Below are 71,884 nucleotides of genomic sequence, written 5' to 3'. Positions count from 1 at the left end.
CATTTCTAACTTTAATACCTTATACGTGTACTTAAAATCTCTCTTTGTAGTTAAATAAACTTGTTTTATTTTTAATCTAAAACTAATCCAGGGTTGTTTAAACAAAACTGTTTGGTAACTCCAGTTAAAGCAGCAAACTGTTCAACATTGACCCTTTACAGGGGCAACAGGCCTATTTTATCCAGGAGAGGACTAAGAAAAATTTGGGACTGGGAGAGTGTTGGGATAACCTGACAAGTAGTAACCAAGGTTGATGTGTTGCCGATAGGTTGTTGGGGTCAGAGCTGCTGGACCAGAGCTGTGGTTCTCCTCAGATACTCAGCGTGTAACCTGCATGTTGGAAGACGGTTGTGAGCAGCCCAGATTGGGACCTACAACAGCAAAGCATTGCGAGACATCCAAGGTTGCAGGGCAGGTGGTGACCCCTCCCAACCCCTCACTGGTTTGGATTGCACCCCAGAATTTCACAAAGAAGTTAGCCCCAAGATATCCGACTCTTCAAAGAGAACAGCAAGACACCTGTTGACAAATGGGAGCAGCATGAGACCCTAAATCAGTAAACTCCACCAGGTGCTAAAAACGTGATGGATTTAACTTCTCCTATAATTAACAGGCTTCATTTTGTTGCCTATCTTGACCCGTAAAATTATATATGGTGGCACTACGTAAAGGATAATGTCTGGCTTTAAAGGGCTTTAACTGATCGGATAATAACTGGTTAGAGGAGCTAGAATGCAAGGAAAGAGCTAGTAATCAGGGGAAACAGACATGATGCTGCTCTAACCTCTTTGCAGGGTATTTTTAGTTCTGCAGAGCTCCTAGCAGGAGAGCTGCAGAAAGCAGGCTGGTTTCTGGTGAAAAAGCTTCCCTGCTTTGCCATTTAAAAAACAAAACAAAAAACAAGCTGACAAACAAATTCTCACCCACTTTCAGCAGCTAGAAAACAGGTTACATTGCCCAAATGCTCCATGAGGCCAGTTTGCAGCTGGTGACAACACAATCCATTCCAGTCCCTAGCGGCTGATTAGTGACAGATTTCCTTTTGATACTTGAACAACAGGATACCTATCGAGCTGAATGATCAGAGAATGCTGCTCTGCTCAGACCGCAATGAGAATTCTCCTTTGTTTGACGGCAGAGGCTGAATTCCAGCCTTCCCGACAATCAGCTTCAGGTGGGTGACGTGGGCGACCACCCAGGGTGCCGTATTCGGGGGGGCACTATGGTCAAGAGGCAAAGAGTGGGTCTGGAGTGCAAGGCTGCAGAAGGGAGCTCAGGGCAATGGGGAGGCAGCAGGGGATGGGACGGGGGGATGGATGTGGAAGCAGCAGGGACCTGTGGGTATGGGTGGGGAGCCCAGGGAGGCAACGGAGGCGGGGTTCCAAAATGCAAATTCACCCAGGGTGCCATTTTCCCTCAGGCCAGCCCTGATCAACTTCTTACCTGAAACCATCCACCCCCTCACCCTTCCCTAAAAAACCCCTGGAAAAAAGAGGACAGGTTCTGGGAACTAGGAACAGACTAAGGGCACCCTCCTGCCCTGCCATTATGGCCCTCACCACCTTCCACTGGCTCCCCTTCCAACAAGCTTCTTGCCCTCACCTTTAAGATCCTTCATGACTGAACCCCTCCTTACGATGCCTTCCCCTACCCTACCAGTGCCAGCCTCTGTCCCCTTCTCCCACTGTCCCCTTTGTGCCTTCCCAACAGCCAGCCAGCTCCCCAGCACCCAACACCCTCCCAATATCATAGAGTTAAAGGCTAGAATCTACCATCAGTTCACCCAGTCCGACCTCCTCTAAATCACGGCTCACCAGAGCCACCCACACACTAAGCCCAACAACTGAAAAATGTCAGTCCATAAAGTCACCCTCCCGTCCTCCTTAAGGCCCATTTCTACCACAAGCCTCTGGTCAGCTGTCCTCTGGCGATGTCACGCCATGCCCCAGCATCAGGGATTAAACCTGGGATGCTAGAAGTATGCACCTTTATTGCCTCAACTGGAAGACCCAACTCAGCCAGCCCAGGTTGTAGCTGGCCCATCCACCTCTAGACAGCGGCCAGCCACCATTAGAGGGGTCAGAGTACCACCCCAAGGAGGTGTCTTTTATGCTACTGGCTAGGCAGGTTGGCCAGAGCCGCCATTAAAATTCTTAGTTGGTTTATTTAATAAAAGTCTCCTCATGGTCTGAGAGCTGCCATTTGCTCCAAAGTTGGCCCACTGACCCACATGTTGATGTGATGGTTACCCTCAAGGTCCCACCCCCTTCAGTTTTATGCCACACCCACTTTCATGCCCTGGCTTAAGCCATACAGTGAGCTCTGTATAGATCTGTGTAGCACCCAGAACAATGGGCATCCTGGGCCCTACAGTAATACAAACAGTAAATAACTGGTCCGAGGGCACCAGATGGCCCATTACATACTCCGGACCAGACCAAACACCGTCACCGCAGTGCTAGTTAGCCACTGACCTCTCTCTCTTGGAGGCCATTCTCAGCAGAAAGATCAAGTAGAACTTACTGGGGAACAGAGACCAAATTTCCATTGCACCCCTACAATTGGTCTCATCAGGTCAAGATGAGGGCATTGGTGGAGCAGGGGAGGCATTTGGTACTGCCCATTCTCGTGCCTGACCTGTAGAAAGACAAGGATCCAGAGTTGCCACGCTGGCACTTTCCATGCCCTTGGACGCCTCCTCTGGGCAGTGGGCTTTGTCGGAGGTTCTCTGTTTGGTGTCCCCTGCCCCTCAGTGCCCTCCTTTTGACCATGTGACCTGCACTTCCATCCCCATCTGTTTACATTTTGTCCCAGAACTTAGCTACATCTTTGTCCTGGGCCCCTGCCACAGCTTGAGTGGGGCGGCTCTTGCATAATTTTGGTAAGCTCTGCGCAGCAATCCCAGCATTTAAATAAAATGGCATTTTTTTTTACCAGCACTAGAAATTCACCCCATTATATAAATGAAAAAACAGCTAGCATGCTAAAGGAAAAAGAGCACCATGGTGTTCTTTGAACAGCTCCAATCCCCAAGTTCCTTTCTGGCCTTAAATTATGACTCTGTTAGCCCTTAGAGAATTCTCCGCAGCTATTTCAGGGAGGTCATGGCAAAAGCAGGCAGCTGGCAAAGAGGGTTTCATATACACACACACAGGCAACAAGTTTAATAGATATATTGTTCCGTAAAACCGTCAGTTTCATCTTCTCCACTCAGAGATTTTCCTTTTCAACACCCAAACTATCCCCAAGCCATCAGCACTGTACAAAGAGTGAAACTGACAGGCTACAATTCATCTTATATAACATCTCCGGCAGCTAACACTACCAACACAGACACGATAGTTAACAGTATTATCCACCCCTTAATCTGCAAAATCACCACACAGCAGCAACAGCACAGAAAACAGCCGGAACCGGAGCTCTGGTGAATAGCACCCCTGCTGCAGAAGTGACCTTGAACAAGGGCGGCAGATGTAGGAGGGCTTCATGCGCGGCTAAAGCAGAGCCCCTCTGCTGTCCCGCGTTGGCTGCTTCTCCATAGTGACTCGCGGACTCTTCTTGCTCTATGCCGCGTGGCACGAGAGCATTGCTCAGGATGGGTGCGCATATAGCATGGTGTGAGCATCCTGCTGAGCTGGTGTGCCTAGGGGAACCAAGCCGACAGGCTGCCACGCACTTCCCCTGCTGAGCATGGAACTGGGGAAGGGGGCAGGGAAACAACCTCACGGTAATGGGGGTTGCAGCCTGGGCCAGGCCCCCCAGGGCCTCCGGGCCCCAGTAAAGTGTACTCTTCTCCCTCCCCTCCCCTCCCCCCCCACCACGTGGGGGCCCTCCTCGTGAGCCTTTGTGTACAGCATTTACTATTCTCACTCAGTATACCCTTCTTCTCTGTACAAAGGTCCAGTCCTTTTCAGAATCGTGCTAAACTCACGGACTCAACAATATCCAGTGGCAGTGAGTTCCACAGGACACTACAGATTGTGTGAAAAAGTATTTCCTTTCATTGGTTTTGAATGGGCCACCTTTTAATTTAATTGAACATCCTCATTTTAAGTGTAGACCAGCCCCCTCACACACACACATGCATGCACGCACGCACCCTTAGGGAGAGCTGAAAAAGCCCCAGCCTCTCATCCTCTTCATGCAACCCTTTCTCCACATGTGGCATGCTCTGGACTCCTCAGTCATCGTAAGTCCCAACAATGACTTTTCACCCTGGCAGACATCATCCTTGCATTGAGGGATAGCAGACGAATGCACAAGCTAGCTCACCCTTGCAGATGCACATCAGATGGCATGGCAGTCCCGGCACCTCCATTGTCCTGTCCCACACACTCCAGACCCACCTCCATTGTCCTGTCCCACACACTCCAGACCCACCATCACTCGCAGCTTTTGACTATACTCGTCTTTCAAAGTCACTTCTCTTCCAGGCCACTGCAGGACTGGGGATTGGTAGAGTGTTACCATGCTCTGCAGTGCATTTCCACATGCAAATATCAGGAAATGGAAAGTCAGAGCTAGAAGAATACACAAAGAACTAGACGGGGGTAAAGGAAACCATTGCAGTTGCTGGGGTTACCAGGGTTTAAGTGCACAGAAGTCAGGAAATTAAAATACGCTGCTGTAACTTTGTGCCGATGGATAATGCTGAGCGAATAAAGACCATGTAGCAGCATCGCTAGCCATTGGCTCACCCCCACTGCATTTCCCCCATTTATTATATGGACATCAGCCGTATTGAAGATCATCATGATCCATATGGTATTGCATCACCTCATGAGGGTTACGGCCAGGACTCTTCACTATCTATTGAGGTATCATCATGCCCCTCCTTCTACCTAGGATCTGAGCACCTCACAATCATCAACAGATTTATCCACCTCTCAAGGGACGGGTGAGAGGGGGATAGAGAGCTAACTGGGAACAACTGTCATCCCAGTCAGAGTGGAGACTTGCCAGCAGGAGCAGATGAGCGCTAGAGCTTGTGTGTCAGCAAACCCCACCTCCCCAGAGCAGGGCTTGGGGTAGAGCCAGGCTCCGGTAACAGCTCCTCCACGGGAGGAATACTGCCCCTCTCACGCGGCGGCATGGCATAGGCCTTTGTGCGTGCAGCAGACACCTGGTTGGAAGTAAAAGCCCTCAGGCCTGTGCTGGGAAGCTAAGTCCTGCATTGCCGAGAGAGAGATCCAGGCACTTGGATTTTTCTTGACACTTTACACCCACTTTCCCTTCCAGGGACACAGGAGAGATTCTTTCCTCTTTAAATAACTGCAACCTACAGATGACGCTGGATCTTCTGATGGCCACAGGCACGTTCCTATTCCCTCTCCACACAGGAGAAAGCAGAGCGTTGCTAATATTTAGCAAGCTGCGTGAGATTATGTGGATTATTCCGGTTAGCACCTTGCCCCACTGCTCACCAAACTAAGACCTGCCAAAAGGACAAATTCCACGACAGAGGAACAATCCCCAGCCCGATGGCTACTTTTCACTGAAGCAGCAGCTATTATGCAGGGACGACGAATGACTTGGAAAAGGAGCAGAGTGCCGTGGCGGTGGCAGGAGAGCAGGTGGGCTTCAGGCACAGCTCTGAAGTGGTCAGTTCCCCTTTCAATGCAACACGAGGAGAAGGGCCAGGAACACCTCAGGCCAGTCTGCACCTAGCCCACAGCCCATGCTGCGTCGAGATCACTCATGGGTCTTTGGTCTGCTTCCATCAATGAGATTGCTCAGAGAGTGCTACTGCGCTACATACAGGCAGGGCACAAGCTGCCCCGCTCTCATGTCACTTATTTTAGACACTCATCGGAACAGCAGATATCCAAATGCTGTGAAGAGCATACGATGGAGTTTGTAGTTTCGTAGCGCAGCAGAGAAATGGGGTTAAGGCAGAGGATTCTACGAGGAGCGGAAGTGAAGCCAGTCCAGACACAACCTGTTAGCACCCATCCAAAGCTCACCTAGAACCCCCTTCCTCGACAGCTTGCTGCACATTTATGCAGTGCGCGAGCTGGAAATTAACCTTGATGAGTTTCCATCCTTTGAAGTTACATATGAGAGAGCTACCCAGAGGCAGTTGGTCATGACATGCTCTGCAAACAGATGTTAGTCTTGGGGGGTGCACATGTCACAGTTTGTGCAGACCAGGCTCATTGCACTCACCCAGGGAAATCAACTTCAGATCTTCATGTCAGTAAAAACTAAAATGCAAGGTTGGCAACCCCGCCTCCAAGACAGAGGCAGGCCCCTCAGACCTTCCCCGTGCCAAGCAAGGGACTTGTCTAAAAAGCAGTTAGTAATTCTCATCCCTGTTAAGGGAAACTTGCCAACTCTGAGCCTGGAGCAGTCACTGCTTTTTCCACTCGCTCTGGCATGGACCATTCCTGCTCTGCCTTAGTCAGACACTGACAACAAGAGGCATGCGCTAATTTATTCAGTAAAATTGGAAGAAAGTCGCCAGCACCGAACGGGCACTGCTGAAATCTATGCCAATGACACGCAGAGCCTCGACAAGAGAAATAATTATGCCTCCTCCCAATCGCTCGCCGGCTTCCGTGCCTCACTCCCCCAGCCTTGACAACCGAGTCACAATAAGCTACGTTCTCCCACAGTCAGAGAAACACAGGAGGAAGGAATCAGCTACCCAATCATTCCGGAAAGTGAATAGTGGGGAGAAGAGACAAACCCCCACCTAATATATTGGCAGGATGCACTGACTCTGCATGGCCCCACAACGATCCCAGTTGCACTCCCCCCCCAGACCCATAGCAGGGATTGTTATATTCCCAAGTGAACAGGGCAATACAAAAAAGGCAATAGATTACAAGGTGCAGGGCCTCAGTCCAGCAACCAGCATGCTCAACACAACTCCAGTTCTCACCAGCTTCCATTAGCCGTAATCCCAGTCCTCTGTGCCCACTGCCTCTCCCCTCCCCCATAATCTGCCTCTCAGCAGCTCCATAACATGGCCCATGGCCCAGGTTTTCATGACAGCTCCGCGCACGCTGGGTGTGGAGCATCCAGAACAGCCGGGCACATGCGCACCACTGCCCCTGCACCATCTCCTCTGCCACAAGCGTCGACTGCGTCAAGGGGAGCAGGGAGCATTCCTGGGCCCCGGAGGAGAGTTCTGCTAAGAGACATTCACTGAGGGTTGCTGGTGGACAGGGCCCACAGAGAGAAGGGCCCACAGGCTGCAAGATAACATTATAGCAGGTCGTATGCTGATCAAGGTCTGCACAACAATGCATGGTGAAATGGATGCATGCCAAGGCTCCAACCAACGATTTTTGCTTTTTCTCACGCCATCCCCCATGCCTGGGACAGCCTCATCTACCAAGGGCCATCTCTCCCCTCCTCGGGCAAGAAACCTCCATGCTATTCCTCCTCAGCATTAATAAGCTGCAGACTCTGCGGCACTTCTTCTGTCTATATTGCAGAGAGCTGATGATCTCTAGGCCCTCACGCTCCATAGCGAGCTGGACCTAAGGGAGGCAGTGTGGCCTAGTCAATTCAGCACTGGCCAGAGATGTGGGAGACCCGAGATCTACTCCTGGCTCGGTCACTGGCCTGCAGGGTGACCAAGGGTAAGTCACGTCACCACACTGTGCCTCAGTTTCCCCAGCTGTCGAATGATTCCTACTTCCTTTGTCAGGTGCTTTGAGATTTACTGATGTCACAGGCGAGAGAAGAACGAGGCACTCTAAGACTCAGCTGCCTGGGTTCTGCGCCTGTCCGGAGAATCCAGACTGGAAATCCCTCTAGAGCCTCATTTAAATTCAGAGCTGGAAGTGCTTAAATGAACTCTATACAAGAGTTAAGTAACACGCAGTACTGCAAACCCCCCAGGGTTGTTCTGATACCTGATTCCATTTAAAGTTGGCCCTGTGACAGATACTAAAATCCCCTGCAGGGTCTTTGGGGACCATATTGTATTAAATGTGTGAATGCCTTCTGTAGGATTGCGCTCTACTCCATGGGGGGAGGGTTACCACAGCTCCTACAGGAACTATAAACCATGTGTGTGTATGTGTGTGGAGGGGGGTGGATTTAGTCTGAGTGACTTGTCTTAACACCCCTAAAGAGGTACCACCCCCTGGGTTGGTTTATATGTATTGCTTCAAGCCAGGCTCTCCAGAGACTAGGAGACAAAGAGCGAGCTTTTGATAAAACAGATGAGCTGGACGTGACACAGGATCTTCATTCTGATCCAGTAAATGGACAGGATCTTCTGTCCAAGGGCTCCAACTCTTGAGGAAGGGTGGGAAAGCCTGAGCTAATAAGGCCCCACAAGACAGCCGGGTGAGTCCTGGTATGTTTAGTGGGTGTTTCACACTTTTTTTTTTTTTTAAATGTTTTCTCTGTTAATGCCTTTGCTTTAATAATAAAAGGGGCTTGCTTAGAAAGAGCTGGGTGGCACATTCTCACTGAGTGGTACAATACACTGCCCATAGCCCTTGGAGAGAAAGCCACACAAGGAACTGGCGCTGAGGCAGGCTGGCTTGCTGGGGATAACACAGTTTAATCAGAAGGGAGTGGGACAAGACACCCTGCCCAGAAACAGGTGATGGCAGGAGACCTGAGACTTGACTGGAAATTTTGGAGTGGACGACGGAAGGGGATACAGGTGCAGATGCCCTGAAAAACTGTGACAGCCCCCAAATCATTAGTGGACCATAGATTTTTTTCATATTGACAATGAATAACTGCACCACAGAAGGTGCCCGGGGGGAAGCAGGGGAGTTGGAGGCTTTGGCAGCTGGGTAAGGGGCAAGCAGGGCTTTTGGCCTCAGGATACCATTTGGAATTATTGGCTAAGCACTTAGCTGACAACTTCATTTCTGCTCACTTTAGAATGTGGACATGTAAAGTGTCATCATCGCCTTTCAGAGTTAACACTCCACTGAGATAAATGGGGCCATCCACCCCTCTCAGAGGTGTGGTTTCAGGCTGTCTGCAGATTCAGGAAGATTACTTCAAGATTAAGGATTTTTCTTCATAACCATGAAGGCCAGCTGCACTTTAAATAAGTGGTCCTGAAGCTCTACAGCACAGATCCACATTTATGGAATTCAAAAGGGCCCAAGTGTGCTCCTCAATGCAGAGCAAATCTTACCCTATGATTTTAAAGCACCGTGTGTGCATCATTTGAATCTTATGTACAGCACCGTACCCCAGGCCAAGGGTACCACTACACCTGCACAGGTTGAAGGCTGAGATAAAGCCACTTTAATTAGACAGACCGTGCTTTCAACATGAGGAGGAGGAGGAAAGACGCGGATGAAGAAGGTGCAGTCAGTTTCCAGTCCTGGGAGCAGAAAGCCACTGCTGCCTCCCAAGGAGTATTTATTGAGATGTGCAAAAAATTGAAACGTCTCAGTGCCACTGAAGAATCTCACAGCCGAGACGGATGGGTCCCCTAGCAACAGAACGGTGACCATGTGAGCAGCAGTAACAGGCACTGAAGGAAGTTCGTATCTTACAATGCACACCCTGCCCTCCTTGGCAACTCCCCCATTTCCCAGGGCTCCGCATGGCCATCCTGCCAAAGCACAAAGCCTGGACAGGTATTTACTGAGCGGTCAGCAGAAGGCAATTTCACATCTGCAGGAGGAACACAGGCAGGAAGCTCTCTCTGGAAAGGAAAGACTACTTGCCCCAAACAGATCAAGGCTGCAGCGGAGGTAAATTGCCAGCCAAGTGCCAACAGCATCAGGATTCCCACCCTGGAGTGGATTTAACTGGAGAATCACCGGCTGGCTGCTAAAAGACTTTCAGCTAAGTTAGTCCTTCTGCCCTGCCTGCTAGACATCAGCTAATCTAGTGAATAACCAACAGCTGCATTGCTACAATGGAGAAAGGGAAGTGGCATTCTCCCCAGGACATGCGAGGTTCTCTTCATTAGCATCTGGGAAGCGCTTTAAGATCCTTGGCCAAACACCAGATTAGCTAAACTAGCGTCAAATGTATATTGGAGCTACTGCATTTCTCTTATCTACACAAATTGTTTTCTCAAAGAAAGAAATCATGATCTACCGTTGGTACATTTAAGGATCTGTACTGGGCCCTGTGCTGTTGAGTAATTTTCCAGATCATTTATGAATATGTTCAAGACAGATAAGTCCAAAGCTGACTGTAAAGAGTTGCAAAGGGATCTCACTAAACTGAGGTCTTGTCTGCATTAGCATTTACGCCAGTAAAACTTTTGTCGCTCAGGTGTGTGGAAAAACAAAAACAACCCCCCGAGTGACATAAGCTTTGCCAGCATTAGTGCTTGTGTAGCTGTGTTATGTCAACGGGAGAGAGCTCTCCCGCCGACATAATACAACCACCTAAATTAGCGGTGGTAGCCGTCAGCGGGAGAGTGTCTCCCACCGACAGGGCTGTCCACACAAGCACTTATGCAGGCAAAACGTATGTCGCTCAGGGGGCTTTTTTCCACTAGAATAAGTGCTAGTGTAGACAAGACCTGAATGAGTGGGGGACAAAAATGGCAGATGAAAGTCAAGGTTGATAAGTGCAAAGTAAGGCACATTGGAAAAAATAATCCTATGATGGGATCTGAATGAGCTGTTCAAGCTCTCTTGAGTCTTGTAGATAGTTCTCTGAGAACATCCACTCAATGTGCAGCAGCAGTTAAAAAAGCTAACAGAATATTAGGAAAAGGATAGATTAAAACACAGAAAATATAATGCCGCTATATAATTCCATAGTACGCCCACATCTTGAATATTGCATGAAGTTCTGGTCATCCCATCCCCCAAAAAAGATATATTAGGGTTGGAAAAGGTACAGAGAAGGGCAACAAAGATGATTATGGGTACAGAACACTTCCATATGAGGAAAGATTTAGAACTGGGACTATTTATCTTAGAAAAGAGATGACTAAGCAGGGATACGACAGAAGTCTATTAAATCGTGAAGAGGGAAGTGTTATGTGAAGGGGAAAACACAAAAGTCAAGGATCACCCAATGAAATTAATAGACAGGAGGTTTAAAAAACAAAAACATATGGAAGAACTTTCTTCACACAATACACAGTCAACTGGGAGAACTCATTGCCAGGGGATGTTGTGAAGGCCAAAAATCCCCAGCCTTTGAAGCTGCGCCCTGAGGAGTGGGCCACTGCCTGCTGATGACCTGTTTCCCAGCGACTGGAGATCCAAGGCCCAAGGTGTATAGCAAAACAGCTGAACTGCCCTGCTGGGGTTAATCTGAGAGAGTTATGAACTTGTAACCATGGGGGGAAAGCCCCTTGTGGGTGCTGAAGAACTGACATCTCCCAGAACCGGAGATTAGAGCAGCGATGGGAATCTCTGGTAAGCTTTTTAGCATGCATGTAGGTTCTTTAATATGTTTTCTCTAATGTTTTCGCCTTAAGAATAAACACACTTGCTTAGCAAGAGCATTGCGATGATTTATAGCTGCAGGCCACACACTGGGCATAGCCTGCAGGAAGAAAGCAAAGGACAGATGCCGGCTGTTTAGGCAGTCTGGCTTGCTAGGGATTTCATGAGCTCAGACAAGGAGCTGTACAGCTTTAACACCCCGGTCAGGAGCGAGCGAGATGCTGGTCTGTGCCCAAGAGAGATGATGGCTGAGAAGCCTGGAGAGACCATGAGAGGGGGAATACAGGTGCAGTTGCCCTGACCTGCGACAGCAGCCACAGGAGAAGAGCAGATACTTGCTCTCAGGCAGCGTAATGCTCTGCTGAAGAGGACGGAGAGCAGGAGCCAGTGGCACTGCCTGCCTTTCCAGGGACCCCAGGCAACTGGGCAAAGGGCAACAATGGAGAGAAACATGATGCATGACCCCAACCGCGCTGACACCCAGGCAGGAGCAATTCTGTGCTGTTGCTTCCCACATTAGCAAGCTTATCAGACTGGGAGGAGATCCCAGTCAGCTGGGTGCTGGGTCTAGTTATCCGGGCTCAGCAGCTGATGGCAAGTGACACGGGGAGCGAGGAGCTGTAAAGGGACTTGTTAGGAACGTGACATTTGAAAAGATAGCTGGGGGCAAGGAACAGATGCTAGCTCTCCACACCACAGTCATTCTGCGTGGCTCTTCCTCACCTGGGACTAACAGCCCAATATCCTGCCTCACTCTTGTACCAAATTAGGCTATTGATCCCCTCTGGTCTGCCTCAGGCAGCAAACTAATATTAGCTGCTTCAAAAAAAATGGTAGAACCCCACCCTGCCCTTATCCAGGTGTGCAATCCTGGGTATGGAGGAGAATGGCCCCCTTGCTGACCCCCCTGGGGATCAGTGAATCAAGGGAGCCACCTTCCACAATTTTTTTACAGGCAAATTTCCAGTCTGAGGGCAGTTTGTGGCCATTTGGCAGAATTATGCATCTGAAGGTGCATAGGTGGTGGAACCTATGATTTGAATTGATTTGCATGTTGATTTAAACGTCAGTTGCACCTTTATGCAAGAGTGAATTGCACGGTATTTGCCACTTCCGACAAATAAAGAAGATAATTCACAGCATGGAATTTGACACAGAATCTACACTTTGCTGGTGCATTGTGCCCCAGAATCTAAGCTTTCATTAAAAAGAGCTCCAGGCTCCAAGGTTGAGGAGAAACCTTTCAAACGTGAACTAAGGCAAGCACATGTGCAGAGAGCTTGAAACAGTTCTGAGACGTGTGAACGGCCCCATTCAGCTCTATGAGGTGAGAGATGATACGGATTTTAGCATCCACATTGTTAATTATCACACTGCTGATCATTTTAGCATCCAGCTCACATGCTGATCCCACATGCCCAGACTGCCTCCCACGCTTTTGCAGACACTAGAAACCACAACTGACCCCTACCCAGCTGCCAATCCTCCATCTTCTCCCCCACACCCAACAACTGCTGTAAACAGAATCAGGCATTTTCAGTACAAAATCCCAAAGCAGTCTGAAAGACTAAAGAGCAGGCACAGCATTAAACAAGGGAAGGAATACAGTAGCAACTGCATTATTCATTGTCCTAATCGATTCATTAGAAACCACGCAGAATCTCTGTTGCACTAGAGTATCACAAAATGCAAGTGGCTTGGGACAGTGTTCATAGGGCGTGATGGTTCTCAGGGTACCCAGGACTGAGAGTCACCCTGTCACTCCCCCCAACACCCTTGCTGCTTCCAGCAAGAGGGAGTCGTGTTCCTCTGTAGTGTCCATCCCCTTATCCACTGAACACTCACAGAAATACCAGGGCTGCTGTCCCCAAGGAAACAGTGCACACGCCAGCTTGTCTGATTCAACTGAGGATCAGCCATTTGCTTAACATCCCAGCACTGAGATATATTGCTAGTGAAAACAAGGATACAATAATTAGCAAAGATTCAAGACACGATGAGTAAGGATCCTGGAAACAAATGGTTACTGTTAAAACAAAATCATAACACACTTTTGTGATGTTCGCTCATGCCAAAGTCCCAGGCCACTATACTTGTTTATTAGTGCAGATGAAAGTGATTGGTATTTAAACTTCATGAAAACTAATGGATGTTACTTGCATTGTTTTCACTTATCTGTATCCTGTTATGTAGTAGTAGATATTTATACTTGTATATATCCCGGTAACTAAATAACCTTTCTTGTTCGGTGGCTCATTTGATGGAGGCCGTGTGGAATACAAATGAAGACTTTAACAAAAAAGTGCTAATTTCAAAGCAAGTTGTCATTGTGTGTGATGACCGGAGGTCAAAGACTCTAAATGCATCCCTCAGTCTACGTTCAAGGAAAAGTCCATGTGGGTAGATACCCTGCCAGCTTGTTTTCTATGAGAAGAAGCTATAAGTATGAATTCAAAGATACTGAATTTCTGTACTGTTTGGATTCTAACAGGGTTGAATGATTGAAGGAGAAGATGGAGATCCCCAGAGTTATTCTGGGTAGACCTCAGAGATTTTTGAGAAACTGGCAGATTACTACTTCTCTGCTATTGTGTGGAATTATACTCATTTGTGTGTGTGTATATATTACCTGCTTTAACCTCTCAATTACTCATTTCCTTTTCTTAGCTAATAAAGCTTTATTTAGTTTACTGCAGAACTGGCTACCACTGTTGTCTTCGGTGTAAGGTCTAAGGCACCAATTGATCTGGGATAAGTGGTCTCTTGGGACTAGAAGCATCCATGAATGTGGTGTGATTTCTGAAGTAAGTAACCATTTTATCAAAGTCCAGTTTGTCTGGGTGGCAAGATAGACTGGAGAGTCTAAGGGGATTGCCTGTGACTCCATGGTAAGACTGGTACAGTGCTCTAGGAGTTCAACATCTGTTACTGGCTTGATGACCACACCACCAGTGTGGGGTTCTGCCCTGAGGTCAGCACTCATAGTTGTGAGCCACTCCCACAGGGTGACAGCTTTCTAGAAACTAAAGGAACAAGTTAACTTCCTCTCTCAAGAAGTCTCAGTTCACCAACAGGCTTCTGCAGCATTTCCAACCAAACCTGGCTGTGTCCCTGTTTTCACGAATGTAAACATGCTCTCCATTTATTTCCTAGGTGCAGGCTACGGTGGTGTCTTTTTTGCCTTCCACTTCTACTCCCCAAAGTTCATGGTCCGCACTCTGAGACAGGATAGTCATCCGGGCTTATTTTCCTTTGCACTGTTTCCCTGTTGGCTTCACATCTCTCCATTGCCTCCGTATGTAAGAGGATATCCATTGTGTTAACTTAGAACGTTTAGTTTACATTCTGACAGAGACTGGCACATACACATCTCATCTGACAGAAAACTTGGTTCTCCACCTCTGCTGTGACACAGACGAAGACAATATTTTCAGTATTCACGGATAATTCTTTACACAGCATCTGTACATACATTTCACAGCAGTATTACTGACCCATATGAGACCTAACAAGGCATTCTCTGGTGAACTAGGATGTACATATCAGAATCAAGACACTCCTGCAACCCCCTTGCCAGCAGGCACCAAGGGTTTCTTGGGTCACACATTAGCAGGCTGTCCCACCTCCCCATAGCCATGGGACTGCTCAATGCAGGCTCACATGCCTCACTCGTAAGTATTTCCCACAAGAGAGGAGTTTTCTGCACTTGATTTTAGCTTCCAGTTGTCCCAGTCTCAGGACCAAGCAGCCCAGATCCACTGTGCTTTCCAATGGTTATAATTCCGTAACAGGCATCACAGGTTCCCTTGATATAACCCAAAGGAGGGAACTAGTAGCCAGTAAAGGAAGCTCTCCTTTAAATCATCCCCCAGTCGGAAGGGATGACAGCTTTATGAGGCTTTCCCTATCATCTCTCTCCTGGCTGATGTACCATTTCCAGAGCCACCCACAGACCCAGAACGGGGCACGGGTGGCCCTCTCCTCTGAGTTCACTAGAAACCATTGAGCCATTGGTCTTAAGGGGGCAAAACTTCCAGGGATGAGCAAGGTCTACAGGAAAAAAAATCTCCCACGTCAGCAGATACAGACACAGAAGCAGCCTCGACAAGTTCTGCAGTGACTCCACACACGAGGATAGCATCTCCGCCCAGCTGTAGAAGGTTCGACAGAACCATAATTCCGTTAGACAAACGGTTCCATCGAACCCGACACCATGGGTGTCCATCGAACCCGACACCTCAGATCCTACATAAACGGGCTCCTCAAACAGGCTTCTGAAATGCTCTGGTTTTTGTCGTCCTCTGGCCCCTTTTGGGTCACACACCGGAGACAGGCATTTGTTGCCATCAGCCACGAGCGTGGGGAAAAACAGCCGAGGGAGGCGCTGATCCTGCTGTATTGGTGCCTTCTCCAAAGGCTCTTCAGAGAGTCAGACCCTAGCTCAAAGCCAGACCCACAGGCAGCTCCTTTACGTGCCAAGCGCTGAGTCGAGAACAGTTTGGTATCTGGGCTAGGCAGGAGTGGCAGCTCCCTCCACCACATTCCTGTAGCCTCACGGGGGGTATGGAGATGCAGCACTAGCAGTGGAAAGTAGTCGTCCCACATAGGGATTTAGCTGCCTTCGCCAGCAGCATGAATGGGAGCCAACGCAGGTGCTGCCTAATGCATCTGGAAGGTGAGCGGTCTACAGACAGCACCGCCTTCACATGTGCTTTCGCAGCTTCAAGAGTCTGGTGAAAAGGAGGCGGCCAGGCAGAGCTGAGACAACCATCCCTCCCTCCAAGCCCTTAGCCAGCAGCATGCTGGAGAATTTACTCCTCTGTGCCAGTTCATACACAGCTCCCCACCATGGCTGCCCTCAGCCTTCTCACAGCTGGCAGAGCCACACTCACCAGACAGGCTTTCTCCGAGAAGACCAGCCTTTGGATAAGAGCCCTGTGCTCAGAATGCAGAATTGCCCCTGGGGCAGGAGGAGACGACTGAAGAGACGTTCATGCTGGCATGTGGCCGTGTGACATGAACGCTCTAGGCTTAGAAGCTGCCGCTGCAGCTCCACCCTTGTGGACAGCACCTGCTTGTCATCGAAAGGAACGTAACCTGGATATCCAGGGTGTGCAGCCCCCTCCTTCTGCCATTCTGAGCAGCAGTCATTACTTCCTTTGCAAAGTGCTTTGAGATCGGTGGCTGAAAAGTGCTAACTACGGGCGAGGTGTCATTAGCATCACGGCCAGTTGTGCCAAGCACAGAGGAAGGCTGGCTATGAAGGCATCCAGGCCTGGGGACAAGCAGAAGACTCAAGCACTTTCCAGGGAACGGGGTCCTTAAAGTGGCTTCATCAGGAAAGCGGCACCCACCAGCACACTGCAATTTACAGTAACCCCTGTTTCCGCTGGCCCAAACAGCATACGAGAGATGCAACAGATAAAAGCTTCCAAGTAAACCGCAGAGTCATCTAATTGACTTCCACAGAAGCCTTTCTGGCATCCATACGACTGCTAGATACACAAAAACGCTCACAGTTATAGGAAGAACTCCCATAATCAATCGAGAAATTGTGACTATGTCATTAAAGACTGCAGGGTAATGCATAGGGCACAGGGCAGAGGTAAGGGTGCCAGTGCAACCTTAGCCTCATCGCTTCCTGGCGTGAGCACTTAATTGGGCAAGTGGATTGTTGCATTCTCATTGGGCTTTGCGTGGATTCCATTGAATGTGCACTTGATGCCGGAGGAAGCTCAGCTAAGGGGGAGGCGAGCAGCGCTAGCAGCGAACGGGAATGCTGAGATTTGGCACAGTTTCCCTATTTTTAGGAGGCACTGCCCTCCGTGGCAACAGGATTCCAAAGACCAGCGCTGACCTTCAGCGAGAACGAGATGAAGGGCGTCGACTTGAAAACGTTTCCCAAATCTGAAGAGCAGCAGGGTTAGCAGCCGCGCTGCTGAGATTCAAAGGAGGCTCCTTCTCTTTACTGAGAGGAGCAAGATCCAGAGCGTTTCGTCACCACAAAAGGCAGCGCCGGCTATTAGTTCAGCTCAATTTTCATCCAGCTCCCTCCTAAAATGTCAGCTCCACAGAGCTAAACTAATTCAGTGAGTTCTGCATCCTGGCTGTGATCTCCCAAGCCCAGCAGATGCCCCTGAGCAGATGCTAGCCGCTCATACTGAATCCACCTCTCCCCAGCTAAAAAGTCCTTAGACGCCATCTCTACCTGGAGGTACCAGTGCTGCTATGCCCTAGTGTATGCGCTAATACCCTTAGGTTCAATTCTACGCGTCACTCTGCCTACAGAGAACAGCTCGGAACAGCTCCAACATTACCATGCCCCTCCCTGCCATCTAAGCCAACCAAACTCCAAGCGCGGGGGACCCCCATCACTCCAGCCCAGTCCTGCAACACAAAAGCCAGCCGGTAGGATGGCTGCAGCTTTCGTTCTCTTCCACTGAGGACTGGCTCATTCCCCTGCCACATCCATCCCCAACACCCCGTGCCATGGGCCAGTGCAAAGCTCCTTCAAGCACCAGTCTGCAATTGCAAGTGACATTGTGAGGTTGGACTCCTACTTGAAGGCTTCCATATACAGCATCACAAAAGCATAGAAACACAAGTGTCGGGCTGGAAGTGTCGACCTCGAGAAATCATCAGGTGCGGCCCCCTGCATGGCAGCAGTACCAAGTAAAACCTGGGTCATCCCTAACAGGTGTTTGTCCAACCTGTTCTTAAAAACCCCCAACGATGGGGCTTCCACAACCTCCCTTGGTCACCTGCTCCCGCACTTAACTATCCCCTTGGAGTTAGAAAGTTCTTCCGAAAATCCAACCTCAATATCCTTTGCTGCAAACTAAGCTAGTTCCTTCTTGTCCTCAGTGGCCATGAAGAACAATTGATCACTGTCCTTTTTAGAACAATCTTTCACATATTTGAAGGCTTATGTCCCCCACTCAGCCTTCTCTTCTCTGGACTAAACGTGGCCAATCCTGTCAACCTTTCATCACAGGTCACATTTTCTAAACCTCTGATAATATTTGTTGCTCTCCTCTGGACTCTCTCCAATTTGTTAACATCTTTCTTAAGAGCACAGAGCCCAAACCCAGACACAGCACTCCAGCTGGGACCTCACTAGCGACAAGTAGAGCAGAACAATTACCTGTTGTGTCTTACATACGACACTCCTGCGAACACAGCCATTCCCAACCTGTAGCCCGAGGGCTAAAAGTGGCCCACGGGGCTTTCAAAGTGGCCCGCGGAAGGGAGCTGCTGCCTAAGGACCCAGGCAGAGTGTGTTGCCGTGGGGCAACAAGACCGGTGCAGGTTCCTTGCTGCAGCCAAGGGGACGGGAGATCAGCACTGCCCTCCCCCTGGCTGTAGCAGGGAGCACGCCAAAGCGCTCCACCTAGGTCCCTAGGCGCTGGAGCCCCTGCTGGAGCACTGATCTCCTGTCCCCCTGGCTGCAGAAGGAGCCACTGCCTAAGGACCCAGGTGTAGCGCACGGGGCTACAGGACGTGTGCAAATTTCCCTGTTGCTGCCAGGGGGATGGTGGGAGATCAACAATGAGGTAGCTCCACGCTAAACTCCTTCCGTCTGGCTGCAGTGGGAATAGGGGGCTGCTGGCAGAGACTGGTGACCCTTCAGGGTTGTAAAAATGATATCTGTGGCCCTCGAGCCAAAAAGGTTGGGAACCACTGTGTTGACACATCCCAAAATTACGTTTGCCTTTTTCACAACAGCACCACATTGTTGACTCATATTCAGTTTGTGAGCCATGATAACCCCCAGCTCCTTTTCAGCAATACTACCACCTACTCAGTTATTCCCCAGGATGTATTGGATTTCTTTTCTTCCAAATTGAAGTACTTTGCAGTTTTCTTTATTGAATTTCATCTTCTTGTTTTCAGACCAAATCCTCCAATTTGTCAAGGCCGTTTTGAATTCTAATCACGTCCTTCAAAGTGCTTGTCCTTCCCTCCACCAGCTTGGTGTCATCTTCTAGAAAAGCAGAAAGTATTGGAACAAGAGCATCCCAGACAGAGCCATGAGGTCATAAGAAGCCATGTGGTCCCAAACGGCTTCAGTTCCTGCCATTGAAGCCCAAGTTCCTAGAAGAACAGGGCTCCAAGGAGAAGGGAAGACGGGGGGTAGTAAGACTACATGGAGGTAAGAGACAATGTTCTCAAAGCGCCATAGCTAGGCTGGACAACCTCTCTCCACAGTGGTCTCTGAATGTCCCCACTTCCGGGATTCTAGCAAGAACAGAACCCCCAGGAAGGTGCACTGAAGAGTTCAGATTAGACCAGGATGGCAGAACTGCCCTCCTAAAGCGAGCATCAGGTCTAGATGCCAGATCCCCAGTCTATGCAGCACATCACTTTGGAAGAGAACTCCAGGAGCAGCCCTGTGGACTTCTGAGAGGGACACACTGCAGAGGCAGCCTGAGACGCAGTTGGTCCTAACGTAACCCACTGGCGAGTGCGTTACAGGGTCCCCTTCTGCGCCTGACACACCGTATGAGTGGTTACAGCCCCCTGCTAGAGCACTGGGCTCTGTAGCAGCTCTTGCTTTCAGCTGCAGACGTCCCTGTTCAATCCCTTGTCGGTCAGCCATGACTCGGTGACTATCTCCATCTAACAAGCAATGGACCATTTGGGGCAAAGCCCCAAGAAAAAGCTCTCCAGGCACATAGCTAAAGTCCCGACACCCACAGGAAGAAACTAGGGTGGATGGGGCCCATGTGACCTTTTGTGACTGCAGCTAACACCAGGAGACATGTGGAAGGCCTGGGGAGGGGGTGCCGACGGACCCTGCTTTTGCTCCATGCTTCCAGAAGCTGAGTGACTTTGGGGGGTGCAGTGGGTCTACACAGAGGGCTCTTGAAAGAGAAGAGATGGGCAGCAGGGATGGAGCGTTTTCTAACCCCCGATCCCACAGGAAGTGTTGCCTTCGCTACGAAATGAGGCTGTAATGAACACTGGCACAGCCATTGTGCTAGGGGCTGCCAACCCCGGGGCTGTGACAGCAGGAAATACCAGGTCGGTCTCCATCGCGGCAGTGAGCATGAAGCTCCAGTTACACAGCAGGTAGCACTTCAGTCTCCACTCAGCCTCCACTGATGCTGTTTAGCTCTTCGGTTTCTAGAAGTCAGACAGGATGCACAGTGCCCACCCCCTCCAACTATTACCGGAGCAGCCACCAAGCTTGGGCTGCGAAATCCCACAGAGTTGATGAAAGCCATCCTGGTTAGTACAGCACCCAATAACATTCAGTGCTTTCCTCCAAGGGCAGCAAGCAAGAGGGAAGTCTATCTGGGGAGTACTATGGCCACCACCATAGATGTATATACCCTGAACCTCCTGTGAGCCAGGGCAGGGCCACTAGCCTCATTCTACAGATGGGGTACAGAGGCACAGGCTAGATTAAGTGACTTGCCCAAGGGCACACAAGGAGTCTGTGGCTGAACCAGGAATTGAATCAAGGTCCCTCAAGAACCAGGCCAGTGTCCTACCCACTATACCATCCTTCCTACCCAATACCACCCCCCCAGAGCACCAGTGAGACAGGGTTGCATTGCAAGAGCGGACGTGCAGGTTTGATACAAGCAGAAGGGAAATGCTACTTGGGATCATCTACTGGGCCTGCACCATGTGCGAAGCTCTTTCCAAAGAGAACGAACACACACACACACACAAATGTACTGCTAGTTATACCACATTCTGAGACAGACAACAGCTCTTACCTGCGTGAAATTCCCCTACAGACACAGCGCATGTCTACACTACGGAGACTATACCAGCTTAGCTACGCTAGGGTGATCAGATGTCCCAGTTTTATAGGGACAGTCCCAATATTTGGGGCTTTTTCTTATATAGGCGCCTATTACCCTCCACCCTCCGTCCCGATTTTTCATACTTGCTATCTGGTCATCCTAAACTACACCAACATAGCTGTGCTGGCATAACCCCGCAGGGTAGACGCAGCCTACGCTGACAGAAGGGTTTTTCCACTGGTGTAGGAACACCACCTCCCTGAATGACAGTAGCTACATGGACGGAAGCATTCTTCCATTGACACGGCTGTATCTATACTAGGGGTTAGGTCAGCACGCCCCCGACTTACATAACTTCATTGTAGGACAAAACCCACACGCAGATCTGGAGAAAACCAGAACCCAAAGGACCTGGAGCTACTCCCAATGTACCCTAAATTGCAGGACACAGAGTCCAAATTTTTCAAAAGCAGGCAGGGAATTTGTGAGCATCTGGTTTTTTTTGGAGCCCACCCAGGACACCTTAAGGTGTCTCCAGAATTGGGCACCACAAGCCAGTGGTGATCAAAATTGGGCTCTGTATCCCGGCAGCAAAAAGGGTTCCCATGACTCATGATGCAGGGGGCACTGTCCTTAGCAGAGAAGATGCAGCTTGGCTTCCACTTCTCACCCATAGTGAGAACTCAACGGAAATGTGAGTAACACAGAAGTTTGGATCCAAGGTCCGCAGCTCCTTGCTCCGGTCCCCTGTCTCACTGTGTGGAGTTCAAGGGGGTTAGACTTCAGGAAACGTAACTAGTGAGTAAGGTGCAATGGGAAGGAGGCTGACAACCCTCCAGTAGAGGAAATACCCAGGGAAATCCGGTGACATTGGCTGGGTCTCAATCAGGACACAATGAGAATTCTGCTAAAAAACAAGCAGCAGCTAATGGCCTTGGCTATACTAGGAAAATGCATCACAGAACGTGCACTGAGGATGGCAGGTATATTTCTGAAATACAGCCACTGAGCCATGATCAGCTGGCCCATTTCAAAACAAAACATGTCTGTCATAGTCCATAATCAGAAAAAGACTGCATTTAGCTTGGTGTGAGTTACCACATTTTAGGAAGTCTGGCCTAGTGGAAAGAGCACAGAACTAGTACTCAGAAGACCCAGTTTTTATTCCCAGCTCTGCTATTGGCCTGCTGGGTAAACTTGGGCAAATCACTGCCCCATGTGCCTCAGTTTCCCCATTTGTAAAATGCAGACAAGGATACTGACCTCCTTTGTAAAGTGCTTTGAGCCCTACAGATGAAAATCACCTAAATAGCTAGGTAATACTACTAGCAGCAGCAGCAGCCACATGATGCTTTTTTCCCCAGTATAGAACCAGCCTAGTGTGGCTTCAAAGATACCAAGTTCTCCCACATTTGACTGGGTCCTTTGTGAAGGGCCCTCAGCTCTGTTTCCCCATCGTACTAAATCTTTGACTTTCATGGCATGATATAAGGCCCATCTGTTTCATCTGGTCACTTAGGGAGATGAGAATGGAGGGATTTTTGCTTTATCTGAGGCATTTAAAGTAGACACCCTTCAGCACAACTGCAGATTTGGTTTTTAGAATTATTTAAGCATGCAAGGGGCAGGCTTCAGAAACTTAAATCAATGGATTAATCTGCTCTTTTCCAACAGAATTAGAGAGTTAGTGGATACACGAGTTTCAGCGAGGACAGACTTTTCCCCTCAGTTAATACACACACAAGTCAGAAAGTGCCAGCTTGACTCTCAGATCAAGTCAGATCTAGCTTGACTGGCAGCTACATCACCTGTGTGTGTCAAGTGAGTGCAGCTCATCTGGACTCAGTGGATGATGGCTACATGGCAAGTGAAGATCTGATTGAATCTAGCGAGCCCAGGTAAACAATGGTAGTGCAGTAAGATGGACTTCACCATGGACTAGCAACTAGAGTTTGTACCCAAGGTCCCTGGCAGGCTTGAAATATGGTTTCTAGCCTGTGCCACCATGTCTACACTGCTATTACTCATGCTAGCTAGATTAAAGTTAGCACAGGTACTCCTATCTGTACCATGATCACATCTTCACTAGCAGCCTAGACATACCGAGGGAGAGACTGCAGACAGACTCCAGGAGGGCATTTATACAGCCACTTTTCAGGGAAGAATTGCACTTGTTTGTGCACAAAGCCAACAGCAGTTGGGAAGAGACCCCCCACCCCCATCTCCTGACTCACACTGGTGAGTCTTAACCACTCAGCCATTGTCCCTCCCTGTAACGGGATTTACAGAGACACAGAGACAGCATATTTGTCTCTGAACCTCAGAACACACACAAAGGAAGGAGACAGTTTGCCAGAACACTGGAGCCCAGCTGATACAGTGAAATCTGACCGGCCCCTGGCCAGCAGCATGTTGCATAGCAGATGCCCACATGGCAGGGGCAAGCTCTCCCAGACAGACCACAGCCATTCCAGCCCCTACCCAGCACACACAGGTCACCAAAACAGACCTTGCTAGACCCAGTCCAATTCACTCTCCCACTGAAGTCATTCCTCCCAAGAAACCTGCTGGTTTTCTTACTAAATCTGAGGACCCTCCCTCCTCTCACCCAAGCTGCAAACAGAATCTGCACATGCAGAAGCAATTTAGATTTCCCATCGCAGGTTCTCCCCCTTGCATCTCCACTCCCTCGTCTCTCTCCCATGGCTTCCCCAGATGCTCGCAAGCAACATTTGTGGATAAAACCGTCAGCCTGGGAGACTTGAAGAGCTTGCACACACACCACACACACCCCCTCCCCCCCCTCTCCTCCCATCAGCTCAGCACTGGAGGCAGACAGCCTTTGGGATGCCCAGGCGCTCTCTCTCTCTCTCTCTCTCTCTCACTCTCACACACACACACACACACACACACACACACACACACACACACACACACACACACACACACACACACACACACACACACACACACACACACACACAGAGAGAGAGAGAGAGAGAGAGAGAGAGAGAGAGAGAGAGAGAGAGTACGCCCAGGGTTCAGACCATGTCACTCTGTATCTGACAATATTAGCATTTATTTTCACAGTTCTCTACAAGAGCGAGGTTAAGGCAGGCAGACAGAAAAACCCTGAGACTAGAGACGCAGCTGCACAGCGGCAGGTCTCCTTAGAACCCACTTCACCATTAAAATGTACAAAGAAAAAAAGAATAAAGCCACAGCGGCACCCAGAGCTGACTTCCTATCCGCAGGGCCCCGCAGGTGCTTCTCAGTTGAATCGGCAGCTCGCTGGTGGCTCACAGGACCCTCCCCTTCAGTGGAGGCAGGCAAACCGAACCCAGCCCAGTGAAGATGTAGGCAGGTCCCCATGTGGTGAAGGAGCGCTTCCCTCAGCCAGGAAGAGCGCTCGCTACAATCAGAATTGGGAGGGATGCCCGGAGCGCGCAGCCCTTTGGCAAGCTAGCAACAGAGCCGCAGCTCTGACATGCCCTTTAGAAGCTGGAATGCACTGCCGACCTGCTTCCATGACAGCTGCAGACACCTCCACTCATGCGCCCCCTTGCGCTCCTTCCCCAGCCCGCTCGCAGCCCATGCTAGCTATTAGCCAGATTCATTACCAGCCAGAAACTGCAGCTAGCAAAAATCTACCCCCTCCACCCACACCCACACCCACACCCACACACACTCTGACAGGGAAAAATCTGTCACACCACAGAGCTTCAGGACTGGCCTAGCAGATGCTCTCCTCATAACAGCATCTCTTAAGGAGGGTCTAGCGTTCATCCAAATCTGTAGGAGGATCTGTAGGGTAGGATTGGGGGAGTTTTCTAGCCTCTCCCCTACCTACATGCTCTGAAGGGTCAGACACTGGTCACCTAAGCTAATGGGGTCAACAGACCACTCAGGACCCTTTAGGAAGCCAGTTACAGAGAGATCCTGAGCCCTGGGAGAACTCCCAGTTTACCTGGGAGAAGAGAGGCCTATCAGGCCAAGGGAGAAGGCAGGGAGTGACAATTGAGTCCCAAGTCCCCTCTGAGGGGCCAGGTGATGCAGGACCAAGGCAGGGGAAGTCCTACAAAGAAAAGCAGAGTATGGAGATCTCAAGGGACAGGGGGAGAAGCTGTTTGAGGAAACAGCAGTGGGACTAGACTGAGCTCCACAGACAGCAACTGCCTTATTCTTCTGTGTTCGTACAGCACCGAGCACAGCAGAGCCCTGGGCTGTGACTGGGACCCTGGGTACTACCGGCAATGCAAATGATGACAGATCGAGAGAGTCAGAGATAAGGAGAAGGAAGTGGTTGGGCACAGTCCCCCTCGCCCCGCCCCTCCAGACACCACATAGGAGGAATCCTACCTCCCACGGTTAAATACCGCCACCAGTATTAAATACCGACGAACGCTCCACAGGCCTAAGCCAGAGCGCAGCCCACGCAGGGAAGCTAGGGGAAGGGTGCTGCTGGACAGCAAGGAGCTGGCGCCGGGTGAGACAGGCCACGGGGTGTAGCAGGGAGCCAGCTTGCCTGGCAGCAGCAACAGGAGGCTGTCCAAAGGAAAGCACTAAGCCGTGTCACTGCCCACACCCGAGAGCCAGCAGCAGAGGAAAGGCGACAGCTAGCAGCCCACCAGGCCAGGCGGAGGGGACGCCACCACAGCAGGGATGGCTGGGAGGGGTGAAAAGGGTCCAAGCTCCAGAAGAGCCTGCCAAAGCAGCTGATGAGGCATCTGGAGCTAGGCACCGAGGAAAGGTCTCACATGAGCTAGCCCCAGGAAGGACCCGGGCAAACAGACTCAGCTCAGTCACTTTACTAAGATATTTGTATCATCAAGGAACCTGCTGCTCCTGGAAATTCAGGCCTCCAAGGTCCAACCCTTTAAAGAAGGCATTATCCAAATGGATGCAAGACAACCTCCGGCATGGGATGCTCAGGGCAGAGAGAGCGGTCCACGGAGTTTGACGGATTAATTTGGGGGGAGGCAAGGGGTACCAGCAGCTCCCCCGCAGCTCCGGGGCTCGATGTGACCCCCAGAGAAAATGGCAGTGATGGCGGGGAATCGCACCTCGTCGTCTGGATTATCCTCGGGCAACAGTGCGGATGCAGCCGCTGCCTCCGGGAGCCTGCAGAGCAGCAGCGGCAGGGTGGGGGGTGGCTAGTGTGTGCAGTGGCTGCCGGGAGCAGCGCTCTGACTAGAAGCAGCTGCGCAAAGTGCAGAGCGTGGAGTTGGACCGGCTCTGTCCCCCGCTCCACTAGCAGTGCCAGGCCCACCACTCACAGCAACCTCCCCCCGCCTCCGCTCCCCTCCTAAGGGTCCCCCACCCCCAACACCTGCCCGGGGCTGCCCATGTGAGGCGCCGGGGTCCCCACCGCCACCCGGCCCTGCTCTCAGCCCGGTGCCCCTCACCCAGCAAGGGGAGACGGCTCCAGCATCATAAGTCTGGGGGGGGCCTTGCCCCACATGTCCTCCAAACTCCACCCATGGCGCCCCCCGCCTCACGATCCATCTCAGCCACCTTAGGTGGGCCCGCCCCCCAGTTTTGAGAACCACTGGCCTAGCGGTTAGGGTGTTCGTCTGGGACTTGGAGACCTAGGTTAGCTTCTCTGCTGTGCCACAGACTTGCGTGAACTCGGGCGATTCACTTACCTTCTCTGTGCCCCTGTTCTCCACCTGTGAAGTGGGGATAACACCACAGTCCTACCACATAGATGTGCTGGGAGGATAAATGCAGTAAAGGCTGCGAGGTGCTCAGATACTATGGTAACAGGGGCCAGAGAAGCATCTAAATTACATAAAAGCAAAGGATTACACAGTTGTCAGCTAGCCCTGTAGAGTCAAGAAATGAAACAGCATGGTACAATTATCGCTGTTAGCCTCACCTTCCTAGTCATGTGCGCTTCCTCCACCAGAGCTATTTTTGGTGGCCGAGCGTTGTCTGAACGCATGCAGAATGCTTTAGCATTCCAGAGAGCACCCGGCAGGATTCAGAACCAACAGTCGCCCAATGAACATTCAGACAGGTTTCACACTCCTCTTTGCACCAGCGTTTGTGATCAAAGTTGGCATGATGAGAGCTCCGTACCTACTCAAGCTTTTCTGTTCCCTAGTCCACTACTGTACACACAGGCCAATGAACTGCAGAAGAGCTCAAAGAGTGGGGCAACCGCTCATTATTTCAAGCAAGCTCATCTCTCTGCCACCATAGGACATCTACAAATTAAGGCCAGAAGGGACTTTATGATCATCTAGTCTGGCCACCTGCATGACACATAATTAATAATTACCCAGGAGTTTCCTTGCCTCATGAGGATGGTGTCGACTCCTTCAGCTTCCATGATCCAGGGTTTTCTCCAAGACCACATTAGTTAAAGTTTAGATCTCTTCTATCTGTATTGCGGTAGTACCTATGAGCCCCAGTCATGGACCAGGCCACATTGTGCTAGGAGCTGTACAAACAGCAAACCCTTTAAGGAGGATACTTGATATTCAAGTTAAGATAAAGGTCACCGGTTTTAAACACTAAACATTTATCACTATGGAAATGAACAGAGAAATAGCCAAATAATCGGCCAGTTCATACAGTCTCTCAGATAACTGAACGCATGTGCAGTACCTTATGTATGTCGTCTTAACTTTGCCCCATATATACGTCCAGCTTTTAACATTGTCCAGAAACCTCTCACACTAGCCATCACACAGAGTTCCAATACGGGCTATGAATCCTCGAGCTATTACCCCCACCAGGCATGGCCCAGAGATCATTCTCCAGTTCATCTCCTTGTTATGGGCTACGGACTCCAGCACTTCTGTCATATGCCACCCACCCAACCCTCCATCACCCCTACAAGCTGCTATGTTCAAGAGCTCAAAACATACTGTATCTAGTTCTCCATACATGATCCAGGAACAATATCTTTCCACTCATCCACCATTAGCTAGAAGACCCAATCTACCCATCCACCCCCATATGCTAATCGGAAACCTCAGTATATCATTCATATTTTCCCTCCCATTGAGAGCTGGAGACAGCCATCCAGATACAACCCACCTTCATCCAATTCACAGGCACTCCAGTACTCCCATTCCTCAAGGCAGACTAGTCCATTACTTATTTACTATGGCGAGAAAGGTGTCAGGATACAAGGATATCACCCATGGTTTAAATGTCTTGCAAGTCAACGCATACAGAACGTAATATATTGCATTTTCAGTCCACAATTTCCAACGCTTGCAACCATGTGTATCCTTATTCAAGAGTGGAGACGGGGGACATGTGAGGTCAGAATGAAGGTTGCATGTGCCATATTTTTACAACTATACCTTTGAGAGGTTGGATGATCTGTGAACATTTACCTTCTTTGAACTCTCCATGTGCATAGCTTAAATGCTTAGGGCTTTGGCTGGGGCTTTTCCATGTGATGTTCCTTGAGCTACATTTTAAAGTTCATGATGTTTTGTCTGCTTAGTCAAGAAAGCCCTGGTGTGGGGAATGTGCTGGGGACAAGCTTAGAGCATCGTGCTGTGGGGATTCTGGATTGGGCCACAGCACAGGATGGACTAGTGGGGGCTGCTCTAAACTTAGGCCGGAGCCATATTGGCTCATGGTACAGCCCAGAAGGCACAAAGCAATCTTTGCCCTACTCCTCCTGGACTGAATCTCCTGGAGGCACAGCACCAGATCAGACCCATAAGTTCTCTTGGGCAGGGACTGTCTGTTTGTTCTGTGTTTGTACAGCGCCTAGCACAATGGGATCTCGGGCCAGAACTGGGACTCCTAGGCGCTACGGTCATATAAATAAATAGTTTATGCCGATAGCTATAGCTCGTGCATTATTGAAGTACTCTATACAGAGAGCAGGATTTGGCCCCTCACACAGTAGCAGATGTACTGTGCTACACTACACAGCAATAGTAAAACACAAAATGGTGGTTGTGCAATAACCAAGTCATTTGATAATTAAAGTGCCAGCGTTTTTAGGTTAAAGAGAGAGTGTGTGTGTGTGTGTGTGTGTGTGCGCGCGCGCATGGAACAGACTTCAGAGTACATGTTCACACCACTCACTGCAGGGCACTTAGAATTAGATTTATTGGCGATGTGCTGAAGAGATGCCAGCACCCGTGGAGAACATGAAGTCATTGCGAATGCTAATACTTTTGATTTTTTTTTTTTTTTTTTAAATTTAAAAAAAAAAAAAAAGGACCACAAGCCATTTCTAAGCTATAAGGCACAAGACTCACACTTTGCTCAAAAATCGGGTCTTTTTAAAACCTGGGGACTAAAATTAAACAAAATCCAGTTAATCAAGTTATTTCCTCCCAAAATAGCCTGAGGTGAATCACAATAACGGAAAGCTAAATACTTTCTCTGTCCAAAGTTTTAAAGGTTGGAGGAGAAAGGTGGGGGGTGGCAAGGACACCATCTCCCTCTATCACCTGAGTTGATTGCCTTTTAGTCTCAAAGTAGTATACGAGGAGCAGAGAGGTTAAATAAACAAAGCAAGAGTTCATTATAAAAGCAGCACTGCAAAGAAGTCACAGGGGATGTGGATAGTCTCTGGAGATGGGGCAGGGGCGGTTGCTTTCCATTTGGTTTATCAATAGCTATCAACAGCAGGGATGTGATTCAACTTTCAGTTTGTCACCAACACTAAAGATAGAAGTATTGTTAACGCCTCTGTGAGGCAGATCATCGTCAGAAAGATTCAGGTGCTAGGGGATGGCTCAGGGAAGGAAATAGGAGAGGTAATGCCTTTTCTTAAACCAAAAAATGTGAAGGTGATCTTTCGCATTGGTAGGTAAAAAGCTGGCACTTATGGGAAAACAGAAGGATTTAAGAACCTGGTTCATAGCACCATGAAGAGCAAAGAATGCATGGCTAGCTAAGGTAGCGACCTGGCCCCATCAGTCTAGTATGCGAGTGCTTCATAATCATTACCATATTTACCCTCCCACACCCCCGTGCACAGTGCAGTGCTATTATCCCCATTTTACAGATGCACAGAGACTGACACAACGAGTCTGTGACAGAGAAGGGAACTGAACCAGTCTCCTGAGCCCCAGGCTAGCACCGTAACCACTGGATCATCCTGCCTCTGCTGCCACCTACATGGCCGGTTAGAACCTACTACCTCTAGAGATCCCGGTTGATCAGGATTTGAGATCCACAGCCCTTGACATACAGGCACTGAAATGTAACAGGTTTCTAAGCTGCAGCAAAAGACCCATGCTTATTAACAAGAGGAGAGAAGGTATTTTACTGCTATAGAAGAATGTGGAGAAGCCCCACCTGCAAGACCGCACCCAGTTGGGGCACCTCGCCGTGTAAGAGGTTACCTTCTGGAGAAAATCCAGAGAAGAGCTTAGAGGTGGGAAGGGTCTGGTCATTTTTATGACAGCTAAAGCGCCAAAGTCTGTAGATTTTAGAGAAGACAAAGACCCAGGTTGACCAGGGCAGCTGGTGAGCCTTCATGAAATTCATGAACACAGCACCCTACCTTCAATTAAGTAATGTAGGTACTGAGCCACAAGAGGGACTCCCTCACTCTTCTCTGAGTTCAATGAGCTCAGGTTATGTTTACAGACCAATCATCGCCAACTAGGAGGTGAGAGTGGAAGAACCCGTCAAAGCAGGAAGTTCCTTTCCCTCCTTCCTCCACCCCCATACTGCACCTCACCCCTCCCACGACTTGTGGGGGGTGAGACAAGTACTAAGCATGCATGGCTGACGATGGACCCAACTCCCTGGAAAGGTCCAGGGTGGCTAGGAACAGCAGGGGAAGTGGGAGTTTTAGTCTCTGCACCTCTCCATGCCCAACACAAAACCAAGCCAGGCATACCAGCAAGCGCCTGGAACCACCCTTTGCAGCCCAGTCAAGCAGAGAACACGGACTACCATCTGCCTTGTAACAGTGGTCCTCATCTCCAGGGCTTCTCCACAACCATTCCTTAATGCCGCAACATCTTCCAAGATGGAAGAAAGTGGCAAAGCAGCAGCCCAGATTCTGTTTAACACAATAGATTCTTTCAGGGGCATAAATTCCCCCTCCCCCACACGCTCCAACTCTGCCTTCCCAAATTCACCTGGTCCCCATTTCACACAACCCCTGTGCTATCCCCAGAGCCGTCATGCCATGGTACAGAGCCTAGCAGCACCATGCCGACCTTAACTGTTCACAGAGCACCAGTATGTGGGGAAATCCAGGCATCGTTCTCCTGCCAGCTTTAGACCTGGGTTGCCAACCATGCATCTTGAGCTCCGACGTTAGCTCAGCAGGAGAGGACCGTGTGTGCTGCAAAGCCGCCTTCAGCCCTGCGTCCCCTCCCCTCTATCTGCAAAGCCTGGCTAGACATAAGAGTCCTTCACCCTGCAAAGCTAAAACTTGACAACTGCATCTCAACAGGAGTGCGAGGGAAGTGATAAACACAGATGGAGACGCAGGCATTAGCTCCCCTTGACTATAAGGAGTGCATCTGCAGGAGAACATCTATGACTCTCCATTGTGTAGACAGTTGCCTTTACAAAGCCTGGTCTACACTAGAAAATAAGGTCAGCATAACCACAGTACATTGCTCAGGGCACAGTTAAGCAACCTAAGTCCCCGTGTAAACAGTGCTAGGTTGACGGAAGGACTCTTCCGTTGACCTAGCTACTGCCTCTCGGGAAGGTGGAGTACCTCAACCCATGGGAGAACCCCTCCCATTGATGTAAACAGCGTGAACATCGAAGCACTACAGTGATGCAGCTGTTCCACTGCAGCATTGTAAGTGTAAACAAGCCCTACACTACACCCCAGCTAACCAAATACCAAGATAAGCAAATAAGCAGATACCAGAAGGCAACGGCCAGATTTGACTGCATCGTGCCAGGCCATTCCTGGCCCAGCAATACCCCTTCAACTGGAAGGCAGGAACAGTCACAGACGTGCACAGTCCACATAGCCAAGAGAACTGCACTGCTGTCAAGTTGGTCCATAGGAAGGGGCTGCCCCAAGTTACACCATCCAGTCATCCGCACACACACGGCACAGCTTCAGGAGGAAATGCACCAAAGGAAGGTGCTGAATTCAGCTTTTAAGTGCAGTCTTATCTCCACTAGATATTTCCTTTGGGGTCTCCCGCGAATGCTGCAGAACTCTATCCATAAAACACTAGCAATCAGCATTGCTATGGATACCATAACAGGTAGAATACCAGTGGCCACTCTGCATCAGTGCCCCCAGCCACGGAACCGTACCCATGGTAGCAACTGTAGGAAGTTTCAAGGGAAAGAAATTCTAGCGTAGACACAGCCTGAGAGAAAAGCAAGATCTGTCCGTGCGACACTCACACTTAACACGTCCCCCTCCCCTAGGATTATGAGAACAGAGAGGGAGTGAAGGCAGCTCACTGGAGATGGTACCAAAAATGACTTCACAGCATCGCACACTGGTGGGGCAGGGGGAGGGAATCAAGCAAGGTGACAAGTTATTCAGCATCACCACAGCTCCGTCATCCTGCAAGATAGCCGACCAAAACCAGCAGCAGATCTTAACTCAGACAGTGGCAGAGTGTGCTGCAGCCAGGAAGAGAAGGCTATGCAGGGGCTGAGAGGATTGGAAAGAAATCTTTGGAAGATACACAAAGGCAGGTGGCCCAGAAAAGCAGGAAGGGTGCTCAATGCAGCAGCGAGGTGAAGAGAGGGTGGCTAGGGAGAGCAAAGAGTCTCCCAGCTGCACCCTTTGCCATCGCTAGTACTAGGGCATTTAGGACAAGATGGGAAGAGGTGCACCGAGGCAGAGTTTGGAATGGTCTTACCCCAATGAACAAGCATCGGGGCTGGAGGGGGCGAGTGATACCCTGTGCTACTCGTCTCTCCTTGCTGATGGATGTTGCCATTTCAGCGCTAGTCTTAGAACAGGGCACTCTTTGGCAGGCTCTTCCCAGACTGAGGACAAGGGGAGGGCTAGCTACCCTCAGTATCCGAAGGTCTAGCATATCTAAGCATGGACCCTTTTCTGAAGCAAGCCACTTGCCTCATGCCCCCCCTGGTGCCCCCCCTACCAGGCTGCCTGAGCCCATCTCACAATTCTGCAGGGAGTTGGTACTGCAGGGTGTGATGCCTTCTCCACCAAACCAGGGAATCCCTAAACCAGGCAGAGGTGGTGTGGAGTTGGACCAGGACCACGTCATGAAGGACACACTAGATCACGTAGGGGAGGGTGCAGATGGAGTTGGACCTGTGCCACTAGATCCCAACACACTCAGAAAGGATTTACCCATAGAAGTCCTTACCTCTCGACTGGCTTTCTGCAACCTACAACAGCTCGTTACCGCTTAGATCTCAATCAGCAGCCACAGCCAAGAAAGTTCAGGTGCCTTTTCTGACTCTTCACTGGGGAAAGAAGCTGCAGGAGACACTAAACAGAGCTCTTACAGATGCCAAGCAGTGGGCTACATAGAAAACTGATGGATTACTGAGATTGTCAGCTCTTTGGAGCAGGGGTTGTCTTTCAACTGTGCCTGTACAGCGCCTAGCACAAGGGGGGCCTAGTCTATGCCTGGGGCTCCTAGGCACAATGGCAATAATAATAATGGAGAGCTTTAAGAATAGGGCATGGTTTGGAAATTCAGGAAGCTCTAGCTATGCTCATTTCTCAGCAATACTATGTGCGCTCTCTCTGATTGACGAGGGAAGATCCTTGGCAAGAGGGTGCTGTTCTATGATGCAGAACTAACAAACAGGTAGGAATCTGTTTCTGTGCCCATACAGCAGATGGGATCTGACTAGCAACCTCCGGACAGGAAAAGCCACTGACAGCCAAGACTCACTCATGGGGCAGAGCGGGCTCAAAGCATCTGATGGTCAAACCACTCCCCCTTGTCACAAAGAGTTCTCCTCTTTAAGTGAGACAATCTCTCTGATTTGTCACAGGGGTACAGAAATCCCCTGGGTAATACAACAGGGATGTCAATTCCACAGCAGATCAAATTTGTCCTGTCCCAATGCATTAGCTGTGTCTTGAGTTATGCTTTGAAAAAAAAATAAATGGAGAGGTTTTGCTCACTTCAAGTTAGGAATGAAAGCAGAGCCCTCAGTCAGCACAGCACCAGGCTGGCTGGCGGCAGTTCAGAACAGAGGTCGGCTTCTCTTACAGAGCTGCACAACGCTAGCCCTGCCAATGCAATTGACCCTTTCCATCACGGGAAACTGGAGCACAGAATCCCAGTAGCATCTTCCTTTCCTCCCCTACCACACAGAAGAACACTTGCTATTTCAGGACATCAGACCCAGGCAGTTATCTATTCAGGGCACAAATTCACCTCCCCCCGAGAGAGAGCTGGGTGCACCATTTGGCATTTCCTGCCCTGAAATTGCACTTACCTGTGGGTGGCTAAGTGTTTCACCAATGCAGCGATAAACGTCACACACAGGCACTTCCCTTGGGGGAGCCACTCCCCAGCCAGCCACTACAGGGGTACAGCCGCACTTGGGGTAGCATCGCTACCACAAACAGCTAGAGGCTTTGGTTGCACCCCATGGGCTACGGATGGGAGCACACACGAGCCATCGCTGCTCTCACACAGTACCATGCACAGCAGACTGGGCTGTGATGGGAAGATGACAGGGGCCTGTCCAATTATCATGCTCAACTCAATGCACCCCTTGCTGGAGCTGGTCGGTGTGGGGGCAAGATTGAGGAAGACATTCTCATCTGCCATTTATAATTAACGGTGACCGCCAAGCCCAGTATTTCTCTCCGTTTGCTACAAACTGTGAAAGAGGCTGGAAAAATTTAAAAAGCCAAGGAGGCTGGGTGGTTTTCCAAAATAGAAAGTCAGACCTTTCCTGTCCTGCAGGATTATAACATCAGATACCAACTAAGTGAGGGCTGATCAATTGAAGGCAAAGACATTGTTATGCAGGAGAGGAAGGATGGCCCAGTGGTTAGGACATGAGCCTGGTGCTCAGAAGACCCAAGTTCAGTCCCCTGCTCTCCCACAGACTCCCTGGTCTAGGCACAGAGCTACAAATTTATTTAGGCGCCTACCTTCCATTAAAGTCAACGTGCTGGTCTCTCTGGGCTACGGCTCCCCATTTATACACTGAAGATAACAGCACTGCCTGGCCTCCTAAGGCTACTGTAAGGATGACTACAAAGAAGATTGTGAGGTGCTCAGATACTATGGTGATGGGGGGCATAAATACCATTGATTAGATAGCAAGACCAGGGAGGGATGGACAAATATAACTGGTCTACACACAAGACTGCATTGAAATAACAAGTGTGAATGAAAACCCATTTAGTTATTTCTTTGTGTATCCTCACAGGCACTTGTCAAACCAATATTAGAAAGTCCACACAAGGGTTTGCACCTTTTTGACTCGAACTAGATTTTAAATCAATTTCTGTTATATCAGTGTGACTTCTGTGTTCAGACAAGGTCTAAATTCTCTCAAGCTACTTTTATTCCCTGAATGCCCACACAGATTGCACCAAAATAACTACATGGGTTTTAATTCACACTGTTAGTCATTTCAGAACAAGCCTGTGTGTTTAGCAGCCCTTTGACCATTTACACTCTGATTTTAAACACATTTAGCTCAAACATTTGGGAAAAAAGCTCTGCTGAGGATTCAACATCCTGCCCCTTCAATTAATGGCTCAGAGATTTCCCAATCCATGTTTGCGAGTCATCTAAGGAGATGGCTAAAAAAAGGGCAGCACAGAAAAGATCAGATATTCCCAGACAGAATATTTACCCTTCCCACCACTGATTCCTACCCCTGCGCCTGAGTTATGTGGCCTTAAAACAGGCTCCAGAGCTCAGTCTTTGTTGTTCTCCTCCCAAAATTCCCACCTCTGCTGCTGGACTCTGGCAAGGAAGCCAATCTCTTTTGCAATATACTGTGGTGACATAAGCCACTAGGAAACTTATGACCCTCAGATCCCCCAGGACTTCAGATCCCCCTCAGCTTCCTCTCTGAAATCTCCCACCCACACAGTCATTCTGTACTCAGGCACCTCCACGCTCCTCCAGAGCACTGTACCGGCAAGAGGCCAGGAGACTCACTGAAACCAAAGGTTCTGACAGACTGCAGAAGGACAAAGCTAGAGATCAAGCACACCAAGCCACACACTCCCCGCCCCACCCAAAAACCCAGTAGACAAGAAGCAAATATCCAAGCAAGGGTCCAAGGGCAGACACTTTGTCCAGACCACTCCTGAGACTATCCTGTCTGATCTCTGAAAAAACAGGATCAGCAGCCTAGTTCTCAGGAACAAGCAAAGCAAGGCAAGTTCAGTCAACAAGAGCAGCAACATCCACAATCCGATCACGGAGGAAGCACACAGCTTACCCAGTATCACACTAGGACCTAGCTGGACACCACCACCAGTACAGAATGAAAGCAGCTCAGCCCAGGAGCTACCCAACAAGACAAGAAGGTGAAATGGCAGCCATATGCCCTCATCTAACATCACATGGAGGCATCCCACCAAGGAGGCAGAGCCACTTGAGCCCACACTCCTGCTAAGTGAGTGGCAAACAGACAACCCCAAGAAGTTTGCTGGTTTCCTTAGCCAAACTATGAGAGCTGCTGTTTAGCCTGGCACTGGAGTCTCTGAAATTCATCAGCCTGAGAGGCTCCAAGTAATACCCATGCAGATAATGAGATCTCATGTCAGTCATGAAAACTATACAGTTCTCTCATGTGGTCTTTGGTGCCACCTTAGACCCCATGTCAAGCCTAGGCAGACACATCAGAGGCATAGCAACCTTGCGGCTGCCATCTCCAGCTCCTCCAGAGATCAGGCCTCCTCAGCTTACTCCCTTCTGGAAAGGGAGACAACTGGATGGTCTTCACTAAAGATTTTCTGGGCCTAGTAAGTTTCCAGGACGCCATCCAATTGAGGAGCCCCTGCAGGATGAACTCTTGGTAAATTTCAGCCAACTTCCATTCACACTTTAATAAACTAGCCCCAAACACTCTGAGATAAGGAGAGAGGACAAGAGAAGACCACTAATGGCACAGAATCCAGACCAAATCCAACTGACTATAAACACTGAGTGTTCCTCTAACCCTGTCACAGCTGAAACCTTCACCACCACTGAGTGCATCTTAGTGTCATTCACACCCACACTGCACAAGCCTAACCACCTCAGAATCAGGTGTAAATGACACAAGGTGCAAGACAGTGGAAAAAATCAGGCCCCTCAGCATCTGCAATTTGCCAACCAAACCAGCTGCTCCAGAACTCACTCGCTCTCTAATGGAAGAGATCTGCCATGTCCAAGGCAGAGTAAGCAGCTGGAGGCAGACGACAGGGCATAAGGCAAACCCATCAGAGCTGGGAGAGATGACCTAGCAGACATCCTGAAAGCAATACACACCCAAACCCCACCTGTGAAATAAATCACTGCCTCTCATGACTGAGTGAAGTCCAGTGACAAGCCCCAAGATCATTGCCCTCTAACAGGGCAACTGATCAGCTATTCTGGAACAAAGCAGTCCAGCCTCTGCCCCAGAATCCATCTCTCGGCACAAACAATCTTGGCAGCTCCCTTCCTGTCTTGAACCTTCCCTTTAAGAGACCCATTATTGAGAAAGAGTGAGAAACAGTGACGCCTGGTCTCTAGCCCCCTCCCAATTTAGGCTCAACAAGAGAATAAGATACAGAGGCAGTTCAGACAGGAGACCGCCTTGTAGCCACAAAGACTGAAAATCTCCCATTACTGTTGGATCATTGCTAACATTAGAAACCGTTGACTGTGAAGCCCTGAGGGCTCACCTACAAAACCCAGCTGGGATGAGTGGAGTTGTGTTAAGCTAACTTCACTCATTCTTCTCAGATAAAGCCCAAAGAGTCGAGAGAGGGGCACCTGTGTCTTCTCCCTGTGAGCTCACATTGTGGGCTCACAGCAATCACTCTTGATTGCTAGTCCTATTATCACTATGTGATACTAAGGGCTTTGGTAGCAGATCACCCCACACTATTACAGGATTCGTACACCTTCCTCGGAAGCATCTGGTGCAGGTCACTATTAGAGACTGGACAAAATGGACCTTGGTTCTGGTCCAGTCTGGCCATGCCCATGTTCCGACACGGATGACACCAGCTGTCATCCAACGCTGACAGCGCCACAACGGAGGGAACAAATCAAGTCTAAGGGACAGTGTCGTTTTAAAAGTCACAATGCCATCTGAAAACTGGTTCCCACGGTTTCATGCTGTATTTAACATCACCTGGAAGTGAGGAGGGGATAATTTTTCCCTTCTATTTTTCAGTCTTACCATGTGCCTTCGCCAGCACTGTGCATCTAGTTCTTTTAGCCCGAGTGCCTGTGCAGCCAGCCTAGATCCCTGTTTGCCCGTGTGGGCCTTTCACCCGACATGGAGAAAAGGGATGGGAAATGCCCACCAAATCTGGCAGCAACATTCAGGACCAGATGGGGCCCCTGACACCGCTGCTCACTCACTGCAGAGAGGGGCTGCATCGCTGCATATGGACGGTGCCCGCAGGCTCCGGGCAAGGCAGGAGGAAAGATATTAGGAAGGGGGCATGACAGGACACCCTAGTGCAGAAACCCCTTGAGCAGTGCGCCAGCGCCACCCCGAGAATAGCGCCCCTCCCCGGCTCACAGATCCCTCAGCCCACTGTGCCCCCTACAGAGCAAGGGCCCCTCCGGCTCAGAGACCCCCGTCCCCGGTGCCCCCCGCCCCACAACTCGCGATCACTCACGGGCTCCAGCAGATGCCACGGACGCAGCAGCAGCTGGCTGAGCAGCTCCCCGCCTGCCTCTGCAGCGCCGCCGCAGCGCCGGCCGAGCCCCGCCCCCGGACCCGCCCCTCAGCCTCTAGCCGCGCCCCCGTGTGACTGCACGCCCTGATTGTTACACCGCCTCCAGCCCCCCTAAACTCCGCCCACTGGATCTCATCAACGCACGGCCCCGCCCCTTCGCTCCTAGCCCCGCCCCTACCCCATCTGCCTTCTAGTTCTGGTAGCCCCTTCCTTGCCTCTCCTTGGAAGTACAGGGACCTGCAGCACTCAGACCCCAACCAAAGGGCCCCATCAGGGGGGTGAACCCCAGCCAATGGGCCCCTTCTGGGATAGGTCTATGGGGGACTTTTCCCAACTGCACCCGAGTCAAGGGGAAGGGCAGGTCCTACCACACTGCAGTTAACAGGTCTTATTTGTCCCATGTGGTCATCCCCTTTGTGACCCCCCTCATCCTCTGTGGGGTGGGGGGCTATGGATTGTAGACCCAAACTGTTGGTGATTTTTTTAAATTCATATTAAAAATGTATTCAGTGTCTCCTGATTTCTCAGCCCCCCCACTTCCCTACCAGCTAGCCGGTCAGAGATTTGGGGGATGGCAGCCCCAGGGAGAGGGACAGGCAAAGTCCAGGGAAGGAGTTGTCTCCTACCTCCCCTTCAAGGGCCAGTTTAAAGACCCTGGGGCCCCTCCAGATGCCTAAGTGGGAGCTTGAGTCTTACTTCTCCCCAAGAGGGGACAGCAAAAGAAGCAAAGGCCCCACCTATCTATTCTCTTCCACGGTGATGGAAGCATGAAGCCCAGAGGTGACCTATGGACCAACCGGTCTTCCCCACACAAAGGGCAGATGATGAGCCATTGAGGGGGCTGATGGGGAGGCATTTCCCCTCTTTACTGCAACTCTTCACCCCTTAAAGGGAAGCCTGGCTGAATGTGCAGCCTGCTGGGTCATTTCAATCCTTCTCCTCCCAGTGTGTGTGGCATGATCCCAGGAACAGGGGAAGGCTACCATGCGCAGCAGCATGTTAGCTCTTTAGGGGTGGAGAATCAGGCCATCAGCCACAGGTGACATTCCCATCTCTGGGCCTAGATCTATGGATCTGGGTTGTGCCCTTCTCAAAGTCTAATACCCCAGGCTGACACTGTTGCAGGGTACTTTCCAGGGGTCTGTCAGTGTTGAAATGAAAACACCCAGACACACCCTTTCCCTGCACATTCATATTCATACACCATATGTAAAATAAATACCCAAACCAATTCCCTTGTTCTAATGTGCCACGTTTTGCCATGGGACCAAACAACAAGGGATACTGAATTCCCAGGAACTATCTGTCTATCTTGGGTACTTATCTGGCTTCCATTATCCTAATATCTGAGCACTTCACAAACTTTAATGCATTAACGTGCGTATTAATGTGTGGCAGTGAAGTACTATTATTCCCATTGTTGTGTGCAATGTTGTAGCTGTGTCAATCCCAGGATATTAGAAATACAAGGTGGGTGAAGTAATATCTTTTATTGAACCAACTTCTGTCGGTGAGAGAGACAAGCTTTTGAGCTACACAGATCAACTTCTCATTCCCACCACCAAAAGCTGGTCCAATAGAAGATATTATTTCACCCACTTCATCTCTCTATTATTCCCATTATAGAGATGGGAAATATGGGGATGCTAAATGACTTACCTGTGGGGAAAAGCCTCTGACCACAGAAGGCTTTGCCCCCGCTTAGCATAAGGTTAGGGCCTTTAGGGGTTAATTAAAAGTTAAGTAGATGGGTCAGATAGGATGTGTTGTGGTCAGGTGTAACGGAAGCAGATGTGTGCAGCGGGCACCCTGCGGTGCGCGAAAGGCTTTATGCAAGTAGGGAAACGCTTTATGCAAGTAGGGAACCGCAAGTATTAAAAATGTGGAAACCGGAATGCGAATGGAACAATTCAGGATCCGGTACAAACCAGTTCAGGATCCGGTAAAAACTAAATAAAAGCTAGAGTCTCAAACAACTCTGGCATCTCTGCGACCAGATGTGACCCAGAGCGGTACCGCTCTCGCAAGATCCCTGAGCCGACGACGACCCAGTCAATTCGCGACTGACGCTTTGCCGAGATCAATCTCAAATGCTGAGGAAGTGGTAGACCACCAAAGAGATAAAGGGTGAGTCCGAACGGGCCTTTACGACCCCTGGTAGGGTGGAGGTCAGCGGGAGGGACCCGCAGAAAGATAGACGTAGGTCAGGTCATTCGTTGAGAAAAGCTTGCCTTACGATCGGGAGGGCCAAACCCTTGGCAACCGAAGCATAGGAAGCCGTTCAGGTATAGGTCAGAAATTAGATTCCAACCTATATATTGGAAATTCGGTTAAAACCAAAGTTATGGTCTAGGGAAGATTGAAATAATCTTAGTTGCTTATAGCGCTTAATCTTAGCTTTTTGCTAGCATCTTATTTCTGTTATTGTGTTCTTAATAAATAACAAATGATTTGGTTCACCATCGGTTTTGCCATCGGATTTATTGGGTTTTGTTTAGGAGTAATTGAACTCCTTTATATTTGTTGTAAACCAAAAAACAGGAAGACCAAGAGGTCTTGTTTAACTACTTCGGAGAGCCATCGGGGGAGATTTAAGGGGAAAAGAATCTCCAGGAAACATTTCCTTAAAACGGGGAGACACTGGTATCAAATTGACTTTAGGGACGGATGATCCATAAGGGGAGTACGGGAGGGACTAACTGGATTCAGTAATTAGAAATACATTGACCCATCACTCTGGTTAGCACTACAACGAGGGGACGTTGAGTGGCGGGACCACTTCCCATCTTGGGTCCCTCAGCTTCTAGTCAGACACCTAATTGAAAAGCAACCGTTACCCCACCTCTTCGTCTGAGACTTAAAACCTGAACAAGACGGGGCTGATATCCGGTGTGGTGTCTCAGGACACCTATGCTGCCCGGCCTGTAGCTTAACATCAGCGGGTCTACAGGATCGCTAACAAAAGGCCCCTCCCCAAACACCGGGGGAGCTGACAGGCAATCAGTTGTTGTGGTTTTGACTGCCCTAATTTGCGCGACATTACCCAAGGTCACACAGAAAGTCTGTGGCAAAGCAGGGAGTTGAATTCAAGTCTTTCAAGTTCTAGGTTAGTGCTCTAACCACTGGTCCATCCTGCTTCTCTAAGCATGGTACCTCCTTCCTTCCCTGGCTCTACTGATAGCTCCTGATGAGTCTTTCTCTTCTTTGAAGATAACATGTTAGACAATCAACAACAAAAAAGGCATGCCGAGAAACAGGGGCTGTACACAGAAGGGAAATAATATGGAACACTGTGGTATATAGAGAAAGCATGATCATCCCCCTCCTCCTCTTTTTTACCTTATACGTATTAGGATTGTCAAGTCTTCTCTTCCCTAGTTTTGCTAGAGAACTTGTTGGAGCCTCAGAGGATATGTATTGTGTGCTCCCACACCTTAGCTGGGGGGCAAGGACAGAGGTGTTGAATCTTTAACAATGACAGCCTTTCTCCAAAACGATTATTGGACATTGCTGTTAAGAAAACCATACAAAACAGCAGGATTTTAACAGTAGGACTAAAATATGCCTTCCCCTTTCAGTTGCTTAGACTTCAGGCTTTTGTCTCTTCCGATGTCATAATTTCATTAGTTCTCTACTTGCTAGAGTATTACAGGGTAGATAAGACCTGAATTTCATATGTAAGAAAAAGAGAAACAGCCACCTGTCACACATTATTATTAATTATTATTTGTATTACCATAGCACTTAGGAGCCCTTGTCATGGACCAGGACCCCACGGTGGAGACACCCACCACAAGGGGTTCCTGAACCTGAGAATGGATTTTGGGCACTACTGTAATGAATGAATTAATTAATTATGGCACAGTTCCAGGGCAAAAATTGTCAAAAGCACCTAAGATACTTAGAAGCATAAGTCCCATTTGCAAAAGTGACTTAGGCAGGTAGGAGCGTAAGCATCATTGAAAGTCAGTGGGACTTAGGCTACCTGGGTCATTTTGAAAATGTTCTTTTTTTCCTTTGCAGATCACCTTTAAAATACAAGTTTTAATCATTTGCTCACCACAGGTGGCACCATTTCTTTGATCTTCATGCTAAAACTCCCAGAATTCAGTTCAACACTAAAACAAATAGGATAGTATACTATCAGCTTAAATGTTGTGTCTGTCTGTTTAGCTTGCACAATTTAAATCAATCTAAGGCGATGTCTACACTAGAAACACCACAGAGACGACGCTGTAGTAGAGACACTTACTGCAGCAACGGAAGGGGTTCTTCCACTGCTGTAGTAAATCATAGGCCACAGCTACACTCCAGCTTAGGTCAATATAATTTATGTCACGTAAGTTACAGTGACCTAAGTGCCACTGTGGACAGTGCTATGTCAGCAGGAGAGCTTCTCCCACCGACATAGCTACCAGCACTCATTGGGGGTGGATTATTTAAATTGACAGGAGAGCTCTCTCCTGTTGGCTTAGAGCATCTGTAAGCTCTCTAGTGTAGCCATAGAAATGTCAGACTGGAAGGGATCTTGATAGGTCATCTTGTCTAGTCTCCTGCACTGAGGCAGGACTAACTATTAGCTAGATCATCCCTGACAGGTGTTTGTCTAACCTGTTCTTAAAAACCTCCAATGATGGAGATTTCACAACCTCCCTAAGTAATTTGTTCCAGTGTTTCACGCCTCTTACAGTTAGGACATTTTTCTTAATGTCTAACTTGAATCTCCCTTGCTGCAATTTAAGCCCCATTACTTCTTGTCCTGTTCTCAGTGGAGAAGGAAAACAACTTTTCCTCGTTGACTGTTACTTATCACCTAAGTGCTTACAAATTCATTGGTTGATTATTTGCTCCATTATCTTTCCAGGTACCAAAGTTAACATGGCTGATCTATAATTCCCTGAGTTATTTATTCCCCTTTTTATAGATAGGTTTATCACATAGGGATGTGAAATTTTTCACAGACCAGAGACGTAGTTAGCCAACCTAACTTTGTAGTCCAAACTAGTCCTAGGAGTATCCACGCTGGGATTTGCGCCAATTTAACCAAACTGGTTAAACCAGTGGAACTTTGCATATAAATACCAGGTCATAGTCAGACGTAAATTACTGTCATGGAGTATAATAAGCATGAATAAACATCCCATTTTCAGCATGACAGAGGTTAATTGCAGGGCACACAGTTAACTGTTGTGTATTTATAGACAGAGTTGGTAGAAGTGCCCATAGCTAAGATTGCCTATCAATTTCCATTACAAGTTGTCAATTGCTTCTAATTTTGTCAAGCCTTTAACTATTCAGGCCTGGTTTACACCAAAAACATAGGTTGACCTAGGCACGCTGCTCTGGGGTGAGAAAAATTCATATCCCTGACAGTTGTAGTTAAGCTGACCTAAGTCCCAGTGTAGACACTGAGAGGTCAACAGAAGACTTCTTCCATCAATCTAGCTTACTACTTCTCGAGGGGGTGGATCTATTACAGTGACAGAAACCTCTTCTGTCACTGTAACAGGCATCTACGCCTCAGCCCTGTATTGCTTGTAGTGTAGACATACTCTCAGGCTCAAATTTTCCACGCTGGATCTCTGTCTCAGGCTGATATATATAGAGAGCAGTAAAAACAACGAGAGTCCTGTAGCACTTTACAGACTAACACATTTAATTTCTGCAGGCATAAGCTTTCGTGAGCTGTAACCCACTTCGTCAGCTGTAAGAGAGCAGTGGTTTTCAACCTGTGGCCCACAGATCTCTGGGAGTCCGTAGACTATGTCTATTTCCAAAGGGGTCCACATCTCCATTTGTCATTCCTAAGGGGCCACAAATGAAAAAAGGTTGAAAACCACTGATATATACATGGAGAGTGTGTGGATGTATGTAAGTTTCAGCAAAATGTTCCAGCCATTTCTATCTTTGCATCCTTCCCTGCTCCCCCACAAGATTCCTAGGGGCCACCCTCCCAGGTACTTGTTAACACCCCCTCCCCCACGCCAGGGGCTGTCTCCCTTCTCTCCCCCACGTGCCAGGGGCTCTGGTTCGGTTTCCCCTCACGCCAGGGGCTGTCCCCCTCCCCCACACACCAGGGGCTCTCTGGGCATTCCCATTCTCTCCCCCATCAATAGTTTCTATTTCTCTTTTTTTTTTTTTTTTTTTTTTGGGGGGGGGGGGGCGGGCCCACACACACGGGGGGAGGAGCGACCACAGGGGCCAGGCGGAGCGGGGTGGGGCGTTGCTAAGCGCAGCGGACGCCTCTCCTTCGTCTCCCACCCTCCCTCACGGGCACTGTGGCCTGATGCCGATGACGTCAGCGCACCCGCCCGCGCGGACGGATGACGTCATCGCCCCCGTGTCTCGTCCCGGCCGGGCGGTTGGTTGGAGCTCTCGCGAGATGGGGCCCGAGGAGCCGGATTCCGGAGCCGGACGCTGGGCGGTACCGGGGTGAGCGCGGCGCCCCGCCGCCGCTCGGAGTCGGGACATGGCCCCGAGGAGCCGGCCCGTCGCGAATCCCGCCGACATGCGCCGGAGAGGGGCCCGCAAGCGCCTCAAGTTCCGGGCCGACGACGTCTGCTCCGAGCGGGGTGAGGGCGCCTGGTCCCCCCCTCTCCCCCCGGCCCCGTCCCGCCGTCAGGCCCCTTCCCCGGGTGGTGGGGGGCGCCCCTTCGCTCAGTCAGTCCCCGGTTGCCATGGAGCCCCCCTGACGCCTCCCCCCTTCTCTCGCCCTGCCAGTGACGGTGGCGGATTACGCCAACTCCGACCCGGCCGTCGTCAAGTCCGGGCGCGTGAAGAAAGCGGTGGCCAACGCGGTGCAGCAGGAAGGTGAGTCGGGCCGGGCCGGGCTATGCTGTGCGCGGCCCCTGGCCTGGCGAGCGCCTGGACCCTGACCCCTGCACCTCCTTGTGGAAATCCGGGCGCTTATTTTGCGGCTTAAACGGAAGCGGAGCTTTTTTGGAAAATCTGGTCCCGAGTATTGTATTTGCGTTGCCCTAACGCCTGTTAGTCCCGGCCATGGACCCAGGGCCCCGCTGTGCCAGGTGCTGGACAAACACACAACAAAAAGACAGGCCCTGCCCTACAGAGCTGACAATCTAAGGGCCTGTCTACACTGAAGCTCGACAGCTGCACCCTGCAGCGTAGACACCGCCCATGTCGATGGGAAGGGTTCTCCTGTTGGTGTAGGTAATCCCCCTCCCTGACAAGCTGTAGTTAGTTCAATGGAAAAATTCTTCTGTCAACCCAGCGCTCTCTGCATTGGGGTTAGGTTGGCTTAGCTAGGCTGCTCGGTGGTGTGGATTTTTTCATACCCCTGAGCAACATAGTTAAGCCAACTTAATTTTCTAGTGTAGACCAGGCCTAAGTAATTTACCCAGGAGGTAAATGTGTAGCAGAGTTGGAAATCAAACCTAGATCCAGAAGGCATGTCTTATGTCTGTTGCAAGAACTCTGCTTCTCTCTTGACTGATGCGGAGGATACTGTTGTTAAGAAATTTTTAATGTTTTGCTAGTTTACATCAAATTTCCTAGTGAAAAAGCACTTATGTGGAGTGTGCTTAAGCTAATGTTGCTGAAATCCTTCCCCTTGTTACAGGTGGTGTTTTTCTCTTTTGAGGGTATCCCTGGTATCTTTTTGATCGCAGAAATTGTCTCTTTAACTAGGCAGTGTCTCAGAGGGCTGTTGCAATCAATAGTCTGTGCTGTCAACATCCGCTCTTAGATTTTCAGCTACTCAGGGCAATGAAAACAATCTGAACCAACTTGTGAATTGTTTAGTTGTAGGTTGGTTAAAATAAAGATTCTTCTTCCCGTTCTTAAATGTAAATAGTCATATGTGGAATGAGAGAGATGAATTTATTGACTCTACTGACAAAAGCTAAGGACTTGTCCACATGGGGAAATTTACCAATATAATTATGCCACTATAGTTATATACTTCCAATGTGACATAAGCTTAATTAGAAAAATGCGCTTCTGTTCTGAAATGAGTGTCCACACAGGGAGCTATTCTGGTATAGTAATGCTGAAAAAATTTCCCCATGCAGACAAGTCCTAAGAGACATGGAGCAGATGCCAAATGAAACAAATGCAGGAACATTACAACATATGGACTTAGACAGGAAAATGTGAAAACTGATAGCACAGGGACACATCACTTTGAAACTTCCACTTTTAAAAGAGAGTTCTATGTAGTTCATTTAGATTAGCCCCCCTCCCGCCATGTGTCCTCAACCTATATATAAAAAAAGTAATGTTACTGCTTTCTTTCTCTTCTCTGTTGCTATGAAATATCCACATATAGTCAAAATCATTTCCCCCTCTACAGGGAAGCCATGGCACTGGTTGCATCCAAAATGCTGTTAAATGTACAAAATAAACTGAAAAAAAGAGCTGTTTTCTTTAATTTTTTTTCAGTTACAGTAATTTTATGTGCTACAAGAACCTCTGCACATAAACATTTCAGAAAGAAATGTGATTTTTTTTTTTAAGTTACTGATGTCCTTCTACATAAACTGCAAAGTGAACCTGTTTTTACCACTGTCACAATTTCAGGGTAGCTGCAAGGAATAACCACTTAGGTTTCAAGCCTCTAGCCTTCACCTGTCTCTGGACAGGGACCCACATCCCACTCCCTTCTGACTGGCAGGTTAGGCTGCAGTCTCCATGCACTCATTGGACATGTCTACACAGCTCATGAAAGTTAGCCTCCTAGCCAGGGTCAACAGACTTGAGCTAGGGGGCCTCGTGCTCTATACATAGTTGGGAGTGCTTTGAAGTTGAGGCTTGGGCTCTGACGCTAGGGGCAGGATTGTTAGTTTGTAGTGGGGTTGTGGTAACTTTCATCCCTTGGAGTTGAGTACAATCTCTGGCCCACAATGATAGATAAAACATTCATAAATTTAATACAATATGGTCTCCTAAGATATTGCATGTGTTTGCAATATCTGTCTCAACTACTGTCTAAACAGCTGAGAAAGTATACATTTGAGTTTATCAGGTAATCTTCCAAACAGTCCCTTCTTATATTTGAGAGATTCTCCTCTTCCCACCCCAAGTGATCACTTGAACTCCACTTTCCCTTTCAAAAACTCCCTCTTTGAGTGAAAGCTCCCCAGATGTGTTCTGTCTCACTTGCACACCTCTTGTGCTGTAAGATAGCACAGTCTCCTTTCTCTCTCTTTGTCTCCCCTTCTTGTTAGGGTTTGAACAACATCCCTTACTTGAATCCTTGTGGTTTACTCTGGCATTTCCCATATCATCTTATTCTGTAGAATGTCCCAGTCTTGCAGGTATTGAATCCCCTTCACTGTAGAGTGAGCCTTCTATGGGTTATGTATGCTGGAGCCCTCTCTTACTGACATATTTGTTGTTACAAAACTTCTTTATAAACTGAGGTTCAGCGTAGCTGGAATTCATCTGCACATTGCAATGCCCTGAGGCAATATGTGCATTTTATTCTGTGATGACTGTCTGGGCTTTCACACCACCACCTTCTAGAAGCTAGAGGTTCTATCATCTCTCCTTAGCTTGGTGTTTGGAATATGTATGCAGGTATAAGGTAAAAGAGGGAGGATGATGATAATCCCTCACCACATGGCTTCAGTGGAACAGCATCTGGAATATGGCATTCTGTTCTGGATACCTCATAACCTGAAGAATCTTGACACATTGGCAAGAAATTGAACTAAAAATAAGGATCAGGAGCCTGGGAGGTATTCACGTAAAGTATAGGAAAGGTGTTTACTCAAAGGAAGGAGAGGACTTATGTTGTGTGATATGTAGGGGTATAACTAGAATGAATAGGATAAAATTAAAAGAAACATTTCCTAACAGTAAGATGCCTCACTGTGGAATACCCTTCCAAGGGTGGTTGTGGAGAAAGCAACGATGAATACACTGTATGGGATAATTTTGCATTCACCCTCTGAGGATGGAATAGATGTGATCACCTAAGTGTTTCTTTTTTTGAACTCTTATGATAAATTGGGTTTCTGTAGTGAATGAAAGAGGCCTGGTGGGATTATACAGCTGATAAATTACAAGAACTCTAATACAGTTTTTACTCATCAAATCTTTCCTGCATCTTTAGCTATGCACGCTTCTTTGTCTTCCCTTAGTGTTAGTACATCCTGTCCGTTGTCATACAGGAAAATAGAACATGAATTCAGGCCTTGTAGAGATGACACAGGGTCTTTACAAAGCTGAAAATGGGCAGGAAGAGTTCCACAGGACAAGAAAGTCTGTCATATGCAGAAGACCAATTAGCTCTGTCAGAGGAGCAGGTAGCTTCATTCAGAACTCCCCATCATTCCAGTTATGCCATTGAGATCATTAGTAAGCATCCACTCTTAAAACGTCAGAAGAAATATCCTTTCTTGTATATTAGCAATGACCACTCATGTAGATGCCTCTCAAACAACTGCAGTTAGTGCTCGCAGACCCTAACCAGCTAATGTTACTTCTCTTAGCCCTGGTCTACGCTTACCTGGAGATTCAGCGGCAGTTAACAGGAGTTACGCAGACTACGCAGAGTAGCTTGCATAACTCCCGTCGACTGCTGTGCTTCCCTTCTGCGCGCCGTCTTCATTGCACTGCGCCGATGGGAACAGTGTTCCCGTCGATGCAGCGCTACACTACTTGAGGGGGTGGTTTTACTCAGTCGATTTCCTGGTCGACTGAGCGGGTCTACACTGACCGCTCAATCAATCTGGCGGTGGCGACTTTGCCGCCGTCAGTATAGACATACCCATAGTGTACTTAATGTGTGTGTAATGTATTTCTTCTGGTTCTAGTAAAATCCCTCTGTGGTTTGGAAGCTTCACGTGTTCCTGCTGAGGAAGTGCTCTCAGTGACTTGGGAATCCTGTGACAGTAGTGATGAAATGGATGCTCAGGAAAGCACCAATGAGAGAACTGCTTCTAGAAAAAAGAAAAGCAAGAGGCACAAAGGTATGAGACTCTCGCTCACCTGGTCAGCTCTGCAGGGTCCTTGCTGGGATTGTCTTCTGCATTTGCCAAGCTACTAACTGCTATTTATGATCAGCAATGTGTCTCTTTGAAGAGTTCTGTGAAGTGTGTTTGTGTGAGTGTGCATGTGCTCCTGTGCACAAAAGCTTAATCAAAGGAATGCCAAGGGTCATACTTTGCCAGGTGGCAGACATGGTCTCACAATCCTGAATAATCCTCATCTCCTCTTTCCTACTGAAGGTGGATTGTTGCATTTGATTGAATCAGGCCTAATTGGTTGATTTCAATCATGTATGTGCTGCAGATACAAACTTTCCTGAAACACTATATAAAATCCTACATTTATGCAACATTAAAGGAAACCTGAAAAGACAAAAACACTGTGCCTTATTTATTACTTTGATGTCTAAATAGAGCATCCCTCCCTTTTTAAAAGAAAAATAAAGGGTGGTGAGTGCCTAATTGTTTTGTTTATATCAATATCTGTTCTTGTTGGAGGATTCCTTGAATGACTAGAGAACAGAAGTGAGAGCTCCGACAGCCCTCAGTTTAAGGCGTTGGGTGTTGTATCTTTCACACAGAGCTTATCTCCCTATTGTTTGTTAGGAATGTGAGTTAAATAGGTTTTAATAAAACAGATTTAAACAGTCAGCTAAAAATTGCTGTCCTTTTCACTTGCATCTATTCCATTCTCATATCTCTTGGGATGTTCTGCTAGCTCTGAGAAATAACATTGCAAACATGAAAGCAGTCAAGAAATATAAAAGATTGGGGTTCCATTAGCAACATTAATGCTGCAACTTTTGCTGTTAAGTTACACATTTAGCAGTTGAAGCAATGATTGAAATTCTATAAATGGGCATAGTGGCGAGATTAATGTTCATATTAGAAACTTAAAGTGCAGTTATAGCCTGAAAAGTGACTGTAAACTGACACTACTTTCCAGCAGGCTAGGCCCAGTGGGTATTGGAATTAGAGCTGTTGATATGCCGCTAAAGTTAAAATTTAACTTTTTTAGCTGCTGTCAGCCTTACAGAATTAACACAGCTCAGGCTCGTTCATCTTCAGCAGAGCTATTAACTAAGTTTGATTATCAGGTCCAACCTCATTGTCTTTATATTACGATTTCCATTACATCTGTGTAATCCTGTGGAAGACACAGAGTTGCACATCTATAACTGAGAGCAGCATTGGCTCTGGATAATCCTTATTGCTGGCAATAATGCATGAGCTTGAAAGAACCCAACTTGACTCAAAATTCCCAGGCTGAGTTTGTGGGGATGGCAGTTCATAAAAAGATATTAGGATGCCTTTTGGGGTCCGCTGAGCAAATTTGGAGCAAAGGACCCACTTTTTTACAGAGTCACTTCCTGGTAAAGCTGTGCTTCAGCAATTCTATCTTGTGCAACTCAGTAGGACGTAAGTTGTACCATAGTGTAAATAAGCTACATAGCTGCAATACTGTGGACACAGGATTATGCAACTTCACAGTGCAATGAGTAATATCCTAGCTGAAATTGAAACAGAATTTAATTGCACGTACTTGAGAGGAAAAGCGTAAGTTTTTATAAAGTAATATAGTTAATTTTAAAGAAATGGACTTCTGTGGCCCTTTCCATCTGAGAATCATAAAGCATTTTAGAAACAATAATGAATTTAGCTTCACAGCACTTCTTCTGTAAGCTAAGAAACAATTGCCCATTTTACAGATGAAGAAACTGAGGCCTAGAGATTTTCCAGGAGAAGAAGAATGGCCCAATGGTGAGGCTGATACCCCAGGACTTGAGAGACCTGAGTTCAATTTTTTGCTCTGCCACAGACTTCCTGTTTGACCTTGAGCATGTCAGTTTTTAATCTGTCTCTCTGCCTCAGTTCTCTGTCTGTGCAGTGGATAAGGCTGTTAGAAAATCCTGGGCTGTGATTTCGTTGCAGAAACCACAGGTTTTTATAGTAGCTGCAAATTTGAGTGGCGTCACTACTCTGTGTGCCTGGTCAAAACACACACAAATTTGGCCCAGCCACTCCTGTCACGCTTGCCTTTGGGAGCCAAGCAGGACACCTGGTGTCTCTTCTGTGCCGCTGCCCTGCCTTCTTATAGCCTTAACAATGGGAATAATAGCACCTCCCTACCTCACCAGGTGTGAGTGACGATAAATATCTTAAAGATTGTGAGGCACTCAGTATTTTAGCCTACAGAACTACTAAACCTCTAAGGTAAAAAAGGAGCAGATTTTTTTACAATGCTTTTACCATCATAAAGAAGCAAAAAGATGCTGAAGACAAAGTGGCACAACTCAATGGAAGAGCCAAGATCTCCTTGACTTTGTCATGAGTTTTAATCTGAAGACTATCATTCCTCCCCAATGTCTATCCTTCCTTGAGGATTAGCTATAGGTTAAGTTTGAAATCTTTCGGCCTCGTACAGCCCTAGTTTGACAGGATGTGCAAAGTGATTTATATTATCAGTTTTAATCATGATTTAAATCAGCAAGCAGGGAAAGCCTTGAATTTTTTTTTTTTTTTTTAAATCATCGTTTTTAATCATGTTTTGCATTTGTACTTTTTATTTATTTTCCTAATAAAAGTTGATTCTTACTGGTTTGTAAACATTAGAGCAAGTTTAGTTGCAACTAAATATAGCCTTTACACTAAATTTGGTACTTCTTTTTGCTAACCAGGAAGATGCACTATATCTGTACGCATTTATTTTAACAAATATGTAGCTTAATTTATATTCTGATTCTTAATTTTTACATTTATTATGGTAGAAAATGGTGAATGATTCATTTCTTATGTACTAGATGTTTTGATAAGCTTTTTAATAATCATGTTTTACAGTTAAAACTGATTTATTAAACAAAGGAAATATTGTGTAGTTAATAAATTGAACTGGTTGTTTCTGGTCATCATGTCCTTCAAGATTTTAGAGCTAGCAGAGCTTACCTTCTCACACCGAGTTTTTATTCATAGATGGAATGAAGAAAATAGCTTTCCAGCTTTTTCAACTCCCAACCAGTGTCTCAACTTTAAATGAACTAATAATTGAACTGAACTGGTTGAATAAACTGAAATGAAGAAAATATTCTCTGGAATTGAAAAAAAGCTACTCTTGTGTAAAAAGCTAGTTTAGTATTTCAACAAACTTTGGTTTCAGGTGCTCAGCCAGTGAGTGACCTGACATTCTTTAAAACTTGGCAGCAAATATTTACTGCTTAATATTTTCTGTTTAATTTAAATAATTTTTATAGATTTTTGAAAGTTTAGGCCTAAACTTAAGTTGTCAATTTCAAGTTTAATTGTAAATTATAGCCATTTATTTTTTAAAAATAAACTTGTATTTATTTTAATTTAAAAAAATCCTATTTGGGGATTTAAAAAAACACCAGTTTTACCCACCCTGATTGCATTCAAATGAAAGTTCTTTCCCACATTTATGAATGCTGAATAAGGCCTTTAGAATCTCTTTGAGCTATCCGTGTCCCAAAAGGTATCTTAACTTTTAAAATTTGAGCAAAATCCACCAGCATTTCTAGTATTATATTGGTTGGAAAAAAATGTGCATTCTGCACAGGTATTGATAGGTGCATTTGAAAACACCTTAGGAATTAAACAACGCTATGTCTACACTAGCACTTTTGTCGGTCAGAGATGTGAAAAAACCCACCCTCCTGACTAACAGAAGCTTTACCGACAAGCACTGGTGTGTAGAGTGCTATGTTGGTGTGAGATGCTCTTCTGCTGACATAGCTATTGCCACTCGTTGGGGGTGGTTTAATTATGGCAACAGAAGAGCTCTCTCCCATCAGCATAGAGCAGCTATACGGGAGACCTTATAGTGGTGCAGCTGCAGCAGTACAGCTATGCTGCTGTAAGGTCTCTAGTGTAGACATAGTCCAAGTATGTAGAGCTTTTTAGCATCAGTGTAGCAGTTTCAAGAGTGTTGTGTGAGTGCAAATGGATTATTAATGAGCTGAGCAGCCTTCTAAAAGTGTTTGCTATCCTGGAAGCTGTAATTGAAATGTGGATAAAACAGAGCACCTTTAAAGGTGGATTACACAATAGATGATGTCAAAAAAGGAAACTTTAAACTGTGCTCCAGTGAAGAATGCATTTCTTTCTTCCTTCCTTCATTTGTTTATGCTGATAGTGAAATGCTGAAGATCCCCTGAAACACTAGCGTGGCCTATGGGCAGACCTACACTTAAAAAGCTGCAGCGGTGCAGCTGTGCTGCTGCTGTGCTTTAGTGAAGATGCTACTACGACAATGGGAGAGCGTCTCCTGTCTGCCTAGCTACTCCACCTCTGGTTAGATTGGTATAACTGCGGTGCTCAGTGTGTGGATTTTTCACATCCTTGAGTGAGGTAGTTCTACGGATATAAGTATCTGTCCTGGCTTTGGTATGTAAAAATGGTCCATCCTCAAACACTTATTTCCAAGTCTCTTAGGAAGGCTAGCATTGTATGAGATCTGGTGTAACCGGATACCAGTGCTTCCTAACGCTGCTCTGATGCCTCTTAAAAACAAAGAACTGAGACACAGGCAGCAGCAGTAGTCTCCATGGGGTAGCACTATCTTGGAGTTCAGGTACCTTTAGCCTTAAGTTTCTTCATGATGAACCACTGTTATTGAATGAGTGGTTAGAATGAAAACATACAGACTCAGCCCGTCTTTGGTTAAAGTGACCTCTCTCTGCTGTCCCACCGCCACAGCCACCTCATTCAGTCACCTCATTTACAGTGTGTGTAGTGTAGAGGAAGAGAGATTCATGCTGCTCACTAATTGGTGCAACTGATAGGTTGTGATGCACTTGCAGAATAGTGCCAAACAGAGGGGAGCCAATAAGCCCAATTTGCTTGCCTTAAGATTTATAAGCAAGGAGCTATTTGTATTACACTAATGTGTGTTTGTTACATTTAGAAAACCCCGATGAGGCTGTTGGAGAGGAATATCCCATTGATATCTGGCTGTTGCTGGCCTCCTACATACGTCCAGAAGATACAGTGAAATTTTCTCTAATTTGCAAGAAAGCCTGGACTGTCACTTGCACTGCTGCCTTTTGGACCAGACTCTACAGAAGGTGCGACCACAAAGAGTTTGTAAATGTACTCTTCAGTATCTGTGGATGTCTCCAGCAGTGTCTGACCAGAATTTGCTGCAGAGCTATTAATAGGGATCTGTCTCCTAATTGGGTCTGTCAGCATGTTAACCAGTGGAACATAGTTCTTTTTGAACGTGGATGCAGCATATTTACTTCTGTTTGACCTCTGAAATCTTTGTCAATCTATAACTGGTGGTGATTAACATCCTATCTCCTAGTCTGAACTGTTTCTGTTAAATGTTGCTGTTCAGAGAACTTTAAATAGTATTTCTTAAGAGATCTGCTTCCTAGCCAGTCTGTTTCACAGTCTGAAAATAGCCACTATTTTATGATCTTCCTGAATGTCTAATCCAAGATTTAAAAATGTAGTGAGTTCTAAATGTCAAGGCCTAAACACTCAAAAGAATATCGTACCCATAAGAGTACATCTGCTGTGAAAAGCTCTCACAAAATGCCTACAGGAAAGTAATGGCATTGCCTCATTTTGAAGCGTTAATTTTTGAGGTGATATTTTGCCTCTTGGTCTCAAGCATTAGTTGCAGTGATTTGCCCATAAATTAACAAGGGGCAGAACTTAATGAAATTAAAGGCACTGTATCTGACTGTGCTGGACTTAAGGGGGAACCAGGAAGATGGTAGAAGAGGGAGATAGTAAGGAAGAGGAAATAGATGGAGAGCATACAGATGCAAGTTCACTAAGTAGAAGTTCAAACTTCTTCTTCTGTTCACATCCTTGACTTCTTTTTCATTGGGGGAGATTTATATTTATTCTTATTATTAAGCATATTATTTATCAGACAAAATCAGTGTTTTTTCCCTATTTGTATTCTTGCCAGTTTTCTGTGCTCTGCTTCTCAACCTCTTTGTATTCTGTGCCACCCACCAAAGATACTAGAGATCTTGATAAGTCTCACTCTGCAGTCTTGGCATACTGTGGTGCAAAGACGTCTTGAGGCTGGTAGGCCATCTAATGCAGAAATGGTATTGTTGCTGGTGCTCAGGACGCCAGCTATATGTGGAGAGGCAATGTGAAGCCAAGAGATGTCAATGGGTGATGTGGTATAAAAGCAGAGCTCACCCACTGGTTCAGTTACCTTCTTTAACACTTATTTTGTAGTTCTCTGGGATTTACCTGAAATTCAGTACAGTTACGACTTTTCAAGGGATTTTGGGTTTGTCCCTCTTTCCTATAGACACTACACTCTGGATGCGTACCTGCCTCTCCGTTTGCGGCCAGAATCGATGGAAAGGCTGCACTGCCTCCGTGCATGTGTCATCCGTTCATTATACCACATGTATGAACCTTTTGCTTCTCGAGTCTCCAGGAATCCAGCTATTCCAGAGACTACACCCAGCACTTTAAAAAATTCCAAAGTAAGTGGCAATGTTTGGAGAAGTGAACTAAACTGTGTTGAGCTCATACACTCTCTCTGCTTTTTGTTCTTCCCCTTTCAGAGAAATAAATCTGATTCAGATGGGCCCTAATGAAATACATACACTGGGTCAGTGATATACATAGGAAGAGTCTGACTTCAGAAGTTTTATCAATCACCTGTGTTTATTTAGTCCCTAGCACAATGGGGTCATGGTCTGTTACTGTGACTCCAAAGCACTCCAGTAATACAAATTAGGAAAATGTTATTTTACATTAATGGAAGTCCTAACTGTCACTGACATAATCCACAATTGTCCCCTTTCCTCCTGTACACAACCCAGTCTCCAAAAGATGTTTGAGTTAGGTAGGCATTTTCGTTTACTAGTGCAGTTGTAACTACATTATTTTGGAATGTTTCTTCTGGGGCAATGGAAGAGCATAAGTGCCACTGACAGCCTCTAAAAGGAGAGTCCTTTTATACCACACTCCTGCACACCATTGTGTTTGGTTTCTGTGAAGGGGGAAGGGTAGTGAGGCCGGGAGCATGGCTGGTGTGAGAAACAAGTGCATGCTTTGGGGTGTGGCTGTGCAGTTGGCGGGGAAGATGGGGAGGAATTGCCTGTTATGTTCTTGGTCAAAACCACACTGCAATCCTTGCTTGGAGCATTTGTGTATCTGGTCCTCTTTGTCACTGTTTATCCTTAACCCCTCGTTCTCTCTGTTTCTAGCCTGCTTTGATTTACTGGTGGCTGACACTTGGCAAGCCAGCTTGGTTTTTGGTCTCAAAAGGAGGGGTTTTGGTTGGACACGGTATGCCAGTGATACTCAGACGGAGGCTTGGGAGCTGCAGGTGGCTCTTTAATATATCTCCTGGACCTCTTTGCAGCACATATTAAAACACTGATTTAATTATTAACCAACCAAGATGCTTTTACTATGTTATTAACCAGTTGTGGAACACTTGGTCAGTTACTTTGCTGTGAGAATAATATATATAAAAATAATAAATGAAACAGTGAATTCACACTACAGTAATGTTAATTGCTAATTTGGCTCTTGAACCACTGAGGTCTGAGTATCACTACTCTATGCAAAATTCAACAAATCCATTTCTTTGCTGTGTGACACCCCTACTGCTTCTCTCCCTCCCCATGGGAAGACACTGCTAAGTGGCAAGTTGCCCTGAGATCAGACTGAGAACAGCCAGCAGCAACAGGATGGTCGTGCTGCAGGTCAGGATTAAGGTGCGTTTGCAGCCTTGTGTGCAGAAGGACTCTGCACCTGTTTGCTCCTTGAACTATAAGTTCTTTTCCTGAATATCATATTCAGGCAGTGTCTTTCTAAAAAAGAAGGAAACAACTACTGTTCCACTAACCTGTTATATTCTCAGTCCCTCTGAATCTAACCACCTGTCAGAGCAGCCTATACATTCCTATCCATCTTTTGGACTGATAATAGACATCACTCCCACCCCCGCTGGAAGGGTCAGTGTCTGGTATTCATTCATGTTCACATCATAACGGCTTTGGTGCCCACTGCTGGTCTTCTACCATACTAATAGTTTTGTAAAGATTCCTTGTGTGTAATACTTTTTTATTACCATTCACTTAAAAAAGGAAATTAAATGACGATAAGCCTTTGTTAGAATAACAGTAGAGGTCTGACTTCAACCCATCAAAGCACACAAATGCCCTTGTATGTCTGGTCCCACTGTGTCTCCATGTTCCTGGACTACAGACTGTGTCCCTTTTGTTCCATGTGCTGCAATACCTAAGCACAAAGGTGTATGTTGAGTGAGACCTTATGTTTCCTCCATGATTTCTTGCTTTCATGGGTTTCGGTTAGACCCTTAGGGGTCTGTAAACACTCACGGGAGATGCTCGTGTAAACTGCATGCAGTGAAGGGAGACTCAGACCCCTACGTTACTGAATCCAGCCTTTCCTCTTTAATTTCCTTTCTTCTTTCTCTAGAGTAGCTTGTGTGGGACATGGGAGCCGTTGTGGTGTCAGCAGAAGTGTTTGCCCTTTAAAGACACCCCCATTAATTTTGGTGGAGCAGCAGGCCATATGGTGCACGTCTGAAGGGCAGGACGGCTGACATGCGGATGACATCCTCTGCCCCTTAGGAGGTACTTACCGTTTTGTGCTTAACTATTTTCCATGATCACATGAGCTGTTCGATGAAGCTGTGTCTGTGAAGGCATGTGCTGGCTCTGGGTCTCTAGACGTACACACACTGACTCTGATCAAACTAGCCTGCTAAAATAGCCATGTGGCATGTCATCACATGTGGCGGGAGGGGCTAGCCTTCCGAGTACAACCCCGTCAGAAGGGGCCCTAGGTAGGTACTTGGGCAGCTAGCCTGAGCTGCCACCAGGACCACGCTGTTGTTTTTAGCATGCTAGCCTGATTAGAGCTAGCACATGTAGGTTTGCCCACCTGGGAATTATGTCTTCAGCTGCAGTGTAGATGTACTTGGAAAATGAATGATAAACTCAACTGAAAATGGAATTAAGCCCAGCAGTATCTCCCGCATGCCCCCTGCTGAGCAACATCCAGGGAGCAGTCAGGATTGTAATCAGTTAGAACTGCTACCTGGTTGGAGAGATCATTCAGCCCATGCTCCTGACCTTAACTGCCCTTCAGCTTTGTGTTTCACCTGTAGGGGATTCACCACTGCAGAGATCCTTCTAAGACACCTGTCTATGGATATGATTCAGAAGTGAAGTGAAAGGTCTCATATCACTGCACAGCCACATGGGAGGAGTGATCCAGGCTTGGTAGCAAGAGGAGTCACGTGGGTCCCTCATCCCCAACTAGAATTAAATTGCATTAAAATGGTGCAGATTGCAGCAGTCCTTGTTGTTCGTTGTTTCATCCATGAAAGTAATTAGTGCTGGTGCAGCATCTCAGTTTGAGCGCCTTAGTGACTGAAGCTAGCAGGTACAGCATTGGCAGATAAGTTTCCCCACATTGACCCAGAAGAGGCCTTAATTTTGACCTAGAGAGACCATTTATGGGTGAGAGGGGAGTTTTCTCCATGACTCATGCCATTCTTTTTGTTCCTGCTGAAACTGTTAACAGGACCACTTAAGGCCAATTGTGATGGAAGGTAACTTTTGTGATGTGGACACTTACTCTCTGGCAACTGGATTGAGATTTGCCAGACTCTCTCCTTATTCGCCACTGAATGGCTGTGAGATGACAACAACTCTATTTCCCTCCCTCTCACTTTAATACAGTAGTTCTGCCAAGACTCTCCTATTTCATGGAGCATTGCATGCCAGGACATCGAATCCCACAGGCTGTAAGGTTGTATAAAGGGAAGGGCAGTCACAGGTTACACTATAGAACACCTGAGATACATTTGCCAGGAAAGCCATGCTTGGTTGCCTCTGGCATAGAGGCAGTGAAGTGTCTGACTCCATGTATTCATCCTCCTTTAGAAAAGAAGCAGCGTTCCGGGCCATCTGTTGAATTGCACTGCCGAAGCTTTGCATTGTGTTTTTGAAATACTATCACGTTGCCCTAATGGAGGGGAGTAGGACCTTGAGTGCTACAGATGCGCATCTCAATACTGAAGTGCCTCTCCCTGCCCCAGCTCTGTCAGCTCAATCCAATCGCTTTTAACATTTGCCTCTCTCCTCTCTTTATTTTTTACTCCTCCTTTCCCATGATCTGCTGTTTGCTCTCCCTCATTTCTGCTCTGTTTGGAGTGTGAGCTGAATGCATAAATTAACTTGAGACGTTATCAATTTAATTTGACTGCTCCATGTTGTGTGGTGAGGAGCAAAGTCCATTCTGCATTCCTCTTCTGTGTGGAAAGGGTGAGTGGAGCGGAGGGCTTGCTGCTTGTCTGGCCAGAGCACAGGTGCTGTGTCACCCTCTGGTATAGCAAGGTTGCCGTCTTCTGACTGGCAAATGGAAAATGCCAAGTATGCATTAATGTATGTAGAGTAGTCGAAGCTGTGTTGGTCCCAGGATATTAGAGAGAAGATGGTGGTCCAATAAAAGATATTACTTCACCCGTCTTGTGTCTCAGATATGCATTAATGTAACTAATGGGAGCTGACTGCTATCATCTCTTCAGCTGCTCCTTTGGTTTGAAGTGTAAGCTTTCTTTGCCTGTGTTGAAATTCACTAAAAAAAGGAATAATTAACTCTCCAAGAGTCTCATAATCTACTGTATTTTTTTTCCATAACAGTGTCTGCTTTTCTGGTGCAGAAAGATTGAAGGGAACAGACAAGAACCAATGTGGGAATTTAACTTCAAGTTCAAAAAGCAGGTATGAAAGCTAACTACTTGCCAGTGAAATATCAGGGCCAGGGTAGCAGATTTTGAAGCAGTAATTTTTTTTTTTCTGGAGTTACTATTGATGGGGGCAGTAGATCAATGGAAATCTGATCTCATGATAAAAGAAACACATATTGCCAAATGCATAGGAGGTCTGGTAAGTCACTTGTGAAGCTGCTGAGTAGGAAAACTTAGAGCGAGCAGGAGGCAAGTCTTGCTGCTTCAAAACAGGCCAAAATTTTCAATCTTGAGTGTCTAAAGATTTAGATCTCTACATCCATATTTAAGCTCCTGATTCCTTTCCCCTATACCAAGGTGCTGAATATCTGCAGCTCCAAATACCTTCAGTGGGGCATTCTGGTGACTCAGCTCCCCTGAAAAGCCAGCCGCTTTGATTTAGTGGCCTAAATTTAGGGACCCAAGTTTCAAATGTCTTGCATTAATGTCTTTTGTCTCTTCTCATGAAAAGCTTTTCCAAAGCTAACAAAACCAACCCTTTTATCCGGAGGTGACACTAATCTTCATGAAACCGTCCTTTAACCAGACTCAGGATAAACCTGTAATACTGAGCACCTTATCAGGACCTCTGAAGTCTGTCTTCAAAGAGACAGTCTAGCAAACCCTCTGCCCAAGGGTTTTCATTGGACATGTAAACCTTTTGCCTTAACAGCTGGGTGTTAGGCAGGAATCCATTGCTGAGCCAGGATGGTCTCTAGATGTAATGTAAAATTTTCTGGTCGGCTTTAATTTAGTTGAATGAACCTGTATGTCTCTTTCTGTAAAGCCTCCCAGACTTAAGAGTAACTGTTGTAAAGGTCTTCAACCACCTGTTCAGTATGAGGATGTTCACACAAATCCTGATCAGGATTGCTGTCTGCTGCAGATCACCACCCTCAACTTCATTTTCCTGCCAGTCGTCATGGGTATGATATTTACCATGGTAAGTGTTGAGAAATCTGCTAGTTAACATTACACATAGCTCTATAGAAATGTGCTAAGAAAATGGTCTGGCCATTACCTCTTGTCTGTAAATTTTGCTTCACCAGCAGACTGACTAATATGCATTTCCTTACTGCATTGGGGCCCTCACTCAAGGATCTCTTCAGTTTAGTTTCTGCAAGTCACTAAACTCTCATGGTTGGTGTAGACTCATGGCACCAGTCCTTAAGGCCCCACTAGAAGAAACTATTTGACAGCTATGTTTAAGGTTAAGATTTTGTCACGGTTATTTTTAGTAAAAGTCAAGTTGAGGTCTGTGACTTTCATGACATAATCGTATCCTCAGCTGTGTTCAATGAAATGTGCTCCTGGGGGAAGGGATGATAGTGATGATGATTTGTATTATCATAGTGCCTAGGAGTCCTAGTCCAGCAGCACTTGATGGGAAATTAGGCATTTTCTGGAAGCAGGACCTAGATATCTATTAAGGAGATTGTTCATTTTCTTCCCCGCAGTTCACAATAAACGTGAGCACTGACATGAGACATCACAGAGTGAGGATGGTGTTCCAGGATTCTCCAGTTCTGAATGGCAAGAAGCCCCGACTTGACCAAGGAGTACAAGTTGTCCTGGATCCCGTGCATAGTGTGCGCCTCTTGGATTGGTGGCACCCACAGTACCCCTTTTCTCTGAAAGCTTAGCGTGCTGCTGCTGCATCTGTGAGCAGCCACAGGCTGACTGTATTTGTCAGGCGGAAGAGAATGTCTAGGGACTGGGAAACCGTTTTTATTTCCTGAATAAATTCTCCAATCTCCTTACAAATGAGTAAAGCTGCAATGCCAGTCTCTCTCTCTAATTTCCAGCCAGTAACGGACAGAATCAAGTGTAAAATGGAAATGATTTGTAAACTGCTTTTTATGTAAAGTTCATATTTTATGATTTGAAAGAAGCACCATGGAACTGTTAATTTAAAATCCTTTTGGTGTTAACGAAAGTCATGCTGTTTTCTGTTGTGCAAAGGAAGCAGAAAGTTTGCTTCCAGATCTAATGTGGTCAGAAGGAGTTTCACAGACCAAGTGTCAATGAAATCATTGTTTGTCTTACTGTAGCAGAATCAAACTTAAATATTGCATTATTATCCAACCACTGATGCACCTAGTGAAACAGCAGTGTCAATCACTAGTCCTGCTTCACTATCTAATCTGCATGAGCACAAAAAAGGCATAAATGATCAAGGAAAGAGATTAGTTTAAATGGGAGCTGTAAATGCAAATGTGTGTGTTGATAAGGTAAAGAAACACTAAACACTGATGCTCTCTTTAAGAAGGAGACTCTAAAACAAATAGAGAATGGAAAGGCTCTAGTGGTATGAGGGAACTAAACAAAAACTAACCACATCAATTAGTAAGTGCTCAGACTTCAGGCATTAGAGGAATAAGATAGTCTGTGAAGTAAGCTAACAATGTTTGGAGTTGATGACTGTGGGAAACCTATTATCAGCAATGAGGAAGTATCCTGTCCCATCAGACAAATGAACTACGTGGGAAAGATAAACCCAAACCTTCCCCAACCCTTCTGGCTCTGTACCCAAATGGATTCAGGTGTGAGTTTTATGTAGAACTATTAAATTCCATGGGCAAATATTATGCATCTTATGAAGGGAAGAAAAACTTCATAATTCTACCTAAAATCCTCTGATTTTTGAGCCTGAATGGATTTGGGATAATAGCTCCCCTGACACTAGGGGCAGTACAGTCTCATTGCAAGTACATCTGCATAAGGGACCGTGGATGGGGCTGAGTACAGGGTGAGTTGATGCCCTGAAGTAACTACTGATGAGAACCGGGTATTCTATTGTGCAGCTTATCAGTGGAGATGAACCTAGTTAGCTTATCTGTCCTATTTTAAACTAAATCTTGTGTTCTGCAGGAGAGAGGCAAGAAGTATTTCTGTACATGATCCACAGTAAATGTGATAGCATGTCCTTGAAGGAGGTTGCTGGGACAGATCAGCTGGCATAGGTTAAAAAAAAAAAAAAGGGGGGGGGGGATTCTCCCTTCCCTGTTTGAATCCAGTATGTAAATACCCAAATGGTTGTACCTGTTTTATGTAGCTGTATCAGTGCTGGTGTTTTGAATATGTTCCTGTAATCACTTAAATCAGCACAGATAGTTTATCTGTTCCAAGCATATTTCTGTTGTGGCAAACCCTCAACATTCACTCCTTCGCCTTTCCTGTATGTCCTATATTAAGAAGATAACAGGCAAGTTGTTTTGAAACCCAAATGCTCTGCTCGGTATTTTGTATACACCTTAGATGGAAAATCTATCCTGTTTGGTTGGAATTTAAAGAGTCAGTTCATGAAATATACCATGATGGCCAGTTGCATTCCTATGGTCGTGGCTCTAAGCTATATCTCAGTAGTTCTTCAAGTGATTGCATGTGTGCATTCCACTCTTGGTGTATGCATGCCCTGGGCACAGTCATGTTTCCTTCTGATACTTGTTGGGGCAGCTTGAGAGCCCTCTGCATGCTGGTATAAAGGGCTGAGCTGCCCCAGAGCCCCATTCAGTTCCTTCTCACTTATCACCTGTGACAGTTGTTGGAATTGCTTGGCTTGCCTTAGCAGGTGCTCTATGTACAGTTCATAAACTTCTTGTAAATAGTTATCAGTTTTATGGTTACTTATGGTTTTGTAACTCCCGTCCACTACTGCCAAATCGCCAAGTAAGTGTAGACCAGGGCTTAGTGACTAGTAAGTGCTAAACGTAGAGTTAGTTTTCTTTTCTGGGCCCCAGATCTGGGGTTTCTAGTTTTTGGTACTGAGGGATGCCTCGGTCACCAGGCTTCAAGCCCTGTGTCTCTTTTCTGGGCCGCTGTCCATAAATGACCTGCCCTCAAGCTGTTTGAAGTGTTTGGGGGAAGGTCATATTTGCGATCATTGCAAAGACTCCAAGCCAAGGACTAAAAAAGACAGAAGCCAGGCTGAAGTTGTTGCTTATGGAGGCAGCTTTGAGACCTCCTTAAGAACTTAGCTGTTCTGACTCAGCACCAAGGTTTTGTTAGGAGTGTGCCTCCTATACTGCTTGAGACCCAACACCGCTTGCCCTCTCCAGTGCCTAAGAAGAGGCTCTAGACGCTAAGGGAGGAAGATTGCCCACACCTAAATCTAATAAGCATGTGGATAAGACTAGAATGCAGCCAAAATCCAAGTTCTCCTCAGGTGGCACCAGAATAGGCACCATTGACTCTGGCATGGAGGCAGGCACCATTGAATCCAGGGCCAAAAGTGGCACTTTCTACATCTCAAAACTGTCTCTACCAACGCTGAAGGCATCTGCAACCGTGAGAGATCTGCTGAGCCTGCTAGTAGCTTGCAGTGAAGGCACTGCGCTCCCAGTACCAGCAGAGAGAAGGGTGCCAGTATCGTTGTGGCAGTACTTAGTCCTGTGCCTCAGACTTCCCGCCCATCAGTATCATTAAAAGGGAAGCCTGCTGTGTTAGCTGCTCTACATTCGACGCCAACTTGGCACCATTCTCTGACACCCTCAGGAGCAGCCCTGTTTGGTCTGCACAGGGTGATTCATCTTCCTCTGAATTGGGGATTAGTTCCTGTGATTCCCAGCATCAGAGCCAATCATGCTACTCCCCTTGGGTGGTTACTACCTGAGTTGCCTCAAGATCCTTCTGGTGGCATGGGATTGGGTATGTCCCTGGGACCTGCCACTGGTCCAGTGCTGGCTTCATACGCCTTTCCTGACGAGGCAGTTTCCTTCGGAGGCAGCTCACCTCCTCCCGATGATTCTAGAGCTCACCAAGAAATGCCCTCTGTCTTCCCTACAATGTCACAGTCTGGGTTCATCACAAATGCTTTCCTCCTATCCTGGTCAAACAAGCTCTGCTACATTTTTCCTCCAGTTTCACACCGACACTGATTGTTGCTAAAGATCAAACGGGACCATGCCTGGATTATTCTAATAGCCCCAGCGTGGCTTTGGCAGCATGGGTTGTCCATTTCTGGATCTGTCAGTGGAGGCTCTGATATTGCTTCCTTTGGACCCAGACATAATTTCACAGGATCATGGTCAGCTGCTCCACCCAAACGTGCGGGCCCTTTGTTTAAGAGCCTGGAGGCTCCCTGGCTAGCTCCTAGAGGGGAGTCTTGCTCGGAGCAAGTTTGGTATGTCTTGTTAAATAGCAGAAAGCCTTCCATCAGGGCTACTTGCATTTCAATGTGGAAGCAGTTCTTCATCTAGCTTCATCAGTTCAGGGTTTTGCTAACACAGTCCTCAATCTATCCTATCCTGGCTTTTCCATTGCACCTAGAACATCAAGGTTTGGCAGTTCTATCAAGGTCCACTTAGCAGCAATTTTGGTTTTCCATCCGTATTTGGACACCCGTTCTGTTTTTTTCTCACACTATGTCAGTCAGATTTTTGAAAGGGCTAGAATGGTTGTACCCTCCCTGATACTTGAGCTTAGTTTTGTCAAAGCTAAAAAGGCCTCTGTTTGAGCCATTAGCAACATGCTCCTTACTAAACCCATCAATGAAGGTGGCATTTTGGTAGCCATCACGTTGGCCAGGAGAGTCTCTGAGCTACACGTTCCGACATCTGAACCTTGTACAACTTTCTTTAAGGATAAACTATATCTGTGCCCTCATCCAAGACCTCTCTAAAGTGCTGTCTAACTTTCGTATTAACCAATAGACTTACTTACCTACGTTTTATCCAAAACCACGCTCCCAACAGATAGGAGTAGTGCCTGCACGCCCTAGATATTAGAAGAGCTTTGGTGTTCTACGTAGACAGGACTAAACAGTTCGGTTTGCAACCCAACTAATTATGGCCTTCACAGACAGGATGAATGGTCCCTTTGCAGAGAGTTTCATTATGGATAGCTTCCTGTGGTTGTGTACATTAATGACCTGGCTGGCATTTCCCTGCTGAGCAAGGTAACTGTGCCTTTGACAAGATATGCAAGAAACGCCGCTGAGGCTGCCTATTAAGTCATCCAGGACATTTGTACAATGGCAAGCTGATCTTCAGTCCACACCTTTCCATCCCATTGTGCCATCACTCCGCACTCTAGAGACAACAATCAGTTTGGGTGAGCTGTGCTCCAGCTTGTGTGCACATAGACTCCAGTTCCTCCAGCTGCTTTATGACTTGAATCACCAAGAGTGGAATGCATATGTGCAATCTCTCAAAGAAAAGTCAGTTACTAACCTTCCGTAACTTGTTCTTTGAGATGTGTTGCATGTGTGCATTCTGCAACCCATCCTCCTGCCCTTTTGCATTGGAGTTGTCTAGCAAGAAGGGACTGATGGGCCAGCTGGGCCCTTTATACTGGCATGCAGTGGTGTGTGATGGCAGAAGGCACTCAAGCTGCCCCAATGGGTATCACTGAGGGAAAATATTCTGACAACCGCATGCTGGGCACTTGTACAACAAGAGTAGAATGGAGGAGCACTGAGTAGGGAAAGTGCTGCAGTGTTTGCGTTTCTAGGGTTGTGTGTAAAGGCTGAAATGCCAAAGAAACATTTTAAGAGCGATGCAGTTAGAGTGGATGTATAAAATGCCTGTGTGAGGTTACTCAAATAGCTTGGCTAAACGCTATAAAGTACCTTATTACAGGACAGACTTGGGCACTGGGTTGCTTGAGATGGTGGAAGGCATGGGTTAATAGCCCTGGGGCTCGCTTTCAGTTTCCAGTGCAATTTCTAAAGCTCATGCTTCAGGGTTTCAGCCAGCCACCGCCAACGGTCAGGAAGGGATCCCCCCATGTATTCTGCAAGAGGTTTTTTATCAGGGCTGGCTATGTCTGGAGATGGGACATTGGGCAGGTTGGGCCAGTGCTCAGATGGCTCCGAGCATTCTCTCAGGTGCTTGGCTGGCTGGCTCTTGTTCACATGATCGGGACTAGCTGATCTCCATATGTGGGTTTGGGAAAGAGTTCCCCCCCAGGTCAGTCTGGCAGTGATCTTGGGATTTTTTTATCTTCCTCTGCAGGGTATGGGTCATTTGTCAGGATTATTTGGGCATATCCCACTTAATCTCCTATCATTATGGGGGCCTCAATCTCTCCTATTCTCTGCCTGTGGCACATAATAGTCTAGTCCCCTGTATACTGTTATTCTTTGGTCTTATTTCAGTTGTTGGGTTTAGTGTGGAGGTGGTGGCCGGTGATGTGCAGGAGGTTATGACTAGATGATTCAGTGGTCCCTTCTGGCTTAAACTCTATGACTAACTCAGACTATCGAGCCATCAGTGATTGTTATATAGATACATATTTTTAAAGGTAATGAGATTTTTGACAGTTTGTCCTGCCATTCCTGGGTCTTGGATCAGAACTCCACACACACCTTTCTCAGCCAGACAGGCATTACCAATGGTGGGAAGTCTGTTGTCGTGTGTGCTTGCAAAGTCCCTATAACATTTCTTTAAGGCACATGCTTCGAGCTGTTTTTATTTTGTGCATATGTCCTTGTCTATCAGTGATCTATGACTACCACCCTGAATCCAGTAGAAGTAGACAAACTTTGGTAAGGAAATGGAGTTTTCTAGCTTTCTTTAGAGCAGATACGTGTACCTAATCTAATAGTTGTGTCCTTAGTGTGGAAGATTAGCTTCACAGGAGCTGGGAGAGGTCAATACATGGCTCATCACACAGAGGAAGAAAGTTGTTTGCTGCTGAAAGATTTATGGCTCTTTTTCCGACATCGTAACTGGGCCTTGATTGGTTGGCACTGCTTGTTGCGTTCCAGACTTTCCATAGTCCCTGAATCCTTTCAGTTTCAGCTCATGAGATCGTGAAGTGGGGACTGCAAGAGTCATTCAGTTAGGAGCCCCAAATATAGTGGGAAGGAGTAGTGCGTGAGGGAGACTTTGCTAATAGCCCTGTTTTATCCAAAGTGCTCCATTCTGTAACCTACCAGCCATGCATTCTGCCAAAGGAAGATACCCCAGGTGAAGGTGAAGTGCATGTCCATTCTTGGAGAGCAATAGTTCCAGTTTAAACATTTTTCTTGACTCTGTAGAGAAATAGTTCTACATCATCTAACACTGCTCCCAGGATTCTTTGTGCTTGAAGCACATCTCTCAGAATGGCTCCTGGGCTTCCCTTCACTCTCAGGAGTGGGCAAACACCAGGGCCATGGGCACCACTTTGTCAATACTGTTTATCTGCATGTCTCTTAGTAAAAGCCGCCTGCTGAGAGGTACTGTAGAAAAGTGGCAAATGGAGCCTCGCTCTGACCCATATAAAACTATAGGCTTGGCAGAATTGGATTTACGCGCCCCCCCCTCCCCCCCCAATTTTGAACTATTTTCATTTTCACAGTTGTGGGAAATGAATGGGGGGTAGGATATGGGTAGTTCTAATAGCAGGGCTGCAGGAGTCTCACTGCCCAGCCGAGTGGCCCGAGATATGCGGGTGCAGGGGCTGCATCTGGGACTGTAAGGAGTCTGAGCCCATGGCCAAGAGGGAAGCTACCCTACCTCTGAATGGCTGCTACCCAGGGTCGGCCATCACACACCCAGTCGGTGAGTGGGGAGTGACAGTGGAACTGCAGAGGGCTCCCCGTTCACCACAGGGCCAGTGACACCAGATCCCTACAGGCACTAGGTTCAGGGCAGACCCCACCTAGGGACTTATTAATGGATATTTTTTCATCTATTTCTGTATGCCAGCGAAACTGACGTTTACCAGTGACTAACAATTTAAATCAAATCCTGCCAAACTTCATATCTAATCCTGCCTCCTCTCCTGAGGTGAGTGGTCCCTGTTTTATCACTCTGTGAGCTCTCTGGATAATATTTCCTGCTTCTCTATTAATGCTGCCCAAACACATGAGAATTGTCCAGGACGTTACTCACTCTTCTGAAAGGCTATTCGTTGTCAGCCCCTTCACTATATCCCCTCGGAGCTGGCTCTGGGCCAGGACTGTACAAATGGCAACCTCTCAGCTGTAAAGCGCACTGCTTGCCATGCCTGTGTGTTGATTGATGAGATGTTTCCTGCTGATCGAAGCGCCACACTTGGAATAAAAAGCTCTTTCTTTAGATGGGGAGGCATCCTCATATAACATAGGTTGCTGTCTGCTGCACATGAGTTTTATGAACAAGCTCCCGTTGCAAGAAAAATATATAGATGACAAAACTGCAGTGTCTTGCTGGGTAGTTTAAAGAGGGTTTATTTAGAGCTGAGCGAATAAATGATTTTTTCGGTTCAGTGGCTGAAATAAAAAAAAATCTCCCGGCCTGCCCCCCAGATTAAGTTGGGATCGACCTGAAACAGAAACTTTGTTTTTCTCAACAGAAGGAAAAATGGAAACAATTAGGTTCAGGTCAAATGAATGTCTGAAAAAATTTCCCCTTCCCAGGTTTATTTTCATATCATTAAAAGTCCTGTTGTGTGTGCTACTGTGGTGACAGGAAGAAGAGCAGGGGTGAGCACTGGCTGGTCCAGCGTCTATTGTCCTTTAGACCAGTTACCGGAGGAGGATGTGTCACATATAACCCCCATCATTTCAATGTGTGCAGGAGTAGCTCCATTGTACTGGCAGCATAACTGAGTACTTAGATGTGGCAGGTTCTTTCGGATGGACAGTGGGGCTGAGATTTGACTCTGCCATAGAGTTCTAGGTTCAGTTCCCAGCCTGTGTAGCCCCTCCCTGGAGTAGTGGACAAGGGTTGTAAAGGGCACAGAATTATCAGCCCTGAGTGCACCTGCCCCAGTTTTTAGGCTGAAGTGCTAGAGTAGACCAGCAGGCGAGGGGCAGAGTCCGGAGTCAGAACTGCATTTGGGGGACGCTCAAACCCGGGCAGCAGTGTCTGGAACTCTGTTCTCCTCTGCACTTATCCACCCACAATGCCCTACCTGGAATCATGCAACAGCCAAGTCACGTGAGATGCCAACAACTGCCTTGGTGGCAGGAGAGAGGCCTGCACCAGCATGAGGCAGGGGAAAGTGTGCAAAAAGCATTTCGATGTACAATGAGAAGTTACAGGAGAGCAGGTACGGAATGCACAATAGCCTCCCGTAGAGGTCTGTGGGGACCCCGGCCCACCAGCAGTGCCTTGTGCAGCCCTTGGTCAGTCCTGCTCCCGTTGCACTCAGAGGAATGAAGCAGAGGAGATAGAAGGGTTTTGCCCAGCTGCGAGAAGGGGAAAAGCAGTCATCCATCTGCATCCATTCACACTGATAGTAGGTGGAATGTACAGGAGCCACATGCCACGGAATATGTCAGCCTGCCTATGGGTCCCCCAAGGAAAGGAAACCACTTCTCCTTGCTGGAAGCGACCGTTGGACAGGCCCCAAATGAATTGAATTGATTTATTGGCCAAGGATCCCCAAATGTCAGTGCATTGTGCTCACAGGGGAGTCAGTCCTGGAGCTCTGTCTGCTCCCTCTTGTGCTGGTGCTTTCTCATCAAAGGCAGTTGGGGTTCATTCGTCACTGTTTCTGTTAGGTGAAATGTAGCCATGTCCTGCTGCAGAGAGTAAATCCCTCTGTGCTGGGGCTGGGAAGAGGTTGACCTTCCTGTTAGGGTGACCAGATAGCTAGTGTGAAAAATCAGGAGAGGTGTGTTTGGGGGGGGCAATAGAGGCTTATATAAGAACAAGCCCCAAATATTGGGACTGTCCCTATAAAATCAGGACATCTGATCACCCTACTTCCTGCTGTTCTGGAGGAGACAGAGCAGCCCATGCTTCTGGGAGCCGAGTGGCTGAGACCCTGCTGGCAGTGATGGTGTTGGCCTGCAGGGGTCGGTGCATCCCAGAGCCCCGGCTGCTGGGGGGAAAGAACACTGGGCAAGCTTGCGCTGAATGGCTTGTTTGAGCAGAACTGGGGTCTCGGATTGTGAGCTCTTGTGCAGGGCCAGTGCCTTCTTGTGAGTGCAGATGGTGCCTAACACGTCAGGGCGCTCCTGGCATCTGGTGTTATACCACTGAAACCCAGACGTCTCCATTTCTTTGCCCCCCCCCCCACCCTGCCTGCCTAAAAATCCCTTTACCGTTGGTTAGAGAGACGCAGCCTCAAGGAGGAAGAGAACCTGGAATCTAAGAGTTGCTCCACTGTGGCAAAGGGGAATCCCAGGCCTGCGATCTTCAGGGTATGATGCGGGGTGTCCGTCTCTCCCCTTGCCCATGATGCTTCTTCCCAGCTTTGCTGCTGCGAACTCCAGCTGCTACTGTACTCTTCATGTTACAATAGCAGCATGGTACAAACACGGGACAAGAGGTGATTTCTGCCCCCAGGGCACATGCAGACAACAGGTGGGAAGGAGGAAGGAAGCCCCGTTGAATCTGTTTTAGAGATGGAGAGACAAAGGG

At 47.5% G+C, this 71,884-nt stretch overlaps 1 protein-coding gene across 1 annotated transcript; it reads left to right on the top strand.

The window, feature by feature from the left end:
- Nucleotides 1–45,263: 45,263 nt before the first annotated feature.
- TMEM183A (transmembrane protein 183A) lies at nucleotides 45,264–64,182 on the top strand. The gene is made up of 8 exons (XM_067531607.1): nucleotides 45,264–45,460; nucleotides 45,609–45,698; nucleotides 49,667–49,822; nucleotides 54,759–54,918; nucleotides 56,133–56,313; nucleotides 60,520–60,600; nucleotides 61,393–61,548; nucleotides 62,063–64,182. The coding sequence occupies exons 1-8, from the start codon at nucleotides 45,358–45,360 to the stop codon at nucleotides 62,246–62,248; spliced, it is 1,113 nt and encodes a 370-aa protein (XP_067387708.1). The 5' UTR covers nucleotides 45,264–45,357; the 3' UTR covers nucleotides 62,249–64,182.
- Nucleotides 64,183–71,884: the final 7,702 nt, after the last annotated feature.

This window comes from Emydura macquarii, unplaced genomic scaffold, assembly GCF_026122565.2.
Source record: "Emydura macquarii macquarii isolate MOO-44397 ecotype Brisbane River unplaced genomic scaffold, CSIRO-AGI_Emac_v2 contig_3220, whole genome shotgun sequence".
In the NCBI taxonomy this organism is placed as follows: domain Eukaryota; kingdom Metazoa; phylum Chordata; order Testudines; family Chelidae; genus Emydura; species Emydura macquarii.
Note: the sequence above shows the minus strand (reverse complement) of the source record. Positions and strands in the feature narration are given on the sequence as shown.

What these genes read in the sequence shown, in the direction of transcription:
- TMEM183A (XM_067531607.1), top strand. Translation starts at nt 45,358, where the DNA reads ATGGCCCCGAGGAGCCGGCCCGTCGCGAATCCCGCCGACATGCGCCGG. An exon ending in CAACGCGGTGCAGCAGGAAG is followed by an intron (nt 45,699 to 49,666) that starts GTGAGTCGGGCC and finishes TTCTGGTTCTAG; the next exon opens with TAAAATCCCTCTGTGGTTTG. An exon ending in GCACTTTAAAAAATTCCAAA is followed by an intron (nt 56,314 to 60,519) that starts GTAAGTGGCAAT and finishes TTTCCATAACAG; the next exon opens with TGTCTGCTTTTCTGGTGCAG.